General features: G+C 36.6%; 1 protein-coding gene and 1 long non-coding RNA gene across 3 annotated transcripts; one reads left to right on the top strand and one right to left on the bottom strand.

Annotated features, from left to right (window-relative positions):
* Positions 1-3,227: 3,227 nt before the first annotated feature.
* Positions 3,228-17,397, bottom strand: LOC114319008 (uncharacterized). Its single transcript, XR_014338931.1, has 4 exons — positions 13,526-17,397; positions 12,677-12,718; positions 6,918-10,304; positions 3,228-3,444 (listed from the first exon to the last, which is right to left on the bottom strand). It is a non-coding gene; the product is annotated as an uncharacterized LOC114319008 (long non-coding RNA).
* LOC114311031 (cytochrome P450 71D10-like) lies at positions 17,397-49,697 on the top strand. Of its 2 annotated transcripts, none has more exons than XM_082884491.1 (2): positions 17,397-18,948; positions 48,961-49,697. In XM_082884491.1, the coding sequence occupies exons 1-2, from the start codon at positions 18,043-18,045 to the stop codon at positions 49,582-49,584; spliced, it is 1,530 nt and encodes a 509-aa protein (XP_082740617.1). In that variant the 5' UTR covers positions 17,397-18,042; the 3' UTR covers positions 49,585-49,697. The 2 variants fall into 2 exon arrangements, with proteins under 2 accessions (XP_082740617.1, XP_028121781.2); XM_028265980.2 differs by lacking the exon at positions 48,961-49,697 and adding an exon at positions 21,359-22,094.
* The last annotated feature ends 11,251 nt before the right edge of the window (positions 49,698-60,948 follow it).

The following is a 60,948-nucleotide window of genomic DNA, read 5'->3' as shown; positions in this document are numbered from 1 at the left end:
TTTCTCCCTTTTATTTATCAGCTTTAGATGGTTAGTTTTAGGGATATTTCAATTAGCATCCTTATGCTTGCATATGTGCATTATTCATTTGTCTTACATGCACCGGGTTCGGCTCATCATACAAACTGCATTGTTTTTCAATACTTACATGAATACGTGTTTTAAAGCATGTTATCGAGTGTTGCATTCATATGCCATTTTAGATAGCCGAGCCAATTTTAGTTGCATTTTTGCATGTGTTGTATTAGGCATCTTAACATAACTAGGATCATGCATTGATTACTAACTAGCTTCTGTTTTGGCTCGGAGTACACTGTGAGTGTTTACGCTTTAGCATCCTTGTATGTGTGTAAGTGACTGCCATGATAGCATGCTCGCCATGAGACTATGTGCTTATGTGTTTAACTGCATGAATGCCTGTAGATGAATGTTTGATTGCTTAAATTGGAACAACTCGATGATTGTGAATTTTAAGCCTACTTGAAGTAACAAAATCATGTTTTAAAGCCCACTTAAGAGTGGCAAATTCGCGCTTTAACCTACTTGCGAGTAACACTTTCAAACCATTTTAAAAAACAAACATGAGTTATTTTGTTCCAATCTGCATGATTGAGTCTATACTTGTTTGCTGTGCGCATCACATAGTAAAGGTTAGCTAATAAACCAGAATAAGAACACATGTGTTTTCAAAAATAACATATTATGTTAATAGAGGCCGATCCTTTGATCGAGCGAGCGGGTTGCTCATTTCAGGACCTTCCCCTCTCGTACCTAAGTTCCCGAGCCGAGGCAACTTTGGTGATGACGGGCACGTGGCCTTAGGCACGAGTCATGGTTTCCTAAATTTCCCAAAACAAAATATTTAGGTGGCGACTCTGAAATCTGGCAAAACAGTCCATGTTTGGCACTTCTTGATTAAAATTGATTTTTCAAAACGATTTGTCGGATTTGGACTCTTTGGTGATTTATCAGTCTTATATTGCACTTTGTGAGATTAGATTCAGAACTGTGACAGGAGTCCGAACTGTAGTAGCTAGAACAACATTCGCGCCCTCGCGCGCCGAGTTCGGGCGGTCTACAGGGTGTTAGTGTAATTTACTCAAAATTTTTTTTAAAATCACAATTTATATATATATATATATATATATAAATAATTATAAACACAACCGTAGTGGAACTTCATATTTAAACAAACAAGACTGATGGTTTTTACGTGAATGGTAGTTGAGAAGACAATATGCTGGAAAACCAGAAATGTGTGAAAAAAATGTGATTTTTTTTTTTTTTTTTTTTTTTTTTTTTTTTTAAACGTAAGAAAAAATATGTAGAATTTTAATTTTAGCTCAGACCAAATAACCAAATAAAAAACAAAAATATTAAAGATCTCCAAAATTCTACCAAAATTTTTACTAAATGTCTCATATGGGTGTGGGTCCCACACCAATACTCATGTGAGACATTTGATAGAAATTTTGGTAAAATTTTTAAGATCTCTAACATTACTCAATAAAAAAAGATTGACGGGTTTTAACATGAATGGCCATTAAACATATCATTCAATGCCATTAGTACATTGTTCACCTAAACTATGACACATCGGTGATACCATATGCACTAATTAGTATACTAATTAGTACACCAACTAGTGTTATACCATTATTACTGACCCTACCTTTTATACAAAGTGGTCATTTGAGAGGAGAGCAAGAAGCTGCGTTTTGCAACATTCCAAAAAAGCCACTAGTAGCATTAAAAAGCAAGCAGGCTGATTTGGGAAGGGACAAAAACGCAAGTGGTGAAATTACGTAATTGCCCTCCTTAAATTACGTAATTGTTCAAACAACCACATGGGTCAAAAAGTATATTTCCTATGTTTGGTGAGGGTATTTTGGTCATTTTAATATGAGGTGACACCATAAATAAATATTATACAAAAAAGCAAAAAAATAATTTTTTATCAACTTCACAAATCACTTTCCAAAAAGGCCAAAAAGCTTGATAAAAAGTCAAAAGCCAGTTTTTTATCATCTTCCCAAAACACCCCAAATTATAAATATCAAAAACTTCTAAAATTATGCCACATCATCTGTTAGTACACTAATTGGTACATGTAACATTATTCATGACCCATAGGTAATCGTTCACTAGGAGTTTATTTATTTAAATGGGTAAATTACACTGACACCCCCTGAGATTTATGTTTATTACAGTTCCCCCCTCACATTTGAGAAATTACACTGACTCCCCTGTTAATTTAATTTTATATATGATGATCATTACGGTGAGGGGGAGAACTGTTATGAAACTTTAAACCTTAGGAGTAATCTGTAATGAAACTTTAAATTTCAAGAAGGGGGATGTAATTTTCAAAAGCTGAGGGGAAACTGTAATAAACATAAACCTCAAGGGGTATCAATGTAATTTACCCTATTTAAATTTATTTATGGGTAAATTACACTGGTCTCCCCTAAGGTTTACCTTAATTATAGGAACCTTCCGTGTAATTTCAAAAATTATACACACCTCCCTTACTTTTGAAACTAATATACAGATATCCCATTCTCGTCAAAAGAGCATTAAAGACGTTAACTTGATAGTGAAATTGACCATAATACCATTCAATCCATTGTTTTCCCCAAAGACCTAACCCACTCTGTATCATCAGCATCTTCCTCCCTCTACTAACCATTTCTGCTATTGTCTTCCTCACACTCTCTTCCCAAACCTCTCTAATCAAAAACCCAAAACCCAAACCAACAATAACCTGATCAAACACACACTCATGTTTCGACAATTGATCAAACACACTATTATTTCGACAATCCAAGGGTTTAAGCAAGGAATTAGGGGTTCAAGACACACACTGTTATTTCGACAATTGATCAAACAATAATTCGGCACACATACTCTCAGTCAAACACAGATAACCCAATCAAACACACACTCTCTTCCTAAATTGGCAGTGAATACATAGATAATTCGAGCTCTTCTCAGAGTGTGGTTTTGATTGAGAGAATACATCCCACTATTATTTCGTCGCCTCCGCTGATGATTGAATCTGTCACGACCCAAACCCACCCCTAAAAGTTTGGCGTCGTAACTGGGCAATAATCCTTGGATTACCAAAGGCCTTCCTGTACAAATAAAAAAATTGAGGCTTACAGAAGCAATAGACAAAACCACCAATAGTCCAATAAGCTATGCATCTATATGAATAAATATATACATGCACAAACGTTAATTTACCCACTTACAATATATAACGATAACATAATATCTTATACAAAATATAGGCACGTGTCACAAGTGTACATCATAATCAAAAGCTTGACAACAGCCTTCCAGGCCTAGCCCCAACTCAGAGGCACTAAAAACAACTCAGAAGACTTCAAAACAATGGCTCGGCTAAAGACCCCTTCTAAACTTGTCCTCCAGAATGCTCACCTATACATATATATAAAACAGTGAGCTAAAACTCAGTGAATAACATTAAAGTAAAAGGATTAGTGAACGAATTCCAAAGATATCATATCTGTAAACCAAATCATGACACAATAATTCATATCAGTCTCATATCAGAACATAACACAATGGTACATCCCACAGAACATAACACATATCGTCTTCCGATTAGAGTAATCGATTCCGAATACCGATTAAACACATATCACCACAATGAAGTGGCTAACGAGATCTCGTATTACATATATGTCATGGACCCGCATTTACATACCGTCTCCCATAACTTGGGATGTAGCACTTGTACCCTTTTAAAACTTTTGGAAAGTGTGTTTGAACCCTTTATTTTATTTTGAAAATTTTTGGTGTTGTTGTATCTTGGTTTTGGAGAAGTACAAATCGATTTAAACTTGTTGGGATTGTTCGTTCACGCTTGTTTACATTGAAAAGTTGTTTGGGAACTTAGAAATCTTGTTCGGGGGTCGACGCCAATCTTGGTGGTGTCGACACTTGCCTTTTGTTGTTGGCTTTAAGGGTCAACACCAGTCTGGAAGGATCGACCCTTGTATGTTGCTGAATCTAGAAGTTTCTTGCTAAAATTTGGTGTCGACACCAGTCTAGGAAGAGTCGACACCTTGCCTGTTGCACTCTTTGCTTTTCTGTCTGAAGGGTCGACACCTCTGCCCAAAGGGTCAACACTTGCGTGTAACTTTTAGCTTTTTGGGTTGGTTTGGGCCCTACTTTTTGGGGGTTTTTGACTTGTCCTTTTATTTGACTTTAGGAAAATTTTCTACTACTATAAATAGACCCAAACCACTTTACTCTCATTACTTTTTCTCCTCTTTTCATCTTAAACCGTTATTTCTCTCTTCTCTTTCTAAAACTTGACTTTTCGCACCTAGATCTCTAGATCTACTCACCTAGAGTGATGTTTTCATCATGGTCCTTTTAGAAAGATTGAAGATCTCGTCAAGGGCTTCCTTTTGGTCCGAATAGTTCGTGGTTTCATCGCCGGTGAATTTTGGGTTGTCATCTCTTTGCTTCAAGAGGTAGGGATTTCTTTGCTCATTTTCAATACCTCATCTATAGATAGATATGTGGTAGATTTTATTGCATAAAAACCATATTCATTATGGATTTTCTTGAAAGCCATGAAAAGAGATCTAAGATTTAATAGTTGTGATTGGAGTTGTTAAGTTATTTATTGTTTGGGTTAATTGGGAAATGATTTAATATGTTTGTGAAGAGAGAGAGGAAGGCCCTAATTTAAAATTATTGATATAATGGATTTAAAAGGGAGGGAGTTGAATAATCTTTATATTTTGCTAATATGGTTTGGATATTTGTTTTTATATCAAAAGAAAATAAAAAGAGGAATAACCACGGTATTGGTATTGTTTTAGACTAATCATGCGAAGTTAAGTTGAGTTATGTTTTGATACCAATGGAATTGGTTTTGTAAAATAAAGAGGATGTATTTGGTTTTGGTTTTGTAAAATGACGAGAATGAATTTTTAGAAAATAGTTGGAGTCGTGTGGATTGTAAAATAAAGAGAAGTTGTCTTTTTAAAAGAAAATGAAATCATCACCCTTCGTAAATTGATAATGAACATGAGGTTGGATTTTGGAACTTTTAACATATTATCATTGTTATTAGGCTGAAAGTCTTGCGAGAATTGGATTTTTGTTTTCCTTTCATATTAGATGTAGAAATGGATAGATATGAATGTAAATGGTGGAGTTGGATATTTGTCATCTCTCACCTATGAAAATATGGATAGTTTATCTATTTTGAAAATTGTATATATGTTTAGAAATATATGTTTTGGGCTATCGGTGTAAGATAACTATAATTATTGTAAAAATTGCACATGAACTAGGTGAATTGAAATTAATCTTTTGTTGGTTGTCATTGAATATGACTATATTTATATACATTACATATATATGATTATTTGGGAGAAGAAAGGGGATGTACTCCATGTGTGATTATGTATTATATACATTGTATATGTATGAATGATTATTTGGGAGGAGAAAGGGGATGGACTCCATTATAATTAAGTTGGCCGGAGTGTCTTGGGTGAAAGTCTCGAAATTATACATGGGTGCCTAGACCACGAACGAAGTATCTGTAAAATGGCAATGGTAGTGCTTGTATAGCCTACGTTTACATGGGTCCTATTTGACGGCCGCCCGCGGATGAAATATCCGTGAAATGGAAGTTTGAAGTGTTTATGTGTATGTGTTGTATGATTTGAAAACCATTGAGTTGTAACCTCAGTTGGGTGTCTAAAATGTAATGAATTGGTTTATGAATTGAGATGAAATAAATTGTCATGAAATGAAGTAAGATTAAAATGGCTTGAGGTGTATCTTTGGCCTGACATTTCGTTATGAAAAGGTGTTTCCTTGGTTTACCGTGCTTAAAACAAGTAGAGCAGAACTTATTTATCATAATTGTCGCAGTGTATCTGTGTATATTATGGGTTATGATGGTTATGGTTCTAGAAGGTTGAGTTGCCGCATTCGTTAAGTAGATAGTCGTTGGTTGCTTGTTGTTTTCCCTTTGTACTGAATGTATGTATGTACAAATATGAGTATGTTGGAAACAGACGTAAATACTGTATTGAGATTGTGAATAATGCGAAGGACATCGGATACTTGTGAACATGTTTCAAAAAGGCAAATCAGGTGTAAGTCTAGAAGGTGAGAGAAAGCATAATGGACTCTGTGAAATTGTTTTTAGGAATTTGTTACTGTCATATGAGTTGTGATAAAAGGTAACAAAAAGAAAGAAAAGTAAATTGCTTATGTTGTTGAATGAAATAAATGACTTTGAGAAAAATTCTTATATAAGTATATTTCTATATAAATCGTCACATTATGTATATGATATGATTTAAAACATTCATGATCATAGTTATCTGTATATTGTTATTGTTTAGGATCATATTGGGATCCCTACTGGACTTTACGTTCATCCCACATTGCTAATCCTTTTTCAGGTGAACGTCGAGAAATGTTTCAAGATCGAGGATCTTCTTTATGTATTGGCCACGGGGCCTTTTATTTGTAGGCGGAATGCCATTGATGTAAAAGGGTTAAACCCTTTCTTTTAATTTAAAAGATATAAGCCTACGAGCAATTTATTTATTTTTATCTCATGTTGCATCCATTTTCATATTCGAATGAGAGAACCTTTAATAATAGTACTCGTTATTGTATTGAATTTCCGTGCATGATCTCTGAAATTGTGTTACAATAAAGGATTTGAAAATGATATCTGTTGGCAAAAAAAATGGGGCGTGACATGGGACTATCTGTGGATGCCATAATAGATTCGCAAATAGGACATTCGTTCACATAATTAAGATAGCATTTCAAGAAACCATAGCTTATCGATAACAGTTAAAACATAATTTATATCAACATATCTTTACAGAAATGTTACTCACAGTGGGCTTCCAAATCCGGTTGTTCGGTCTTCGAGTCTTGACCTACAAATACAAGCATTCATAGTACAATTTCTCAATACACATCCGAGTAATACAGTTGAACCTTATTCAGTTATCTGTTACTTGACCGTTCAATTATTTCTATTCGTCTTTTACCTTCTTTCATGCCCATGAGATGCTAATAGATGTAAATGACATGTGAAAATCATGTAAATGAAGGCCCGGAAGTTAGAAAACGGAAAAAAAACAAAATTGGAAAAATTTGTCCTGTTTGGTCGCACATACGGTGGCCTTGGTCGCACGTACGGTGGCCTTGGCCGCACGAGCGGTGGAACTTCAAAATCAAATTTTGGTTGAGCCAAGGTTGGCCGCTCGAGCGGTCTCGGTGAAAAACCAGCCCGAAAATCTGCTCAAGTGTTGGAACTCAATCTTTACAAAACTAACCTCAAATTCATGAAAATCAAGGCCTAAAACTCATGAAAACAACTTGAATTAACCATCTTTCACTTGGAACATAAATCATAACTTTAAATCAAACTCAATGTTTCATGTGAAGATCAAAACTTTGAATTAAAGGGGCAAATCATCAACTACGCACATGTTAACAAATCCATGGAGTTTCACCCTTTATCTTCAAGAATCATGCAAGAAAACAAGTTTATGAACATGAATTAAATGATTTGATGCCATGTATGTAAAGTTATGAGCCAATTTCCTTAAATTCTTGCCATATGTGCTCATATATGCTTTCTAGGTCAAAATACAACACAACACCCTTAATTAAACATGAATTCCTTCTAACTCCACTTCATATTCATGAGTTTATGTATGACTTAGCTCCATAACAAGAAATTAATAGGAAATTCTTACCTTTGAATGTTGATCTTTGAAGCTTGTTTAATTTCCTCTTTCTTCTTCTTCTTTTTCTTCTTCTTCTTCTCTTCCAAGTCTCTAGAACTCTCTCTCTCTCTCTCTCTCTCTCTCTCTCTCTCTCTCTCTCACAGATTTTTTTTCTTCTTTTTGTGTTAAGTCAACAACTAAGGCACATATCTATATCTCTATATATTTGTGTAAATAATGAGCCAAGCATAACTTAGCAAATCAGACGAAATCAAGTTTCAATTAAACTTCCTAAATGGCTCTAAAAATTCCCATTAACATATCCATGTACCCAATTTTTGTTTCTGAACCCATTATGGTCATTAATTTCAGTTCCGAAGTTGTAGCCTCAATAGGTATTTTCCTAATTCAAATAAATATTCTCAAATTAATTCATATTATCACATAATTAAATAAAGATAACTTTGACACGCATTTTGAGGCCATTACATTCTCTCCACCTCAGGAAGTTTGGTCCTCCAAACTTATCTTACCCTGTAACAAGATCAGAAGCCTCGTTCTCATATAATTATTCAGTTATGTTACACATGGCCATAACAGTGAATGCAGTAGTAGTCAAGCACATAATGAACATATCTTTCACATTTCCACAAAATCAATTGTAAGATAAAGTAAGACTGAAGTAGTCAATCAAAGAATATATAAGAGTAACATATCGCCCAGTAGTTGAGGTTTCAATCTGAAGTCCGCTATTTACAAGTCTCATAACATTGAATTCAAATTTAGTAACATAAATGTAACCATTCCCTAAACAATCAATAGTAAAGGTAATACCCACGTATTCAATCAGTAATATGATTCATGTGTTTCCAAGTGTTCAAATACAGTTTTCGTCTGTCAATTCTCTTAGTAACATAACCCGGTAATTCATAAGTCATTCACATGCTTCCCTGTAACCCAAAATCATTTTAGATAGAGGGCCTCCAATACATTTTGTTCTGAAGTTCATAACCAATTCGTTTCGTTTCAGTCATAATTTGTTCGAAGTTTATCGGTTTTCAAAATCATATCAATTGTTTGTCACTAGGCCTTATGGTCTCAGCCCTTCATTCGTCCAATAACAATTTATAGTCCCCAGAAACAAAATCAAATCAAATCAAGGTTTCATTTCAAACAGTGTCGTTCCAAAGATCACAATCAATTCATTAAATAGACATTTAACAGTTCTGAAATACGTCCATATGCAAATATGCGAATTCACAGTTATGCATAATATCAAGTTTATTGTCATCATTCTATCACAATAGTCCAACAAACGTTATGATCTATAATAATTTTCACACACACACACACACACACATATATATATATATATATATATAAGTAAAATAATACCTGCATGTGTTGTCTCAATATTTTGTGTATTTTCTGAAACTAGGGTGTAAACTCTTCCCATCCTAAGGTTACTCCCCTCCACAGTTGTAGTTGCAGTTGCTTTTGTTCTTGGTGTCGTTGTTGATCCAGACCTGCTGGTAGCCGGTCTTTCATTGCTTGGATGGACTTGTGGACAAGATTTGGCTAAGTGTCCTTTTTGTCCATATCTAAAGCAACCTCCAGAAAGGCGGCGACAGATGCCCCAATGTTGCTTTCCACATTCTCTACAAGTGGGCATGCCATTGTTTCCACTGCTTTCCCATTTTTGTGTTGTCGCCGGTTCTTGAATTCGATTTCTCATTCACGGAGGCCATTGATTCACTAACCGTTTCCACTTTCTGTTTCTTTAATTTCTTACTTTCTCCTTCAGTTGTTATTGTTGACTTGGACATTTTCAAGGCAGCAATATTTGCTTTGGACATCAAGGCTCTATCAAGTACATCTACATTCTTTACCAATTTCAAAACATTTACCCGATCAAGCACTTCGACATCTAAGCCACCCTCAAATTTTCTTATTTTTTTGTAGTCAGTGTTAACCATATGAGGTGCATATCGGGCTAATTCAGTAAATTTTGCTTCATATTCTGCCACAGTCATGTCACCTTGTTTTAGTTGTTCGAATTCGGATACCTTTCTATCTCGAATACATTACGGGAAGTACTTTTCATAGAAAATTTCTTTAAATTGCTCCCATGTCAAGTCTCTATTCTCATCTAGAACAAGCATCCACCATCTCCTAGCTTCTTCTTTCAAAGTAAATGTTGCTAACAGAACTTTATGCACATCAGTACACGGAAATACTTCAAAAATCTTTTCAGTTTCAAGCACCCACGCTTCATCTTTTAACGGTTCAATACCCCCAAAAAATTCGGGTGGCTTCATTTTCTTGTATTTCTGTGTAAGAGCAATGATGTCGTCATTATTGATCAGTTCCATTTGAACAGGTGGCAGAGGAGGAGGTGGGAATGGTTGTCTCTATTGTTGTTGCCATTGCTCTTGTTGTTGTCTCACCAATTCAGTTAAAACTTTCACCATTCTTTTTAACCGATCTATTCTGGCATTCGAAGATTCTGACTCATCTACATTTCTTGTATTTGCGTTCTCCATTGGTCTATATAACCCATAGTAGATAGAATCATAGGCAACCAAGTTTCACATTCTATATACAATGATATGGAATATTACAACATTTTGGCATCAAAGAACTCAGATTCATTTCAGTTTCCCTTCAGTTCTTGTTCTTTCTATTTTCTAGGTAAAGCACTACAAGCATAGGCAAATAATCTCGTATAGTTTTCACAATGTTCCGTTCATGACAGGTTAGTTCAAATATATTCCTTTCAGTTCACATGTGTTCACTTCATGTCATTTCCAATATGTGCATAGTATTCAAGTTCATTTCATTTCATTTCATTTCAGTTTGACATGTCCGTACTTTTATTTCATATGAAGCGTACACACACACACACACACACACACACACACACACGTCTATGCCATGCCCTATTTCTTTTCTATGACACCCTACAGCTCATATGGACACATGTGTGGGTGAAGTAACTCGTGCTCTGATACCATTCTGTCACGACCCAAACTCGCCCTTAAAAGTTTGGCATCTTAACCGACTAGTAATCCTTGGATTACCAAAGGCCTTCCTGTACAAACAAAATAATCGGAGCTTGCGAAAGCAATAGACAAAAACACCAATAGTCCAATGAGCTGTGCATCTATATTAATAAATATGTACATGCAAAAACGTTAATTTACCCACTTACAATACATAACGATAACATAATATCTTATACAAAACATAAGCACGTGTCACAAGTGTACATCATAATCAAAAGCTTGACAACGGCCTTCCAGGCCTAGCCCTAACTCAGAGGCACTCAAAACAACTCAAAAGACTTCAAAACAGTTGCTCAGCTAAAGACCCTTCTAAACTTGTCCTCCAGAACGCTCACCTATACATATACATAAAAATAGTGAGTTAAAGCCCAGTGAATAACATTAAAGTATATGGGTTTGTGAACAAATTCCAAAGATATCAGATCCGTAAACCAAATCATGACACAATAATTCATATCAGTCTCATATCAAAACATAACATAATGGTATATCCCACAGAACATAACACATATCGTCTTCTGACTAGGAATGGCAACGAGTCAAGGCGGGGCCGGGCCAGGGCCAGGGATTGCACTCCTCGTCCCTGATTCCCAAAGGTCAAAATATTCCCGTCCCCACCCCCGATCCCCGGCGAGGAACCCATCGCCTCCCCCACCCCTACCCACAATGGGGATCGGGCTTCCCGACCCCAAAAAATCCCCGACAATCATCAACTGCAACAAACTCAACCCTAAAAATTCAGATCTGAAAAATCCTCAAAAAAATGCTCATTTATCAACAATTTAACAAAAAAAATAAAATTAGATAACTCAACAATCATCAACTCCTCAACAATTTAGTATGTTTGTTCATTACACACACAGATCTAAGAAAACCCTAACCAAAAAAAAAAAAATTAGAGCTGAAAATATAACACAGATCAGATCCAATCCAATCACATACACAGATTAGACGCTGTCACCACCGTTATCTCAGATTTGTGCCCCAAATCGGAGATCGTTATCATCTTCTAGATCTAGAGACGAAGTCATCATAGACATCACGAGGAAGCGGAGACAAGGTGTAAGAAAGAGAGAGGGAGAGAGAAGTGGTGGTGTCGGTGTCGGTGGGAGGACGAGAAAGAGAGAGAGAGACACAGTTTCACAGAGTTAGAGGGAGGGGAGAAGAACGATAGATAAATAGATATAGAGAGAGAGAGAGAGAGAGAGAGAGAGGAAGAGTTGAGAATCTGAAATTCTGAATGGATAAACTCACCAAACACACACACACACATATATATATTCTAAATACACTCACCAAACACACCAAACACACACATATTATATTATATTATATATATATATATATATATTCTAAACACACTAAACACATATATATATGTATACGGGGGCAACAGGGATGGTTCGAGGAAATTGCGGGGCGGGGCGGGGCCGGGAATCTATCATCGTCCCCGCCCGAAAATCATCGGGGATATGTTTTTTAATACCAACCCCAGCCCTATGGGGAATAATTTTCGGGAAAAATCCTATTTATCGGGACGGGGCGGTCCGGGTCCCCGTCGGGTCAGGTTCAAATTGCCATCTCTACTTCCGACTAGAGTAATCAGTTCCGGATACCGATTAAACACATATCACCACAATGAAGTGGCTAACGAGATCTCGTATTATATATATGTCATGGACCCGCATTTACATACCGTCCCCCATAACTTGGGGCCATCTGTGGATGCCATAATAGATTCGCAAATAGGACATTTGTTCACATAATTAAGATAGCATTTCAAGAAACCATAACTTATCGATAATAGTTAAAATATAATTTATATCAACATATCTTTACAAAAATGTTACTTACAATGGGCTTCCAAATCCGATTGTTCAATCTTCGAGTCTTGACCTACAAATACAAACATTCATGGTACAATTTCTCAATACACATCTGAGTTATGTAGTTAAACCCTTATTCAGTTATTTGTTACTTGACCGTTCAATTATTTCTATTCTACTTTTACTTTCTTTCATGCCCATGAGATGATAATGGATATAAATGACATGTGAAAATCGTGTAAATGAAGGCCCAGAAGTCAGAAAACGAAAAGATAACAAAATTGAAAAATTTGCCCTGTTCGGTCGCACGTGCGATGGCCTTGGCCGCACGAGCGGTGGAACTTCAAAATCAAATTTTGGCTGAACCAAGGTGGGCTGCTCGAGCGGTCTCGGTGAAAAACCAACTCGAAAATCTGCTCAAGTGTTGGAACTCAATCTTTACAAAACCAACCTTAAATTTATGAAAATCAAGGCCCAAAACTTATGAAAACAACTCGAATTAACAACCTTTCACTTGGAACATAAATCATAACTTTAAATCAAACTCAATGTTTCATGTGAAGATCAAAACTTTGAATTAAAGGACAAAATCATCAACTACGCACATGTTAACAAATCCATGGAGTTTCACCCTCTATCTTCAAGAATCATGCAAGAAAACAAGTTTATGAACATGAATTAAATGATTTGATGCCAGGTATGCAAAGTTATGAGCCAATTTCCTTAAATTCTTGCCATATGTGCTCATATATGCTTTCTAGGTCAAAATACAACACAACACCCTTAATTAAACATGAATTCCTTCTAACTCCACTTCATATTCATGAGTTTATGTATGACTTAGCTCCATATCAAGAAATTAATAGGAAATTCTTACCTTTGAATGTTGATCTTTGAAGCTTGTTTAATTTCCCCTTTCTTCTTCTTCTTCTTCTTCTTCTCTTCTAAGTCTCTAGAACTCTCTCTCTCTCTCTCTCTCTCTCTGATTTTTTTCTTCTTTTTGTGTTGAGTTAACAACTAAGGCACATATCTATATCTCTATATATTTGTGTAAATAATGAGCCAAACATAACTTAGCGAATCAGACGAAATCAATTTTCAATTAAACTTCCCAAATGGCTCTAAAAATTCCCATTAGCATATCCATGTACCCAATTTTTGTTTCTGAACCCATTATGGTTGTCAATTTCAGTCCCGAAGTTGTAGCCTCAACATGTATTTTCCAAATTCAAACAGATATTCTCAAATTAATTCATACTATCGCATAATTAAATAAAGATAACTCTGACACGCATTTTGGGGCCATTACAGAATCCATGTCTCTCTCTCTCTCTCTCTCTCTCTCTCTCTCGCGCGCGCGCGCGCGCGCGCTCTGTGTTTACTCAATCACAATTGTTTTGTGCTTGGCAAAAACATGTCCAACCCAAGTCAAATCAGGTGCAAATGTTGAAGACTACAACAAATCGAGATTGAAGTTCCAGTTGACATGAGATTTGTTCGTAATCCAGTCGAGAACTCCACCGCCCTCTCGTCTCCTTGAGCCTCACATTTTCTTCTTATCGCATCGCCACCATTGACCACCACTACGATCTCTCTATTTCTCTCTCACTCTTTCTGCAACCATCGCAATCGCTATGATCGTCATCGCGATCCGCAATCACTGCAACCCTTGCGATCAGATCGCAACCACTGCGATACCAAGCTCCTCAGATCTAGGGTTTTTTATGATGGTGATGGTGGTGGCGGAAATGGATGAGCTGAGAGAGATAGAAGAGTTCGGTATGGTAGTAGCGGCACTGGGCGGAGGTTTTGGAAGGAAAGGCATCGAGGTAACGGAGGACGATGAGGGGAGAGAAGCAGAGCACAAAGAGAGAGTGAGAGTGAAGAGAGAGAGAGAGAGAGAGAGTGTGTGTGTGTGTGTGTGTGTGTGTATGTGTGTGTGTGTACAGTGATATATATATATATATATATAAGATATGTATGTCTTTATATTTATGGGTATACATACATATATGTATGGGGGAGGTAAGGGCAGTATTGGAATTTGAACAATAATTTTGGATGAAATCAACCAAATCTGTTTGAATTTGGACAGGTGGGTAACAGAAGGAGGGTATTTGTATATTAGTTTCAAAAGTAAGGGAGGTTTGTGTAATTTTTGAAACTGCAAGGGAGGTCCCTGTAATTAAGGTAATCCTTAGAGGAGGTCAGTATAATTTGCCTTTTATTTATTTATTATTTATTATTTTTAAGTACTTTGAAATGAGTGATTCTTGGATATTTCAAAAGTACGGTCACGTGATACTCTATGATATTATGATTGTGCAAAAAGTGAAAATATTAGAATTTTGTATTGGGTGATTAAGAAATATAAAAGTTATAGTAAATGATGATTGGTGAAATGATAGTGACACGTGATACTTCGAAAGTATCTAATAATTTTTCCTTTAAAATGATAGCAATTGTTAGACTCAAAATTTTGGCTATAAATTTTGGGTGATGTACTACTAACCCTTTTAGTTACAAATGTTTTACGGCTATAACTGTGTCACTCTTTAATTAAAATGAGTGTTTTATAAACATTGGTTTATATAATTTACAAATGATAATACATTATTTACTGCCCATATTTTTATATATAAAATGTTCAAATATTTGGAACTTATTAACAAATGTACTTAAAGATTGTTTGTCACTATGAACAATCTCTGTTATTAAAATGACACAACATCATATGGTTAATTAACTAATTTTTGTGGGAACAACCAAGAATCTCTCTCGATTTAATATACATATATATATATATATATATATATCTTTTTACCTTCTCATTTAAAGTGAATTCATGAACAGGATTTCTCAAAAAATTATTAGATACTTTTAAAATAATATTCTATACCAATTATTTATTAAAATAAGAACACAAAATTAGTAAACTTACTATTTACACAAACAACTATTAAGGTTTCGTTTGGAATGTGGATTGACTTTTTAACTTTTTGACTATTTTATCATGGGGATAAAAAGCCTTGTTTGGGATTGACTTTTTGGCTTTTTTGACTTTTGTGAGAGAAAAAATAAAATAATTATGGTTTGGATGTGACATTTTGTCTTATTAGGCTAAAAAGCCTATTTGTCTTTTTGTGGCTATTTTAGCTAAAAAGCCCCCGTTTAGCTTATGCCAAATGAGGGCTAAGTTAGAGCACCTTATTAGGGGTGTAAATCTAGCCCGGCCTACCTAGGCTTGGGTCCGAGCCGGCTCACAGGTCAAAAAATTAGGTTCGGACCCAGGCTCAGGAGATATTCAGGCCTTAGGCAGGTTGGAGGGTCGAACCTCGGCTTGGGCTCGGGCTTAGGCCAAGCCTGGATGGGCTTGAAATTTTTTTAAATTTCTTCTATTAAAATTTTATTCTTTTCCACCAAAAATGACACTAGCCCTCTGGCGGGCAGGTCCTCAAGCGGGGTTTTGAGTGGGCTTTGAACGGGCCGATGGGTTGGGTCATGGCACGGGCTTAGAGGTCGGGTCGGGTTTCAAATGACAGCTTAAGGCCTCGGGTTGGGCTCGGAACCAAGCCTAACCAGGCCCCGCCCACCCACCCTAGGCCGCGGGTCATTTTTACACCCCTACACCTCGTGTACTTGCTTCACGTGAAAAATTATACTGTAGTCTCGGAGTATCACGTGACCATACTTTCTCACCTATCATCATTCATTATATCTCTTTATGTGCCTCAATTATCCAACACAAATAATTAATACTCCACCTTCTCCATTAATCATACTATCATAGAGCATCACATAGCCATAACTCCCAAACTATTAAATAATCACCTGCTTCATGTGGATTGAATATTTGCTCTCTCTTGTTGCCCAAATTTTTTAAGAATAATGCTATATGTACCAATTAATGTACTAACTAGTATACTAACAGTTGATATGACATAATTTTAGAGATTTTAAGTATTTGTAATTTGTATAATAGGTATGGTCAGTAATAATGACATAACACTAGTTGGTACACTAATGTGTACATTAAGCCTGGTTTGGCAAGTAGTTTTTTTAGCCAAAAAGTCATTAAAAAAACCAAAAAGCCAACAACGCATACCAAAAAGTCAAAAATTTCATTTTCTCTCTACTTTTTGCACATCTTTTCGTAAAAAGTCAAAAAGTCATTCTAAACATACTAGTTTTTTTTATATTACATTTTAGCTAAAAAGCTAAAAAGTTACTAAAAAAGCATGTTTCCAAACGAGGTACTACCGATTTTTTAAATTCCTTAATGCAAAAGACTTTGATATTTATTTATTTACCCATTAATTATCAACCATTTATGGTCACTAATTTCAACTTGCAATTTTGCCTTAGTTATCATAGATTGTATAATAATATATATATACATACTTACGTTTGGATGGCAAAATAAAAACAGAGATTAAGAATTTAAATATCTAATTAGAGAAGTAACAAATGCACCTATGCTTATCATTAATGTAAGAATTCGAGGTTTTTGGTGTTGTTTCAAAATGCATAAAAGTTTATGACCAATATGATCAACTTTAAGCTATTTTTCTGATAAAATGTTTTTCGGAAAATAAAAGGAAAAATCATAAGAAACTCCTTTGCGGGGTAAAAGTCTTAAATATTTTTTAATATACTCTTCTTCTTTTTTTACATCGAACCAAACAGTCAATGAATGCAATAACATGCCCAACCGTTTTGATAAGAATAAAGTTATATCTATATATTAGTATACTAATTAGTAACATAATTTTAAAAATTTTGACTTTTTATAATTTGTATAATAAGTGCAATTCATAATTTTAAAAGTGATAATATCATAATATTAATTAATGTGTATAACATTACTGTTTTGATAACGATATTGACGGCACATTCTGTGATGATAACAACAAAGACACAGTTCAAGATTAAATAAATAAATAAATAAAAATAAAAAATCTCACAAATATAAATAATAATAAAAAAATCAAAACAGGAAATGTATCAATCTAGGTGGGGGCATGTGTATTTACAAGGGTGGGGCTACATGGATGTGAATGTGAGTGGTGTACATGGGCGTGGGCACTACTGGCCATGGGACATGCGGTAGAGCGCTAATAGACAACATTGTGCATTGTCATGGGATAAACTCGGCTTTCATTCGGTTGACGTGTGCACTTGAACTTTTGTGCTTATAATACAATATTTTCATGCTTTGTTCTTACTAGTAATTTGACCAATTTAAATCACTTATGCCCAAGTTATTAGGAATATTTAATAATATTACGCTCTAACAGATTTTGTAAAACAAATGTGTAATTCTGATAATAAAATGCAAGTTTCCTAGTTAGATGCTAACCTCTCTTCCATATCACCTTGCTATGATACTGATCAATGGAGCTTCAGTTTCCATCACCACCTCTCCTCTTGGCCTTCCTGCTCTTCATTTTCATCGTACTCAAAATCTTGATTAACACAACCAAACCCAATAGCTCAACTTCAAAGCTCCCTCCAGGGCCATGGCGACTACCTCTCATAGGAAACATACACCAGCTTGCTGTCTCATCACTACCCCACCACACCTTGACAAACTTAGCCACAAAACATGGACCTTTGATGCATCTCCTCCTCGGCGAAGTCTCCACCATCGTTGTCTCCTCCCCTGAAATTGCCGAACAGGTCATGAAAACCCATGACCTCGTCTTCGCTCAAAGGCCATACCTTCTCGCTTCTCGGATTATCTCTTACGGTTCCACAAACATTGGGTTTTCCCCATACGGTGAATACTGGCGACAACTCCGAAAGATTTGCACAACGGAGCTTCTGAGCTCGAAGCGCGTCGAAACGTTCCGGGGAATTAGGGAAGAGGAGGTGATGAATTTTGTAAGAGACATTTCGTCGAACACAGGGTCGGCAATCAATCTGAGCAAGAGAATTTTCTCGCTTACCTATGGGGTTACTGGTAGAGCTGCTTTTGGGAAGAAAAACAGAGATCAAGAAGAGTTCATGGAAGCTATGGACGAACTTGTAGCGTTGTTTGGAGGGTTCAGTGTTGCTGATATGTACCCATCGGTGAAATTGCTTCAGGTGATGAGTGGAATCAGAAGAAAGCTTGAGAAATTGCATAAGAGAGTCGATCAGATACTTGAAAACATTGTTAACGAGCACAGAGAGAAAAAGGCAGAGAGAGAGAGTGGGAGAGGAGAAGCAGAGGACCTGGTTGATGTTCTTTTGAGAGTTCAGAAAGATGGAGAGCTTGAATTTCCATTGACAGACGACAATATCAAAGCTGTCATCTTGGTTAGTATACAGCCTGACTCTAGCCTCATTAGAGACTGGTTGAAATTTTAGGATCCATTATTATTTATTTATTTATTTTTCAGTGGTGGTGCCACATTTCAGGGTGTTAAAAAAAAAAAAAAAAGGTAAATCAATCTAATCTAATTAAATCGCAGGTTTTATTTTTTAGTTACGGTTTTGGTTTTGATTTTAATTTTGAAAATGGTAGAATTTGATTCCTGATCCTAAAATTTTGGTTACGATTCTAAATCTAGCCGAATCATCATATATTTATTTATTATTTTTATATAAAAAATTAAAATATAAAATGCTGATAAACTCTAACCAACTTAAATTTAACCAAACTAATTGTTATTAGTTTGTTTATTAACATAAAATACATATCATATTTATCGTTACATAAATTTCTAAAGTCTTAATTCAAATCGAATTAAACCGATTTATATGGTTTAGTTCACAAGTTGACGGCTCGATTACAATTTTAATTTTTTGGAACCATAACAAATGGTTCGATCTTTAATTTACTCTTAAACTTAATCAATTCGATCCGTGTACACCCTACCAATATAACACCACATTTTTATCAGAGAAAGAGAGAGAGAGAGAAAGAGCATATATATATATATATAGAGAGAGAGAGAGAGAGAGAGAGAGAGAGAGAGAGAGAGAGAGAGAGAGAGAGGGATAAGGAGTGTGAGTTCACCTCTTCACATGGACCATTCCATGTCATTGAAGGTGAATTGAAAATTCTCAATTAGAGCTCTCAAGTATTATTATTTATTTATTTAAATATATTAAGACTTCATTTGAAAAGTGACTTGTAAGCTAGCTTATCAGCTTATTGGCTTATTTGGATTACATTACATCTTTATTTTTTTACATATTTTTTTATAATGAGCCAAAATATTAACTTATAAGCCACTTTTCAAAACAATCTTAAGAATGTCATTATCAACTTAGGGAGCGGTATGGTGATGCTAGGGCTCAAGTTCTAGTGCAGGATATATGGTCTCTAAGGCCTTGTTTGTCATAAATTTTTTTAGTTAAAATAATTAATAAAGATAAAAGTTATTTTAGTGAATAAGAAAAAATATTGCATTCAAATCATAATTATTTTATTTTTCTCTCACAATCATAAAATCAACTAAAAAAGAAACTATTATTCTAAACATAATTTTTTTACCTATGCCAAAATAATTAAATAGTCAAATTGTCAAATTAAAAAGGCCTATCACAAACAAACGAGCGCTGACTACGGGACCTTGCACTATTTTTAAAATTTATATTTATTATTTATTTTTTAAATATAAATATTATAAAATTATCTTATTGTAATTATAAGGTAAATGTAAAACTTTTCATAGATAATTTTAAAATCAACCATTTTAATCATTTTAGGGGTCTCCTTATTGAATGGTATATTCCATCAATCTAATTTTCAGATTGAAAAATTTCTAAAATAACATATTTATTGTCATTTTATTTTATTTTAATCACATCATTTCTTTTTTAAAGTACATTATTTCTTATATATGTATATATATATTTTCATAAAAAAATAAAAAATTATTAAAATAATCTATTATCAAACAACCCCTAAATAGAATGTTAATTTTGTGACTTTTTGGTTAGCCCACATCGTAGTTTAATTCAAAAAAAACTTTCTTCAAAGTTTTGTATAATTATTCGGTCAAGTTTGTTTTTTGTTTTACTTGCGCAGCTACACCATAGCTACATTAATAGTTTTGAGACGTGAAGTTAGCTATTTTTTATTTTAAATTTTTAAATTTTTTTTTATTGTATATATTTATTTTAGATTAAATTTATACTTTTAGAATATACTTTCTCAAATTTTATTTTTTACAAAATTTCTCAAATTTTCAACCGAGAAACCTTTTGAAATTTGAAATTTTTATTGATTTCTTAAAAAAAGATCAATTTGTTACTATTTCTACTGAGAAATTTCTTGATTTTGTAAAATTTCTTGATTTTGTAAATTTTACAAAATCACAAAATCAAGAAATTTCTTAGTTTTCAAAAAATTTCTTAGTGCTAAAATTGAAAATTTTTGTTTAAAAAAAGGAGAGAAATTTCTCAATGCAAAAACTCATGAATTTCTCAACAAGCATAATATAGATTTTGTTTGATAGATTCCCTACAAAAAAATTCTAAAAATATTAATTTTCAAGTGTGCACATCATTTCAATACAGCTCTATATTGCATGCATCTTATTTTAGGGCATTTGTTAGAGGTTTGAGATCAACATTGATGTGTTGTTTCATTTTTCATGCTTTCACATTGCTGTGCATAGCTTCAAAAGATATATAGGCATGAAGATGGGTAACTATTTTTTGAAGAATTCCTAGCAATATCAATAACCTAAATTGAATGCCATCAACCTCATTCCAGGACATTTTCAGTGCTGGAAGTGAGACATCATCAGGAGTTATAGAGTGGGCGATGTCAGAAATGCTAAAGAACCCAGAAATGATGAAAAGGGCACAAGCTGAGGTAAGACATGTGTTTGATGGAAAAAGAAATGTCGATGAAACTTGCCCTCATGAATTGAAATACTTAAACTCAATAATCAAGGAAACATTGAGGCTACACCCCATTGTTCCTCTGTTACTTCCAAGAGAAAGCAACGAGCGATGCACAATTAATGGATACGAAATACCTGTCAAGACCAAAGTCATTGTCAATGCGTGGGCTATTGGTAGAGATCCCAAACACTGGAACGAAGCAAAGAAATTTGATCCAGAGAGATTTCTCAACAGCGCAATTGATTTCAAGGGGGCATGTTTCAAATATATACCATTTGGTGCAGGAAGAAGGATATGTCCGGGCATTGCATTTGCTATTCCTAATATTGAGCTTCCACTCGCGCAATTGTTGTATCATTTCGATTGGAAACTCCTCGGTAGAATGACTCAAGAAGAACTGGACATGACAGAGACCTTTGGTTTGGCTGCACGAAGAAAAAATGATCTTCAAGTGATTCCCATTCCTTATCATCCTCATGTTAAATAGTGAGACCTTAATGAAGATATATATGTTAGATGCTAGTTTTATATGTTCCTATGGTATTGTAAACTTGTAATGACTATAATAAATGTGCAATCGATAGTCATGGAGTTTCTTTTCATGTTCATGGTACAAAAAGTATGGAAGAGATTCAAAACCAATAATTTATGTTGGTGAGTCAGTGATGACTTATCATTTAGATTTGGGAATATATTGTCAAAAATAATTATTTTTATAAGAATCCTCAGATGTCGTACTCAATTTATTTTAATTAATAAAATTTAAAAAATTCACTATTTTTTGTTCTTATTTTGCAGGCAACTGTTTTGTGTGTACAATTACCTCTTTGCATTAGGTTTCATTTCCCTAGAAAAAATGTTTAAGACCCACAAATGTATCTGTTGGCTACACATTTTGTGCTAGCCAATGACAATTCAACACGTGGCAAAGTAAGGGTAATATGGGGAGACCAGGTAGGTCTTTGATCCTGACCATACACGTGGCAGTCACTATTAGTTGTTATAAGATCTAAGTAGTAGCGGATCAATAAAGAGACACATGGTGACGTGGCTTCAACGGTTGCTCATATTCAAATTTGAATATAAGGGGGAAGCCTAACTGCAAGTGAAGACGTAGTGGAACTACTTATAAGGTCGCATGATCAGCGATTATGGAGGAGCAGTTCGACGGTTTGAAATGCAATTCGACGGTTAACTTCGGAAAGTATAAATAGCAGGAAGGACTTCAGAGAAAGTACGGAGAAAAATCTAAAGAATCACTTTACATATTCTAGTGTTATTTCCTGTCCTTTATATTCCTGTATTTTTAGTTTCTGCGCTGCACTTCATTTGTAGGAGTAGTTGTCAAGTACATTGCCGCTGTAATTCTCTACGGAACTGAGATCATTGTAAGTTCTTTTTATACTAATGAAATACTCCAGTTTAGTTAACTGTTCTTATGTTCAGATTTTCTGAAGTTTAATTACCAGTAAGCCACCAGTAAAAGTCCTCTTTATTGAGGCCGAAAGAACCATAACACAATCGTCTGAATAATTGTTTGGCAATTCTGTAAGGACTGATTGATCCTTGCTGGCACGCTCATAATTACGAAAGTAACCTTCGAAAGCCAAAAAAGCCAACATATATTTTTGGCACGCCCGGTGGGACTTCTTAAAAACAAAATGGCTAGACGTAGGAGACAAGGAGAAAATGAACGTTTGGAAGAAGGCGTGGAAGGAGAGGTGGAGACATCCAATCCAGAGGATAATGTGATAACACATCCTGTGGAAACTCCTATCCTATCAGAACCCATGGTCGAACAGACCAATACCTCAGAGCGAATACCATTTGTTCGTAATAGTGGATGAGACCAAGGAATTGGACCATCCAGTGTCCCATCTACTCAGCCAGTCAATCCGTGGGGCGGCTTGGTAGATGCCATGGGACAGCAATTAGTAAACACAATGGAAAGGTGGGCAGTATCCTTTTTGGATCGAATGAACAACCACCAACCAACGAATGTAAGACACATAGAGGAGGTAAATGTCCCTCAGCAAAGATTGGCTAGAGACAAACAGCCTATGCAAGCTAATGGACATTCTAATGGTCAAACTAGTAATCAGAACCATGAAAGACTACCACCTCAGTCTTGGTACGAACCCATTTTGAGGCTTGTAGCAGGCCAGAATGCCTCAATGTTCAACAGTGAAGCCATGCAGATTGGTGGATCTAGCCCGGTACAAGAAAATGGCATAAGAATGAGTCCAAATCCCACATTCGAAGCCATACCTGGTACCAGGGGGTTCAATAATCCTATATTCGAATTTATACCCGGGGGGTTGGAAGGTTTTCCTACAAGTGGAAGGGATACAATACCTGTTCCAATACCTTTCGTGGGTCCTTTCGCAGGACAGGCTCAAAGAGGTTACCTACACCCCCAACAGCACCCTCTACCACAGGGACAGCCAGTCCCAAATGTACCACCTTATGGACCAAGAGGACCACAAGCACAAGTGTGTCCACCAAATCCTGTGTTTGTGCCCCTAGTGGTGGTTCAGCAGGCACAAAATATGGTCCCTAGGGACCAGATCACTGAGATAGTTAGGGAGTTGTGTGGACCAATGGCTCGGGGGGTCCAAACCCCTGTGTATAGAAAACCATACCCAGAATGGGTCGATAGGGTACATGAATATCTAAGAGGTTTCAGGGTACCAGATTTTGTCCTCTTTCATGGGAATGGAAACCAATCAACAGTAGAGCATATTGCTAGGTTTGCCGCTCAATGTGGTGAATTCACCAATCATGACTATATGAAATTAAGACTATTCCCGAATTCTTTAACTGGGGGGGCGTTTGTGTGGTACGTTAATCTTCCACCTGGTTTCATCCAGACTTGGCAACAAATGGAAGAGGCATTTCATGCCCAATTCTTCCAATCTGAACCAGAAGTTTCCATGGCAGACTTGGCAAGATTGAGTCAAAGGCCTGAAGAAAAGGCTACTCAATTTATTTCTAGATTTAAGAGAGCTCGAAATAAATGTAGAGTAATCTTACCAGAAACGGAATTCGTAAGATTGGCTGAAAATGGCCTAGAATTCAGGCTTCGAAAGAAGTTTGATTCAACAGAATTTAGAGATTTAGTGGAACTGACTTATAAAGTATCTAGATATGAAGCTTTACTAGAAGAAGAACATGATCGAAATAATGCATCATATAGGACATACTACAAAGATCCTAATTATGAGATTGATGCAGCAGAGATTGTGGGAAAGGAGCCTATGATCTGTGAAGCATTAGTTCATAAAGATACGACAATAGACCAGCAGTTTAAAAAGAAAGATCTCCACAGGAAATATTCTTTCGATTTAACTAAGGCAGATGACATTTTTGATCATTTGCTTGCTGCCAACTTCCTTAAGTTACCAAAAGGTGTTAAAATCCCATCTCTTGATGAACTTAAAGGAAAAATATATTGTAAATGGCATAATTCTTGGTCGCACTCGACTAAAAACTGTGTTGTTTTTCGAGACAGGATCCAAGAACAAATTCGGAAAGGGAGTTTGAAGTTCCCAGCCAAAGCTGAAAAAGCCATGGGGATTGATAGCAATCCATTTCCAGAAATTGGAGAGGTGGAAGCCAATGTCATCATGTCAGACTTTCAGAACCTGTCTTTGAAAGAATTGGAGGAAGTCAATGTACAGATGCATGTGGCCAATCAGACAGCAACCAAAAAAGACCTTAGAGGTCCACCAACTATGGGATGGGATTTCTCACATCAGAAGGAGGATTCTGATGAAGAAGCACTGGATGATGATTCCCTAGAGGCAGCCGTAATGCAACGAATGTGTCCCAGGTGCAGACTGAGTTATAAGTGGTTGAAAGGCCTTCCAGTCGATGGGAAGCAGTACTACAGGGATGTGCAGAGGCGTCCCAAACCAACCAATGCTTATAATAAAAGGCCGTATCCGGCTAATGTTAGGCGGCAGTCACTAGTGGTTGAGCCTGCAGGTGAGAGAATGCATGCTAAAGGCAAGAAGCCCTTATATGACTCCAGATCACCTAACTATTACAGGTTGGAGAGTAGTCATTCTGAAAGAAGGTTGGAGAAGAGTTCAGGTTTTGGGATCAAAACCAGGAATTGGCCCCTTGGGCCAGCTTCACGAAGGACAGAAAATGATCACCATCATCGAGAACCTGAATCAGGCTCAAAGCTTGGAGACAGGGCCAAACAATTTTCTTCACAGCCAGCCTCGAAGGTGTCGTCGAAGGAAGAAAGAGGTAGTTCAACGTCTGGGTCAGTAGGTTCGTGGGTACCTGGAGTCCCAGATTGGTTTGTGATGCAAAACAAATCCAGAGAAATGCTTTCCCAAAGGAATTTTGGAAATCAAAGTAGGATGGTTAAGTCTCCTTTGGTGGCTCCCAACAACTGGGTATTGCTGAAACACCCAAGAACGAGGGAACCAGATATGGTCCCCGTTATTTCCAGATCACAAAGGAGAAAAATTCAGCGCAGGTACACCCAATACCAGAGAAACCTGAAAGAAAGTGGAGAGAGCTCTTCGATGATCCAGACTGGAGAAAAGAATAATCGAAAGTCAGACCATAGTTCAAAGCCAGTTACACAAAACAAGGTGGATCGTAGCAGAGAACAGTTGGTCAAGGTTCATTTTGAACTAAAGGCCAGAGAGAAGGAAAGTCTAGCAGGGTTGGAGAAAGCTCTGATGGAGAGTGGTAGCGAAACGGAAGAAGATATTGGCGTAAGCCAGAAGAAAGAAATGATGGAAGAAGAAATGTTCGAAGCCTTCATGGCTGAGCAAACATTTCAGGTTGAAAAGCCAGCTGAGGAAAACCATTCGAAGGGACCCGTTAGCAATGAGATACCAGAATGCATCATGCAGGATGTTTCTGAGGAAGTCGATCAAAGTGACCTAGAGGGGAAACAAGTACAGCCAGCCATCCAGTTCGGCTCGTTTCCCCCAGTATCAGTGAACATGGTACACATACTACCACAGGAATTCCAAGCTGGAGATGAGAATCAAGAGGGGCAGGAAGCTGATCCAATTCAGATCTCTAGTGAAGATTCACAAGCAAGTATGGTGCAAGATAATTTCGAAATGGTTACCCCGATGGAAACTGAATATGAGAGCGAGGAAGTGGTAAGCATTAACCTCTCGTATCCATTTGAATATCCCTCGAATTCCATGACGCAGCATGTTAAGCCTTTGTACATTAAGGCCTTCTTCGATGGAGTTCAGTTAAACCGAGTCTTAGTGGATAATGGAGCGGCGGTGAACTTATTACCAAAATCTTCTTTGAAGAAATTAGGGAAGAGGAATCCCAGGTTGATCCCAACCAGTACAACCATCGCTGGTTTTGCTGGAGACAAGCAAATGGCCCAGGGGATTCTACCCATCAATCTCAGTGTGGGAACCAAGGATTGTATGACGGCGTTTTTCGTCATCGATAGCAATGCAAAGTACAATGCCTTACTTGGTAGAGATTGGATCCACACTAATAAATGTGTGCCTTCCTCTCTGCATCAAAAAATGATAATAGCTCTAGGCAATGGGAGGACGGAGGAAATTAATGTAGATCCTCAGCCTTTCGTAGCCTGTGCTGATTTCGCAGAAGCCAAGTTGTATATTGACGGTGTGGCACCGCTCTGTATACTGATGGAATTCGATGGTTCAGCCGAAGAAACGGCTGATGAGGAAGTAGCACGTCTGAAGCATTTAGTCCAGGAGAGTGCTGGTGAAGAATTAGAGGTTAAAGATGACAATGATGCCTGGTTATAGGCAGCAAGATGAAGCACCAGAAGCCAGGCCTTTGGCTTTAATCAAATTTTCAATATTGGATGTAAAGTCAATAGTCCAGAAAGTTCGAGAGCAGGAGAAAGAGGTCATGATGATTGGCTGCAAGCTGGAGAAGCAACAAGCCAGAGTTTTAACTCTTGATAAATACTGTGCATTGGACATAGAAACAAAGGTCCAAGAGATACAGGAAGAAGAATCCTTTTGGACAGATTTTGTCCATGAGAAGGAAAATAAAGAGGAGGAATCAAAGAGCCTGGAAGCAAAACACAGCAAGGAGATTCCTGCGGAGTCAGAGAAGATCAAAGAAGGAGTTCCAGTAAGTACTCAGATGCAAGACCCTTTAGAAGAAATAAATTTGGGGGAAGATTCTGTACAACAACCCATTTATATAAGTGCTTGGTTGAGTTCTCCCGATAAGGACCAGTTGTTGGTTATTCTAAGAAGATATAAAGATTGTTTTGCATGGTCATACAATGAACTACCTGGATTGGATAGGTCATTGGTGGAACATAGGCTTCCCATGAAGCCTAACTTCAAGCCATACAAACAAAAACCAAGAAGAATGAGTTCAGAGGTGATCCAGAAAGTCAAGGAAGAAATTCTTAGACTACTCAAGGCAGGCTTTATCAGAACAGCCAGGTATGTTGAGTGGCTATCTAATATTGTACCTGTAGTCAAGAAAAATGGCAAAATGAGAGTATGCATTGATTTTAGAAACTTAAATCTGGCAACTCCAAAAGATGAATATCCTATGCCTATAGTAGATTTGTTGGTAGATAGCTCAGCAGGACATCATATTTTATCAATGATGGATGGACACTCAGGCTATAACCAAATCTGCATTGCGGAGGAAGATGTTCACAAGACAGCATTAGGTGCCCTGGGAATATTGGGACCTTCGAATGGGTTAAAATGCCGTTTGGCCTGAAGAATGTTGGGGCCACATATCAGAGGGCTATGAACACTATCTTTCATGACCTTATTGGTGGGTATTTGGAATGTTATATTGATGACATTGTGGTTAAATCCCAATCCATGGAGGAACATTTGTTTCACTTAGAGGCAGCCTTTGAAAGAATGAGAAGGTTCAAATTGAAGCTTAATCCTCTTAAGTGTGCTTTTGGCGTATCATCTGGAAACTTCTTGGGCTATGTAGTACACAAGAAAGGAATACAGATCGACCAGAATAAAGCCAAAGCCATCATTGAAGCCAGACCTCCATCAAGTAAGAAAGAATTACAAAAATTCCTTGGTCAGGTTAATTTTCTTCGAAGATTCATTTCTAACACTGCAGGGAAAACTAAAATTTTTTCTTCCTTATTAAGGCTGAAAGATGAAGAGGAATTTGTGTAGACAACGGAGCATCAAAGTGCTTTCGATGGAATCAAAGCCTACTTGGCCAACCCTCCGGTACTGATGCCACCAAATGGCGTTAAGCCTTTGAAGTTGTACATAGCCACAGCAGAAGATTCATTGGGAGCTTTTTTGGCCCAAGACAATGAGGAAGGCAAGGAGCAAGCTGTATATTACCTTAGTAGGTTTTTAAATTCTTGCGAATGTAAATATTCAGCTGTAGAAAAGCTTTGCCTTGCATTGTATTTTGCTGTAATGAAATTAAGGTATTACCTTTTGCCTACAACTGTCTTGGTAATTGCAACCACAGATTTGGTTAAATACATGTTATCTAGACCTATGTTGAAGGGAAGAATTGGTAAATGGGTATTAGCCTTATCAGAATTTCACTTAGAATATGTGCCCCAAAGGGCAGTGAAAGGACAAGTTTTAGCCAATTTTTTGGCAGACCATCCATCTCAAACAGAGGGTCAAGAAATAATGGAACTCAGTATGGCTAGTGTTGAACCATGGCAAATGTGGTTCGATGGATCGAAAGCCAATGGCCTAATTGGAATTGGTATAGTAATCAAGTCACCGCAAGGAATTGAAACCACACATGGTTTAAGAATAGATGGAACTGCTTGTTCTAATAATCAAGCTGAATATGAAGCTTCGATAGTAGGATTGGAAATTCTTATTGGACTACAAGTACATGCAGTTGACGTATTTGGAGATTCCCAATTGGTCGTTAACCAAGTAAAAGGGATTTTCAAGTGTCAAAGTATAAGTATGTTGCCTTATTATGTCGTCGCATTACATTTGCTCTCTTAATTTGAAATAGTAAATGTAACTTATGTCCCGAGATTCTTGAATAATAGAGCTAACGATGTGGCGCAGAAAGCTTCGAATTTCAAGAGTAAAGATGGTACCCATTGGGATGTAAGCTAAACGACATACCAAAAACCTATACCTCCCTTGAGTGAGAGGAACATGGTCCTGGAAATCAACTATAATGATCTGCAGGAACAGGATTGGAGACATCCAATAATACAATACTTGGCTGGCCCATCTTCGAAAGCCAGTAGAATAATTAAATTGCAATCTATGCAATATATCATATACAACAATGACCTCTACAAAAGATGGGGAGATGGTCTATTGTTAGAATGTTTAGGGCCAAAAGAAGCATTAATAGCTATGGCTGAAGTTCACGAAGGTATCTGTGGTGCACATCAGCCTGGTGTCAAAATGAGATGGCTGCTTCGAAGACATTCCTATTATTGGCCGACTATTCTTAAAGATTGCATAGAATATGCAAAGGGTTGCCAGGCATGTCAAAAGCATGGTACAATAAGGCATGTGCCCATAACTGATCTACATGCAGTAGTAAAGCTTTGGCCATTTAGAGGATGGGCCATGGATATGATGGGGAAAATACACCCCCTTCTTCGAAGCATCATTGTTTTATTTTGGTGGCAACTGATTATTTCACCAAATGGGTCGAGGCCAAACCATATAAAACTGTAGATCAGACGGAGGTTGTTGGGTTCATTAAAGATTTGATCCATAGGTTTGGCATCCCACAAATGACAACGGTCGATAATGAGACTGTTTTTGATGGGAAAATGGTGAAGTCTTTTGTGGCTGAGTTCGGGATCAGCCTTGTGAACTCCACTCCATATTACACACAAGCCAATGGTCAAGCTGAGTCATCTAACAAGTCCTTAAAAAAGGGAATACAAAAGGTTGTGGAAGATAATCCGAGAGATTGGCACAACTTATTGTTAGATGTATTGTGGGCTTATAGAACTTCCCCAAGGTCAAGCACAGGAGTCACTCCTTATGCCTTAGTTTATGGGCATGATGCAGTGTTACCAGTGGAGATCAATGTTAAATCCTTAAGGGTAAGATGCCAAAACCAGTTGGATCCTGAGCAGTACTATCAAAGTATGTGCTTAGAATTAGAAGATATAGATGAAGCTAGAATCTTGGCATTAAACAGCATTCTCTTTCAGAAGAAGAAAGCAACCAAAAATTATAACAAGAAAGTCAAGCACATTAGCTTCGATGAAGGTGATTTGGTGTGGAAGACAATACTCCCAATAGGGATTAGAAGCCATAGATTTGGTAAATGGTCACCTAACTGGGAAGGGCCATATCAAATTCATAGAGTTTTGCCTTTTGGAGCATACCATTTGAAAGATTTAAGTGGTTATGTGCATCCCAAAAAGATTAATGGCAGATATTTAAAACCTTATTTTCCAACTATTTGGGAAACTCAGGAAAAGTGTAGAAAATAAACACTGAGTACAAGAACATAAAATAGTAAACAAGGAAATATTTTATAAAGTGTCAAGCACATTGTGCCACAAGTTGGCCCAAAAATCATTACAATGATTCAGCTGTTTTTGTACAACGGATCTCCTATTGGTAAACGATGAAAACAGTTGAATAGCTGCAGCCATATCTTTCTTTTGATCAGCCAATCCTTGATTGGTGATTTGCAGTTTGAGGTCAGTTCTGAGTAAGGCTTGATTCACTGCAGAAAGCTCCTCTTCGAGTTGAGCCTTCCTCTCCAGCAATTGAGTTCGGAAATGAGAGGCAGAGGAGTGTTGTTCCTTAAGCGTTGATACTTCAGTATGCACTTGAGAAACAAAACTTTGATCTCTGACCAATTTCTCATCTGCGGCCTTGGCAGCATGACAGATGCTGATGTAAAACTCAATGGTAGCTGCTGCCTGAGATAGATGGTTAGAGACATCCATACCAGACTGCTCAGCAAGTTTGCAGCATTGAAGAAACCCGTTTTTTATTATAGGCCTTTGTAGAGCCTCGAAGGGAATCCTCGAAAAAGAAATTAGCAGGTCTAGACAGGTGTCCAAGTCTATCGAAGGCACAGAAGGTGGACTGCTGGAGGAAGAAGAGCTCTTAAGGATTTCCAGCAAAGAATCAGCTAAAATTAATGGCTCAGTCTCCTCATCGAATGACGGAGAAGTATAAGTGATGTCAAAAAGGCTAGCTAATCTTGCTTCAAAAATATCAATTTCATCAGTAGACATGAGGGGAGCAGAAAGAGTTGCCTTGGGAGACACAGAAGATTGCATAGCAACAGGAGAAATGGATGGAGCATCTTTGATGGTCTCCATGGTCCTGGTCACCAATGAATCAAGAGAAGGAGGGTTGGAGCTAGGTAAAGATGGTGAGTCTCGAATTGGAGAGCTGTCAACACTCATCAAAGACAAGGTAGCACTTGGAGCCTCCTTGGAAGGGGAGAGAGGAGCAAGACTCAGTAAAGAAGTAGATTGGGGAAAGTCAAGAGTCAAGTGAGAAAGATAGGGAGCTAAACCAAGAGGAAAAGGTATAGGAATGCTTGGCCTCAGGAAAAGTGAAGAAAATCTAAACCCCGAAAATGGAAGTATGGTCTGAGTAGTCCCTACATCCTGCGTCTGATCTGCTTCGAATGAAACTGAGAGAGGTATCGAAAAGATGAGCTCAGAAGTTGCTGCTGCATGAGGAAGAAATATAAAGCAATGTCAAACCTTGATACCAAAGGCTAACATAGGAAAAATCGCAAAAAAGCATAAAATTACCTGCTCTAGAAGTATCGACGATAATTGGGGAACTGTGAAGGGTGTAAGCTCTGGCAGTCTGTTGTCGTCTTACAGTTTCCCTTTGTAGTGTGTCAGCAGCAGCAGGTTCATCTCTCATAAACTATTGCTGCCGCCTCTTCTCAGCTCTTTCAAAGACAATCATGGCTTTAGGATGTTCTTGCTCTATTGTCTTGATGACTGCTTTTCCGATGGTATCTTCGACTGAGATAGGAACAGGAGCAGACACCTTTTTTCTCTTCTCTATGGCTTCGGCAATCGTCTCAGAATCAGAATCTTCGATCATATCGGAAGGAGAGACAGTTACCTTTCTTTTCCTTTTCCTCTGTATTGGCAGGGTTTGCTCTTTCTCAATTTCTTTCTCAACTTTGCCCTCAAGTTCTTCAAGCTGCGACCTAGATTCCAGAAAGATGAGTTCATCTTCTGACTCTCTGGCAGTTATTAAGTCGGATGAAGAAACGATCGCCCTCTTCTTTCTTTTCAAAAATAACTCTTCCTCTTTATCTGATTCTTCCTTTTGTTTTCCTTGAATATTGGGTGTTCCCTTCTCGAGTTCAAAGAGGCTCCTCTTCTTTTATGATTGACCACCTCCACAAAAGAAGAATGAAAGATAAGGCAAAATACATTATAAAAGACAAAAGGAGAAGAGATAAGGGTATACCTTTCTTCGAGGCAGCTCGAGTGACCCTGGGTGGAATTGAAGCAGCAGGGGCAGCATGTGCTAATTCTGAAACAGTGGAAGAAGTGACCTCTCCAGTTTCTTTGGGCTTGGTCACATCCAACACTGCTAATAGGATTAAAGGTGGAATGGCCAGATAAATCTCCATGTTAGTTACCCACCAGTTTTGGTACCTCTTCAACACGGTACCTTGGGGAATGAAAGGAGTGTATTCAAAGTTGGCTAAGTCATCTACAAATTTCAAAGTTGCTTCTTCTAGCCTGGTTTTCCGGACCTTCAAGTGCCTTCTGGTGAGGCTGAGATTTGTGTTGCTACAAAGGGGTATTGGGACTCCTTGTGAAAGGCCAAATTGTCTAGCAAATTGGGCTGGACAGTAAGGTTCAGCAATACATTTATATGCCTTCGGGTTTAAAGTCCCGATAAATAGCTCTCTGGGAATTAGAATGGAAGCCCATATATCCTTGTGAGCAAGCAAAGTACAAGACTGGTCACTCAGAAAATTCCTCAACCAAGATGGACCAATGGAAGGTTCGAAGGGACAAAAGCGGTAAGCAGGAAGGGAGGCTGGAAGCTGATGAAAGAAAGAGAAGTAAAAAGCAAAGGTAGAAGGGTAAAGTGAAGCATTGGCTATCTTTATGCCATGAGTAGGAGGGTTTGGCTCGAAAAATTTAAGGCATTTGGATTGTAATTCAGTAAAATAAGCAAAAAGCCAAAACTGAAGGATCCAGAATGGCCCCCCTTGATTAGCATCTAAGGGTTTCTCACAAAAAAGGGAGCAGACTCTATATACATGCCCGAGAACATGTGGGGCTAAGGCCACCTTCTTCTGTAAAACAAAGGCTTTGGCAAGAGGGGCAAATTCAGGCATAATTCTCTGAGAGGAAGTGCAAAAAAGGAATTTACAAAGCCAATACAATAAGAAAGAAAAAAATTCCCTATCAGTCACAGGGCCCTGTCTTTTATTCTCAGCCCTAGCAAAATCACTATAAGATGAGTTAAGGGAGGGGAGAGAGAAAGGGACTGCTAAATCAGGATAATCTGGTCCAAAAGGAGTGCCAATAGGAGATAGTCCCAATAAATGGCAAATATCAAGGACAGTAGGGGCCATCATCCCACATCTAAATTGGAAAAAGTTAAAGACAGGGTTCCAAAAACATAGAACAGCGGGAACAAGGAAAGGGTCTTCTGAAATAGTTACCCTAGACAGTCTGAGAGCATCGAGAAGGCAGAGTTCTTGAAGGTCCAGGGTCCTAGCAGGAATAACCCGATCATACCACTCTTGCCACTCTGGTCTCACCGTTGGCCAGCATCGGTGGGGGCGATTCATCCTCCAGTTCCTCCAGTCAAGACCACCTTCATAAAGAAGACATTGGTTTTCCAGTCGGGGATACAGGGCTGGAAGTTCAGCGAGGACTTCTTTGAATATGGGCCCGAGCACATAGTCTGACTGCACATGACGACGAGGGACAAAGATGCGTCCATCAATAGCGCTCTTCTCCCTAGCTTTGTACTTTTCGCATTCTGCATCAATAATCCTCTTCAGGGCCACAGATGGGCTCATACGCTCTACGACTGATACTGAAGGAGAAGCCATTGACGGTATGCTTTTCTTCGGGAAAGAAGTAGAGAGAAGCCGACGATCGGTAATAAGAGGGGTTTGTGCAATTAGAAGAGCAAGTGATTTCAGAACGCGAAACAAAAGGGTTTTAAAAGCTCTCGCATTAAAAATACACTACATGAGCTGTTAAGTATTAAAAGTACGAGTACAAAGGCTTCCTTCAACATTGATGCTTTTGGAGGGAAAACAAAGCCCGGTTGATTAAGACTAGCTTCGAAATAAGATATTTTGCTTCGAAGCCGAGTCAAACGGCTTCGAAAACAGAGAAGTCAGCTTCGAAGTGGGTTGCCCTACCCAGGAAATGAAAATACTTGAGTATTTTAAAAAGGGCTTAAAGACCTGTTTTTGGAGTTTTTTAACAAAGATAATGCCCTTCGAAGCAAAACTTGAGTTTCTTTAACACAGGTAATGTCATTCGAAGCAAAACCTGAGTTTTTTACAAAGGTAATGTCCTTCGAAGTAAAACTTGAGTTTCTTTAAGGATGGGATTTGGCGTTCAAAACATCAAAAGCAATGATGACAATGACTAAATATTGGCTATGGTCAAAACAGGCTTTAAGCGTAAGATTGCTAGGTTCGAAGTACTGTTTTCAATTGAAAGTCAGCCAAAACTGTATTCCACAAATTGGAAAGGTTTATAATTGGTTCATTTAGTGTTTCATTTAAAAACAATTAAGTCCAGATTCAAGGGATGAAATTGTTCGAAATTTGAAGCTCTGAGTTGACTTTTAAACATAAATGAAAGCACAAGTGAAGACAAGGCCAAACAAAGTCAAATGAAAAGAATTTTTTATATTAAGAGCAGGGCAAATACATCAGCCGATCCTATCTCGGTATGAACTCGAGCTCATAAAAATAAGGGATGGAATAAATAACAAGATCATGAAATTTAGTCCAACAATGATCAATGAACTTTTGTTCTGTCCTTATTCTATCTTCTAAATCCTCTAGCGTTGGCTGCATAAGTTGATGTGCTCTCACTTCATAGTAGAGTTCTTCAGCCTTTGTTTCGAAAGCCACCTCTCTTAATCTTTGTTCCAATTCATCAATGTCTAAATCATCCCAATACGCAGAATCCTTATTCTTGAAATCATTGAATTCTTCAATAAAGTTTTCTGCTTCGTATTGAGATTGAATTCGAAGGGATGAGAGTTGGTCTAGAGATTGTGTAGTAGCCACAGAGTTTCGATGCCAATAAAGGAGTAATGGAAGTTGGTCTAGAAACATGTGAAGTTCTGCCTGAGCAAGGGGATTAAGGACATGACCCCTAGTCAGAATATCACAAGCCCATCGAAGGTTTGTGAGAGAGACTTCATCCTCGAGTACATTAAAAGGAAAATGAGAAAAGGCAGCAAGCAGAAGTTGAGCCTGTTTCCGCTCAGCTGGGGTAGGAGGAGGTGGAGGTTTATAAGGGGGAAAGGCTTTCTCCATGGATAGGGAAATCTTTAGTTTCTCTGTCCAGGAAAGAACTGGTGGGGGAGAAGGTATGCATACTTCAACTTCGGGAGATGAAGAAGAAGATGTGGTCGCTTCTGTTTCCGAGGATGATACGGGAGCAGAAGGAACAAAGGCAATAATATAATCAAGCCAGTCAGAAGAACAGATCTTTGCCTTCTGAGCTAAGAATGATGGGTTATATCCTTGTGCTTCTTCTGGGCGTGGGGCAGGACGCACTATCTTTGTAGGCATGGAAGATGTATACCATGCTACAAGGAGATTCTCCTCCAGACTACGCCGAAGGTCAATGGGCACATAAGGATAAACAACTGAACTTCGAGCATAAGAAGGAAACTCTAAAGGGTCAGTGAACTCAACAAAATGGTGGTTGATTCGCTCCTTCAAATCATAAGTCTCAGGTACTGACCAATTTGTCCAGCCAGAACCCCCAGAGGAGGAAAAGGTTGCAGCCTTATCCCATACAGAAATTTGCGAAGAAGAGTTGCTCAAATCCATATTTGCAAATTTCCGAATCAAAGGTTTGAGAGCGGATTGTTCGAACGATAAAGGCAGGTTAGAAGGGAGAATTCTTGTGTCTATAGCCTTCTGAATCGAAGGATTAAGAGCAATATGTTCGTAATCCAAAGGTCGGTAATTTGCAAAGGCGTCCAGAACTTGGATATAGAAGGGTGGGTAAAGGTGGCTAATAAATGCATGCGTTCGATGAGAAATAGCATCGACATATGACTCTTCGTATGTTTCATCACTGGAGGAAAGAATTAATTTGGCCATGAAATGTATCCGTCTGTTCGAATAATGAGACAGTCCTTAAAGGATCAAGACGAGAGTATTAATACAGATGGTGTGTGACAGTTGCATTTCTGGGAAGATGCAAAACCCATGCACGTTCTAAGACGTGGGAAAAGAGACTCTGATCCACTAATATCACCAAGTCTTGGGTATATTAGTGCGGGGGGTAATGTTGGCTACACATTTTGTGCTAGCCAATGACAATTCAACACGTGGCAAAGTAAGGGTAATATGGGGAGACCAGGTAGGTCTTTGATCCTGACCATACACGTGGCAGTCACTATTGGTTGCTATAAGATCTAAGTAGTAGCGGATCAATAAAGAGACACATGGTGACGTGGCTTCAACGGTTGCTCATATTCAAATTTGAATATAAGGGGGAAGCCTAACTGCAAGTGAAGGCGTAGTGGAACTACTTATAAGGTCGCATGATCAGCGATTATGGAGGAGCAGTTCGACGGTTTGAAATGCAATTCGACGGTTAACTTCGGAAAGTATAAATAGCAGGAAGGACTTCAGAGAAAGTACGGAGAAAAATCTAAAGAATCACTTTACATATTCTAGTGTTATTTCCTGTCCTTTATATTCCTGTATTTTTAGTTTCTGCGCTGCACTTCATTTGTAGGAGTAGTTGTCAAGTACATTGCCGCTGTAATTCTCTACGGAACTGAGATCATTGTAAGTTCTTTTTATACTAATGAAATACTCCAGTTTAGTTAACTATTCTTATGTTCAGATTTTCTAAAGTTTAATTACCAGTAAGCCACCAGTAAAAGTCCTCTTTATTGAGGCCGAAAGAACCATAACACAATCGTCTGAATAATTGTTTGGCAATTCTGTAAGGACTGATTGATCCTTGCTGGCACGCTCATAATTACAAAAGTAACCTTCGAAAGCCAAAAAAGCCAACAGTATCCATAATAATTTGATATTTTACGTGTTAATTTTTAATTTATTATACATCTAATAATATAGGGTTCCACCCTCTTACCATATCATATATGAATTTGTAGCATTACTCTTTTCCTTAAGATGGTGGAATGTACTGAAATTTAGAATTTTAATTTTTTTTTAATGGATATGCAGTTGATTTGATGTAGAACACGTTAACCATGCTGCGTGGGGGAAAGTAGGAAAGAGAGCTTGAGTTCATGTTCATGGTACAGAAAGTAGGAAAGACATTCAAAACCAATTACTCATTATGATGACTTCTTGTTTTGATGATAACAAGGTACTGGTCCCAATTGTTTGGCAATTGGTTAAAAAAGCCACCAAGTTGTTTGTCATAAGTTAAAAAAACCATCACACCATCTTTTTTTACTCACAAAAAATTATTTTTTTAACGACTTTTCAAACACATTAATTGAAAAAGTTAAAAAAGCCAACCCCAAATGCCCACTCATGTCTAGAGTTCTTTGGTGAAATTTTGCAGATAATATGCAACACATGACAGATGCGCAATGGAGACAAATTTTTCTACACGTCAACTAAGCTATGAGAAATTTTTGTAGCTGTTAATATCATACAAGTCATAAATGGCAGCTACACTAACTTGTCACAAATTAAGAAAATGTTTAAGATGATCTAAATAAATATATTTTTTGACTTTTTATAAAAAGATATAAAAAAAATAGAATAATAATGTGATCCAAAACAGATAAAAAGATTATCAAAAAAATGTACTACTATAAGAGTTGTTAAATAGTGCCTGGATAAAACAACAATATTAGTCATATAGGAAGAAAAAAAAATTTAATCCAAAAAAAAAACTGGAAATGTATCATTCTAGGTGGGTGCATGTGTATTTTCAAGGGCGGGACTACATGTACGTGAATGTGAGTGGTGTACCTGGGCGCGGGCACTACTGGCCAAATGGTTAGACAACATTAGGCATTGTCATGGGTTAAACTTGGCTTTCATTGGACTGATTCTGCCTGTAGTACTATGAGTTCGTTTAGGATGCGAGTTGATTTTTTTAATTTTTTGATTTTTTGGTTATTTTAGTTTGAGGTTAAAAAGTCTTGTTTGGGATAGATTTTTTGATTTTTTTGACTTTTGTAAGAGAAAAATAAAATGATTATAAGTTAGATGTGACGTTTTGTCATATTTGACAGATGCGCAATGGATTCTCTCTTACGGTTCCACAAACATTGGGTTTTCCCACACAATGAATACTTTTGACAACTCCGAAAGATTTGCATAACTGAGCTTCTGAGCTCGAAGTGGGTCGAAACGTTTCGGGGAATTAGGGAAAAAGAGGTGATGAATTTTGTAAGACATTTCGTCGAACACAGGGTCGACAATCAATCTGAGCAAGAGAGTTTCCTCGCATAACTATGGGGTTACTGGTAGAGTTGCTTTTGGAAAGAAAAGTAGAGATCAAGAAGCATTCATCGAAAGCTATATATGGAGGGAATTGTAGCGTTGTATGGTGGGTTCAGTGTTACTGATATGTACCCATCGGTGAAATTACTTCAAGTGATGAGTGGAATGAGAGATAAGCGTAAGAAGTGGCATAAAAGAGTTGATCAAATACTTGGAAACATTGTGAAGGAGCACAGAGCGGGAGAGAGTGGAAGAGGAGAAGCAGAAGACTTGGTTGATGTTCTTCTGAGAGTTTAGAAAGACTGTGAGCTTGAATTTCCATTGACAGACAACAACGTCAAAGCTATTATCTTGGTTAGTATAGCTAAGTGCTTGTCTCCAGTTTCATAATAGGCTGGTTGGAATTTTAGGGTCTATTTATTTATTTATTTATTCAATTTTCAGTATATTAAGTGAAATGGGATAAAATTAACTAAGTCTTGGTGTTCGGCCCAACGCTAGACCCGCACTAGTAGGGGAGCTAAGGGCTTGGCCCAATGACCAAACACTTGCTCCAAAGAAAGGCAATCAAGGTAGCGGCCTAGTGCCAGGCCCACTCCAAAACAGATCGAGCAACATGTTGGCCAACCACTCCAAAGTGGGTCGAGCAATATATTGGACCTCTTGGTTGGGCAGGCAACTACTCCGAGGTGGGCCAACTTAGAGAAGGCCAATTCACCGAATATCTTTCTTAGAGCACACAAGAGACAAACAATTCTGCTCCTCTCCCTCTTTCTGAATAGAACGTGGAGACATGGAGGTGCAGAAGAATAAGACGCACACATGACAAACCTGCACCTGAGTGTTAGGCGGAGTGGTCATCCTCCTCCAATGAGAGACAATCACTAATGAGACAAACAAGACAAATCTACACATGAGTGCCAAGCACAGTGGCTGTCCTCCTCCAATGGGAGATGACCACGAACAAGACAAATGGGACAAATCGCGGAAAGAAAAGGTCTTTGAGGACAAGCAACCTTCTCCTATAAAAGGTGAACACTATTCACACAAGGGATCCGAAATCCACACACTCAACACATACACACTCTTTGTATTCTCTTTTCTTCCTCTTCCTTAGTCCCTGACTTTACCATCGGAGGGGTTTTCGACCAAACCCCGGTCAGGCAGTGTAATAACCCTGACCTGTGATTAGCCTATAATTCTTGATTAAGAATGCTTGATAAGAAATGAAGAAGAAATAGGAGAATTGGAGAGAATTTGGAGGAATTAAAGAAGACTTGAGAGAATTAAGCTTCTACACTTGTAAACTCAAGCTTAAGGTAAGAATTTAACCAAATTCTTGATCATAAATTATGTAGGACTTAAGATTATCTAAGTTAAAGTCTAAATTGCATGAAATTGAGGATAAGAAGCTATAATTGCATATTAGAAAGTGGAATTGAGCATGATCTATGCATGCATAAATTATTACAATTTGAAGTTATTTTTCAAAGAATTCTCTCATGCATGCACTTATCTTAGCTTGATTTTGAGAATTTATCATGTTTCATAGAAATTTATCCGAATTATGCATGTTTTGAAAGTTTTGAATTCATAGCTTTACATGCATGTTATATACATATACATTTCAAATTTGGTTTTGGGTAATTGACATGCTTTTGGGCCTTGTTTTGCAAAATGATTTTCAATTCAAGACGTATTACGAGTTTCTACATGTTTTCTCAAGTGTTGGGCCCAAAAGAATGCGTTTTGCTGCTTTCAAATCGAGTTTTGAACTTGAAGAACAAATCTGGAAATTTCAGATTCTACATCCTCGCTCGAGTGACCAAAGCATCGCTCGAGTGACCACCCTTTGTTTTGAACCTTGGCTGGAGCATAAAATGAGAGCTCCCTATAGTTTTGCTGACAATTGCACAGTGGCTCGAGCGACCGATTTTGGGCTCGAGCAAACATCATTTTTTTCAGTACTTGGCTCATGCGATTGTCGAGCCACCGTCGAGCGTGAAAATCAGGCATCTAGTACTTTTACAGATTTTGCAAACTACTCGAGCGAACTGCCTTATTTTTCAAAATTTTGCAAGTGTTTTCAAAGTACATGTTTGCGTCCTAAGCATTTTTAGGCCATGATTAAGCTATAATAATGAGGATAAGAGTTAGAAACACACGTTAAGAAAGAAGAATGATAAGTTAAACATCTTTGGGATGTGTGTTAAATGTATATTTGTTACGTGTTTGTGTAGGTTACGTGTTATCGCCGCCTGATCAGTTTGTTCTGTCCAAGTGATTTGTTCTACTATTAGTGTCACGACCCCAAACCGCCCCTAGTAGTTTGGTGCCATGTGGCCAGTAATCCGAGATTACCGAAGGCCAACTTACAAAATTCACACACAATCAGAGTATAGATATAGGGGGCTCACAAGCGCGGAAGCAATAATCTAAAATACAAGTGGTCCATAAGAGCAGTGCATAAGTTAAATGAAATGGCATACATCTTTACATAGCTTTACAACTTGAATACAAATAGAAATGAAGTACAAAAACACATATTACCTCTTGGAAAAAGGCTTCTCAAGCCGACATGTTCAAAATACATAGGCTTCAAAATTGCCGACATAAACAAAATACATGGAATACAAGTCAAGATACATAATATTCAGGATTGCCGGCGTCCTTACGGCCGACATAACATGCACACAAAACACACGTCTCGGCGTAGCCGACTTCTTGCTTGTTACCTACATATATACATAGGGAGGGTGAGCTTGGATACTCAGTGAATGGTACAAGTAATAAAGGGGTTAAATGAATGATTCCCGAGGTCTTTCAAAACAGTACATAGTATATCTTTGTCAAAACCATACATATCATAGCTTATTCAAAACATGAGATAAATCTTGTTCATCAAACTTGATTTTACAAAACTTACTTACATACGTCAAATCTTATAACATAACCTCGGCATAACCTTGGTCCTTCAAAACTTACTTACTTACATACAAGACCCACGCGGTAAACCGCCAGTGGCAAAACAAGACCAAGTAAGAAGGCCCGTAGCCCTTTAACACTTGGGTGCTGCGCAAGTTTAGAGTCCTCCAGCACAAGGGACCTATGTTACAAGAGCCCGTAGCCCTTTAACACTTGGGTGTTGCGCAAGTTTAGAGTCTTCCAGCACAAGGGACCTATGTTACAAGAGCCCGTAGCCCTTTAACACTTGGGTGCTGCGCAAATATAGAGTCCTCCAGCACAAGGGACCTATGTTACAAGAGCCCGTAGCCCTTTAACACTAGAGTACAAAACAAGGGTGCTGCGAAAGTTTATAGTCCTCCAGCACGAGGGACTTTCCGAGAATGTCGTCAAAACAAAACTTACTTGATACATTGCCATTCAAAACAAAGCTTATACTTGATTCATAAAATAGGGATATCATTCATGCTTAACAAATACTTTTATCAAAACAAGGCAAAGCTTTATCAAAACCTTAAGAACATAACTTTATTAAAAATACCACTCACATTAATTCTTGGGATGTCGGGGTCAAGGCAAAGGTCCAGGTCCTACAAACACATGACAAAGCATACTGAATGCACTTCTCAAAACAGGTCTCAGATGCATGCAAATGATCTCGGGAAAACATGCTGGAAGTCAAAACACTGTTTTACATGTCAGGAAGACATGCTGGGTACCAACCAGGTCTTTGCCGAGGTCCCACACCTTCTGGCCGAGGTGTGGCTACCTAGGCTTCAGCATGCGGCTGCATGCCGAGGTGCGCACAAGACAACTAAAGGCGTAAGTGATCATGCAAGGTAGGCCAAGGTGAGATGCGAAGCTTGGCCTAAGTGTGAGGTCTAGGTAAGAGTGATCTCGACGACTACACCTCAGGAAGTGAGGTCTGGAGATCTGGGTTTCCACCCGTGAAGAACATGAAGAACATGAACATGAAGATTATAAAGAACATGAATGGTAAAATCATAACTCCTTTATTTACAAAATCTGGGATTTCATGCTATGAGTTCGAAAACATGGACCTGGGTACCCATACTTGAAAATCATATGAAAACAAACACAAAAACATGAATCTAGGCAAGAGCTTTCGGATCAAAACATGACTTTTCTTGAAGAACACATGAATGCTATTTTCTCTTTCTAAAACCAAACTTCAAAGCAATGCATGGCTTACAAATCATGTTCAATCATGGAATGCAATAACATAAACATAAAGAACGATGAGAGCAGATTAAGAATCTAACCTTAGAACGCGGATCTAACGGTTCGATCTCTAGAAATCAAGCTTAGAAATCCACTCTCTCTCAAGAACTCTTCTTCCTCTCCTAGAGCTCCTTTCTCCTCTTCAAAACAAGTATACAACAAAAGATGGGTTTCTCTCTCTGCCGGCTGACTTAACCCTCAGCTCGGACACGTGGCAACGGCTGGTTGGTTCTCTTCAAAAAGGTGATAGATTGACAAGACAAGACTATGACAAAGCGTATCTAACAAGCTACTCGGCAAAGCACTCCGGCAAGGGGTGACATCGGCTAAGGACAAGGCTTCGGCAACTAAGGTGACAATGACCTCGGCTAGGAAGGACAACACTTGACTAAGCTGTGCCATACCTTGGCCTAGATGTGCCACACCTCGGTCTAGGTCATACCACTCCAGGACCAGATCACTCAGGTGCAAAGGTAACATCTCGGCCTAGATAATACACATCTCGGCTTTGGTGATTCACACCTCGACCTAGATAATGACATCTCGGCCAATATGCCAAGGCGAATGTGGAGGTCAAACAAAGGGGTTCCAAGATACTTCTAGATTGAAGATGACCTCGGCTTGGAATGATCTAGGCGTAACGTAACCTAGGCTTGGAATGACTTCGGCTAAACATAACTTAGGCTTGGGGTACCAAGGAAGGAACAAAGCAAGCACACAACACTTAAACAAATCACATAGGCATCAAAACAAGGCATGGATCTTACTTAGGCAAAACAAGTCAAGATTCATGAATGCAAACTTAACAAGACAAAGCTATATAAACGAACATGAACATGGCTACAACATGAATATGGGTTGCTACAGCAATCTAACATGGAAAAATATATAAATGCATGCAAACATGACTTGGCCAAAAATGTGGGTTGTTACAATTAGAGCTATCTGTGAGTAACAACTCTGTAAAGCTATGTTTCATTATAAGTATTTTCATAATTATAAGATATGATCTGTTTTATGAATTGTTTTTTTGTGAATCCTGAATTATTGTCCAATTTTCTGAAATGTATTTATGGCATCCTTAGCATCAAGTGTTCATGTGATATTTGCGACCTAGTACCAGGGTTTCAAGTCATGGAACTGGTTATGCATAACCGCTTATATGATCTGTATGTGGGTCTTTATGACCATCCCAAGTGAAAGTGGGTCTTAATGACCAAGTGATTTGTTAGCTAATGGAAATACCACGTTGTAGACACCCTATTTTTTACTGCCCTTATGGCTTGGGCACCATTACTTGCTCACCTAATGATGAATGTATATGCTTGTTAAGTGCTTAAAAGTCCTTAGCGGAATGTCACAGCTCTAAACCTTAAAACCTCGCAAACCTTGTGCCTTGTTTTTACACCAAAACCCCAGCCTTTCAAACCTGAGCAACTTGGGACCTGTAGGTCCATTTTTGTGGGCTGCCGGCCATCCCCTAGGCCAAGAGTGTGGCCTGTCGGCCACAAGTGAGTTTTGCAGATATTTTTTGCCAACTGTGCCAGTTATTTGCATAGATGCTTGCATCTGCTCTCACGTGTATGGATAGATGTTTCTGAGGGAGTGGACTGTTTTTTTTTTGTTTTTTTTTATTTTTTTATTATAGATATAGGACCTCCTCTCCCATTTTGAGGGTTAGAAAAAATAGAGCAAAATTAATTTTCTCTCTCTACAATTCTCTGAGCAAGAGAATTTTCTCGCTTACCTATGGAGTTACTGGTAGAGCTGCTTTTGGGAAGAAAAACAGAGATCAAGAAGAGTTCATGGAAACTGTATGGGAAAGAAATAAATCTTCTCGTATAATCCTGTTGATCAAGTCTGCACTCCTCCAAACGTTGTCGCTTTACTCCTTGAAAACACAAACGTGAGCTAGCCGGCGGGTGTGTGCCGGATACCTCTCCGATGCCTAAGTCAGCAAAATAGACAAAGACAAAAAGCTCGGTGTATTTGAGAATCAAAGTTGTGTGTTACCTCTCCATAGGTGATGTTGTAAGCTTTTATAGGTTCCGCGTGGCACAATCCTAGTACTACTTTTACTCCTCCATGTAGAGTCCTCCTAGGATTCATACTCCTGAAAGACAATGCATATCCTTCAACACCCCTCTCACTGCATAAACCAAGTGAGATGGTTCTATCATGGTCAGACTTCAACATGACCGAGGTAAGCATGGCTATGCTAAGCTGCAGACTAGATCGAGATAACATTAGCTCGGCTCTTCCATTCACTGCTCTTACCTTGGCTCTTCTTAATGCTAACCTCCGTATGTCTAGACCGGAATAACCAATACTCTGGTCCAAACCGGGATAACTTTTGTGAGTGACGACCAAACTTACCATAAGCTCTTTTGGGACCGGAGTAACTTCAGGTCTCTCGCGGACCGGAGTAACTTTACACCTCTCTTGGGCCGGAGTAACTTCATGGCCTATTTGCTCAGCCCTTCGCAATGTGGCCCATAACAGCCCATTACCCAGCTCGGCCCAATTTATAAGTACAAATTACCCTCTCAGAAACTATGGACGAACTTGTAGTGTTGTTTGGAGGGTTCAGTGTTGCTGATATGTACCCATCGGTGAAATTGCTTCAGGTGATGAGTGGAATGAGAAGAAAGCTTGAGAAATTGCATAAGAGAGTCGATCAGATACTTGAAAACATTGTTAACGAGCACAGAGAGAAGAAGGCAAAGAGAGAGAGTGGAAGAGGAGAAGCAGAGGACCTGGTTGATGTTCTTCTGAGAGTTCAGAAAGATGGAGAGCTTGAATTTCCATTGACAAACAACAACATCAAAGTTGTCATCTTGGTTAGTATACAGCTTGACTCTAGCTTCACTAGAGACTGGTTGAAATTTTAGGATCCATTATTATTTATTTATTTATTTTTCAGTGGTGGTGCCACATTTCAGGGTGTTCAAAAAAAAAAAAGGGATAAATCAATCTAATCTAACTAAATCGTAGGTCTTATTTTTTAGTTACGGTTTTGATTTTGATTCTGAAAATGATAGAATCATTCAAATTGATTTGATTCTCGATTTTAAAATTTTGATTACACTTCTAAGGGGTGATTTAGGATGTTCTAAATAAGTGTATTTTTTGACTTTTTATAAAATATGAGTTAGGTTTGAAGTGATGTGGTAGACAGATGATGTGACTTAAATAGAATAGTAACTTTTTGACTTTTTGAGTATACGCCAAACAAATCTTAAATCGAACCGAATCATCATATATTTATTTATTATTTTTATATAAAAAATTTAAAATATAAAATGTTGATGAGCTCTAACCAACTTAAATTTACCAAACTAATTGTTATTAGTTTGTTTATTAACATAAAATACATATCATATTTATTGTTACATAAAATTTATAGAAGCTTAAATCGAATCGAATTAAACCGATTTATATGGTTCAGTTTCACAAGTTGTCGGCTCAATTACAATTTTAATTTTTCTGCAACTGTGAAAAATAGTTTGATCTTTAGTTTACTCTTAAACTTAAACAATTCGATCCGTGTACACCCTACCAATAAAACACCCCATTTTTATCAAAGAGAGAAAAAGAGGAAGAGCATATATATATATATAGAGAGAGAGAGAGTAAGGGATAAGAAGTGTGTGTTCACCTCTTTACATGGACCATTCCATGTCATTAAAGGTGAATTGAAAATTCTTAATTAGAGCTCTCAAGTATTATTATTTATTTATTTAAATATATTAAGGCCTCATTTAGAAAATGATTTATAAACTATCTTATTAGCTTATTGAATTATTTGGATTACATTAAATCTTTACTTTTTTTTACATATTTTTTTATAATGAACCAAAATATTAACTTATAAGCCACTTTTCAAACCAATCTTAAGAATGTCATTATCAACTTAGGGAGCGGTATGGTGATGCTTGGGCCAAAATTCTAATACAGGATATATGGGATACGTTTGGTTTGAGTTTTAGAGATGAATTTTAGAAAAAAAAATTTAAAAAATTGTTGGTTTGAGATTTTTCTCAAAAAAATTTCAAAATCATTTTCTCTTTTACACATCAATCAATCACTTTTTCTCTCTCATCTCTCATTCTCAATCACTTTTTCTCTGACACACATCTACTTAATTACAACAAAATATCAAATCATCCCAAACTCCCAAATTCCAAAACTACTTTCAAAATATACAACCAAACAAACTAAAAAAATTTCTAAAACAACTCTTCCAAATTTTTTTCAAAAATAACTCCCCAAAACAAACCAAACAAGCCCATGGTCTCCAAGGGCTTGTTTGGCATAAATTTTTTTAGTTAAAATAATTAATAAAGATAAAAGCTATTTTAGCGAATAAGAAAAAAATATCAAATTCAAATCATAATCATTTTATTTTTCTCTCATAACCATAAAATCAACTATAAAAAATAAAAATAAAAAATAACTATTATTCTAAACATGATTTTCTTACCTATGCTAAAATAATTAAATAGTCAAAAAATCACAACCAAACGAGCACTAACTCGGGACCTAGCACTATTTTTAAAATTTATATTTATTATTTATTTTTAAAATATAAATATTATAAAATTATCTGATTGCAATTATAAGGTAAATGTAAAACTTTTCATAGATAATTTTAAAATCAACCATTTTAATCATTATAGGGGTCTCCTTATTGAATGGTATATTCCATCAATCCAACTTTCAGACTGAAAAATTTCTAAAATAACATATTTATAGCCATTTTATTTTATTTTAATCACATCATTTCTTTTTTAAAGTACATTATTTCTTATATCTGTATACATATATTTTCATAAAAAAATAAAAAATTATTAAAATAATCTATTATCAAACAACCCCTAAACAGAATGTTAATTTTGTGACTTTTTGGTTAGCCCACATCGTAGTTTAATTCAAAAAAAAAACTTTCTTCAAAGTTTTGTATAATTATTCGGTCAAGTTTGTTTTTTGTTTTACTTGCGCAGCTACACCATAGCTACATTAATAGTTTTGAGAGGTGAAGTTAGCTATTTTTTATTTGAAATTTGAAAATTTTTTTATTGTATACATTTATTTTAGATTAAATTTATACTTTTAGAATATACTTTCTCAAATTTTATTTTTTACAAAATTTCTCAATTTTCCAACCGAGAAACCTTTTGAAATTTGAAAATATTATTGATTTCTTAAAAAAAAGATCAATTTATTACTATTTCTACTGAGAAATTTCTTGATTTTGTAAAAATCAAGAAATTTCTCAGTATTCAAAAAATTTCTTAGCGCAAAAATTGAAAAATTTTGGTTAAAAAAGGAGAGAAATTTCTCAATGCAAAAACTCATAAATTTCTCAACAAGCATAATATAGATTTTGTTTAATAGATTCCCTATAAAAAAAATTCTGAAAATATTAAATTTTCAAGTGTGCACATCATTTCAATACAGCTATATGTTGCATGCATCTTATTTTAGCACATTTGTTAAAGGTTTGAGATCAACATTGATGTGTTGTTTCATTTTCTTGCTTTCACATTGCTGTGCATAGCTTCAAAAGATATATAGGCATGAAGATGGGTAACTATTTTTTGAAGAATTCCTAGCAATATCAATAACCTAAATTGAATACCATCAACCTCAATCCAGGACATTTTCAGTGCTGGAAGCGAGACATCATCAGGAGTTATAGAGTGGGCAATGTCCGAAATGCTAAAAAACCCAGAAATGATGAAAATGGCACAAGTTGAGGTAAGACATGTGTTTGATAGAAAAAGAAATGTCGATGAAACTTGCCTTCATGAATTGAAATACTTAAACTCAATAATCAAGGAAACATTGAGGCTACACCCCATTGTTCCTCTGTTACTTCCAAGAGAAAGCAACGAGCAATGCACAATTAATGGATATGAAATACCTGTCAAGACCAAAGTCATTGTCAATGCGTGGGCGATTGGTAGAGATCCCAAACACTGGAACGAAGTAGAGAAATTTGATCCGGAGAGATTTCTCAACAGCGCAATTGATTTCAAGGGGGCATGTTTCGAATATATACCATTTGGAGCAGGAAGAAGGATATGTCCGGGCATTGCATTTGCTATTCCTAATATTGAGCTTCCACTCGCGCAGTTGTTGTACCATTTCGATTGGAAACTCCCTGGTGGAATGAAGCAAGAAGAACTGGACATGACAGAGACCTTTGGTTTGACTGCACAAAGAAAAAATGATCTTCAAGTGATTCCCATTCCTTATCATCCTCCTCATGTTAAATAGTGAGACCTTGATGAAGATATATATGTTAGATGGTAGTTTTATATGTTCCTATGGTATTGTAAACTTGTAATGACTAATAAATGTGCAATCGATAGTCATGGAGTTTCTTTTCATGTTCATGGTACAAAAAGAATGGAAGGGATTCAAAACCAATAATTTATGTAACTATGTTGGTGAATCAGTGATGACTTATCATTTAGATTTGGGAATATAATGTCAAAAATAATTGTGAATCAGTGATGACTTATCATTTAGATTTGGGAATATAATGTCAAAAATAATTGTTTTTATAAGAATATTCAGAAGTCATACTTACTTTATTTTAATTAATAAAATTTAAAAAATTCACTATTTTTTGTTCTTATTTTGCAGGCAACTGTTTTGTGTGTACAATTACCTCTTTGCATTAGGTTTCATTTCCCTTGAAAAAATGTTTAAGACCCACAAATGTATCCATAATAATATGATATTTTACGTGTTAATTTTTAATTTATTATACATCTAATAATATAGGGTTCCACCCTCTTGCCATATCATTATGAATGAATTTGTGAGTTAAAAATATGAATTTGTAGCATTACTCTTTTCCTTAAGATGGTGGAATGTACTAAAATTTAGAATTTTAATTTTTTTTTAATGGATATGCAGTTGATCTGATGTAGAACACGTTAACCGTGCTGCGTGGGGGAAAGTAGGAAAGACAGCTTGAGTTCATGTTCATGGTACAGAAAGTAGGAAAGACATTCAAAACCAATAACTCATTGTGATGACTTCTTGTTTTCATTATAACAAAGTACTGTTCCCAATTGTTTGGCAATTGGTTAAAAAAGCCACCAAGTCGTTTGTCATAAGCTAAAAAAACCATCACGTCATCTTTAATTCGTAATAATTAGCTTAGCTAGTTAGTTTATTCGGACTTGCCTGTGTGAGGTCGCAACGTTGTAATGATGTGTATGTCTTCCAACCGCACGTCTTTCTCCCTTTTATTTATCAGCTTATGATGGTTAGTTTGAGGCATCATGTTTCGTTTAGCATTACTCATGTTTGCATCCATTTGTCTTGCATGCACCGAGACTTCTAACTTGCATTGTCATTTAAAATACTTCTTTGAAAAAGGTGCTTAAACTGCATGCTATCAAATTGTTTCATATGTCATATTAGTAGCCGGACCTAGTAATTGCATGTGACGATCTGGAATTATTCCCTCCGCTCGAACGGGGGAGTTGACGCTCGAGCGGACTTGTGAGGCTTCCAGTATTTTTGCAGTCTGTCCGAGATTCTGAGAGTTGTGAATTCCCGCTCGAGCGTAGGAGTGGTCGCTCAAGCGGATGACTTTGTTGGTCTGTGCGCTTGAGCCTAAGATTGGGCGCTCGAGCGGTCTACCTGGTTGAGTTTGAATTTCTGAGACTAGTGGGTTTGTTTTTGGCCTTTTATTGTTGTGTTTGGAGCCTCCCTATTTTATTTTGGGACATTGATTGAGGTGGTAACATGATGGTAAGATTGAACCAAAAATTTTAATTCGAATAATTTGCCTATAATCAGCCGTCACTCTTTTCCCCTTTTCTTTTTCATAATTTGAATTTGGGTGTGAGGCTAGAACCATTGGAAAGCTTGTTTTCGGGGCTTCAATTTGGACACAAGAACGACCTAAAACGGATTCCGGATGAGAGAGTTATACCTGTTTGAAGTTTTGGAATCTGTGCTGGAACTATGTACGCTCGAGCGGAAAAATAGACGTTCGAGCGGGCTGCACGAATTCAGCAACTTAAAAAGTGAATTTCTAGATCATTCTTTACATTTTCTTTTTCCCTCTTCCTTCCTCTCACCCTAGGTCCGAAAATCCTTGATCTCTTGACCCAAATATCTTCCATTCCTCAAAGTTTCAGCCAAGATCTCCTACCAAAAAGTGAAGAACACATGAAGATCTCATTTTCCTACCGATTGAAGTTTGGATTTGTGAAGGAACCTCATCAAAGCTTTGCAATTTTGCTTGATTCTTGAGGTAGGGGTCCTAGTTCTTCTTCAATACTTATATTAATAGATAGATTTGTGGTATTTTGATTATATAAATACAAAATCTCCACTTTTGAGCATATAGTGTACATCATGAGATTTGGGAGTTAGGTTTTGAAGTATTGGGGGTTCAATTGTTGGGTTAATGTGGTGGATTATGAACCTTAGGTGCATAATCAAGGGGAAATTCGAATTAAAAGTAGTGGTGTGAGAAGTTTCAATTTTTTTGAAATTCTTGATTTTTTTTGAAAATCCTAGGTTGATTCATGATGATAATTAATGATTTTGCCCAAATTGGAAGTAGAATCATGAAATTGAGGTATTGAATTATATATATGGAATTTGGAAGTGTTTGAAAATCATGTTAAAAATTAGCGATTGAACCTTTATTATGAATATTGTTAATCATGCTATAATATGAAATGAAAATTAGGGGAAAAAATTTGTTGATGATGTGGATGATATGGAATGTTGAAATGAGATTTAAGAATTTATCTTGAATTATGTTGAATTATATTTAGTGGTGTTGAGTTGAATCATGTTGAATAGTATTGATTATGTTGAATTGTGGTGATTATGTTGAGTTGTGTTGGTTATGTTGAAGTATGTTGGCTATGTTAAATTGTGTTGAATCATGGTGAGTTGTATTGTGTTGGGTTGTGTTGAGCTTGAGTTGTGTTGTGTTGGGTTGTGTGGAGTTTGAGTTGTGCTGTGTTGGGTTGTGTGGAATTTGGGTTGAGTTATGTTGGGTGTATGGAGTTTGGATTGAGTTGTATTGGGTGGTGTTGTGTTGGTACCCGAGCTGGGAGTTAAAAGGGCAAATTACACTAATAGTCCTTATAGTTTGAGGCTCGTGTCACTTTAGTCCCTGACTTTTCAATTGTGACGCATTTAACCCTGAATTTTGAATCTTGTCTCAAATAAGGACAATTGAACATCACATTGCTTAATTTCAAGGGCAAAATTGTCAATTTGATAAAATATAAACTAATTTGACAAAAATAAATGTCAAAAAAATATTTTAAAATTTTTAAAAATTATTTCTACCCACCAAAAATAAAATTATGTAAAATTGATAAATATTAATAAAAATTACATGATTAATTTTTAAAAATTAATTTTACATGATCATCATCCAAATACATAATAAAAATTAATTTGCTAAAAAAAATAAATGTCTAAAAGATTTATCAATTTTATATAATTTTATCTTTAGTAGATAGAAATAATTTTTAAAAATTCAAAAATATTTTTTTGACATTTATTTTTGTCAAATTAATTTATATTTTATCAAATTGATGAATTTGCCCTTGAAAAATCCAATAGTATCTTCAATTGTCCTTATTTGGAACAAGATTCAAAATTCAAGGTCAAATGTGTCACAATTGAAAAGTTAGAGACCAGAGTGACACAAACCCCAAACTATAGGGACCATTGGCGTAATTCACCCGAGTTAAAAAATAACTTTTCGGTGCCTATGATCGTCCGTATAATAGCCGATAAATGTGGGGGATGATTTTAAAAATTGAAGAAAAAAGTTTTGGGGGGCCCACGTCCCGCCGTATAGTAGCTAGCAAATGTAGGGGTGGTTTGAATTAAAGGTGCCCAATTGCCCTGTCTAGGCTTATCGCTGGACGAATGTGGAAAAATGTTTTCGGATGTCCACACAGTCCCGCCGTATAGTAGCCGGCGAAAGTGGAAAAATGATTTTTGGGTGTCCACACAGTCCTACCGTATTGTAACCGGCAAAAGTGGAAAAACAGATGGTTTTTGAAAATGTTTTGGGTGCCAACGTCCTGCCGTATAGTAGCCGGCAAACGTGGGAAATTGTTTTAAAAAGTTGAAAAATGATTTTTGGAAAAATATGATTTTCGGAAGAAAATAGCTTTTGAGAAAGTGGTTTTTGGGAGTTCACTTCCCGTCGTATAGTAGTCGGCGAAAGGTGGAAAGTGTTATGAATTGGATGCCCGCTATACCGCCGTAGTAAGTCGGCAAAAGGTGGATTGTGTTGAGATATGTGTTGACAAGTGTGTTGAGTGGATGGTGTTATTTGTAACTTGTGATGAATCGGTGAAATTGCAAATTGATGTGTAATTTGGTTTAAAGAGGAAATGTAAATGGACAATATTTGTAAAGAATGGAACACAAAAATGGCTAAGAGGATTATGGATTGGTGATGGTAAACTTAATGAATTAGTTATGTCAATAAAAGTAAATCATGAGTGTTGTTTTGTAAATAAAATGAGAGGCTGAATTGGAAATGGTGTATTAATCATGCGTTATCTTGAAATAAAACTTGGGAGTGTAAATAACGAAGTAAATTGGATATAGGAGGATTGTTAGTGACTTAAAAAGGGAACTTGAACTTGAGGTTATGGGGTTATAAATAAAAATAACGAATAGGAAAAAAAAAAATGAAAGAAAAAGGGGAATGTTAAAAATGGAAATTAAATAAGAAGTATTTTGGGAATTGGTTAATAATTTGTAAACGATGTTGTTTCTTAAATATGTTTGTTTCATAAGGATCTATGGTTTTCTAAAGTTAAGGGATGATTTTAATGGCTGAGGGTTTTGCTTAAAAGTGTTTAAATAGTTTTTGAGAAAAATGTACTTTACTTATGGTATTTTGAAATTATAAAATGCCATCCTACTATATGGTATCACCCTGCATGCATAATCATTTCTATCTGTGTGTTAGTTATTGATTTAGAACTATGAGGTTCCTACTGCGCATTAGTGCTCTCCCTTTATTGTTTTACTTTTTTTTTTTTTTTACAGGGAGAAAGTGTGGATTCTTGATTGAAGAGTTAAGAAGTACATGTGTCTCTTATATGTAATTTCATTGTAGATGTGATGGATCTTGTATTTGTATTTTATTTATTTGTAGCTTCTCAGTAGGAGATTGGTATGTATTGTTATCATTGTAATATTCATAAAGAGAGAGAGTATAGCGATCCCGGGTTCACCCTTGTTGTACAGTGATCCGGACATGTGTCCGTGGATGTTGGTAGTTGATTATTATCTTGTTTACATCCTTTTTACTTTGTATTTGAGTTATAGGATGTGTTGGGCAGGATTGTTACAGGTTGGTTAGGCCTTGGTTTCAATTCCTTGTTGCTCAGTTTTTAGGCGTTCCGCTCGAGCGGGTATTGCACACCTCCAGTATTTCGGGTTCCTGCAAAACTTCTGCAGATGTGATTTCTGCGCTCGAGCGGGTTTGTTCACGCTCGAGCGGTGACGCTCGAGCTGGTCGTTTGGCGCTCGAGCGGGTAGTACTTTCTGGGTGTAAGTTCTGGGAGGTGGAAATCTGCGCTCGAGCGGACTGGCTTTCGTGCTCGAGCGGATGTGCTTTATTCTTGTGTCTTGGCGCTCGAGCGGGCCTTATTGCGCTCGAGCGTGTCCAGAGTTTTGTTCTTGGTGCTCGAGCGTCGTGTTCTCCGCTCGAGCGGGTCATACGTATATGAGTTATCCGCTGGGTGATTTTAAATCACTTTTTACATTTCTTTCTCTCTCCTACTTTTTCTAAAAAGCTATTTTGAGAGCTCCTCTCTCTAAAATCTTGCCTTCTCTCTAGATTTTGATCTAGCTAGGGTGAGTTCCTCACCTTCGGTCTTTGTAAAAGTCGTGTTGATCGTCGAGGGCGTCGTTTTGATCTGAAAATTTTGGGATTTGGAGCACGTTGGGTTTTGTCATCTTCTCCCTTGGGGCTCCGGATTTGAGGTAGGGATATCCTACTCCTCTCTATGGATTTTGTCTTTAAATTTTGGTATTTTGAGATGTTGGGGTTGGTTTGGTAAGTTTGTGAAAGTTTGGGGCTTTTGTGTGATTTTACAAAAGTTGGAGTTTTATTCGTAATAAACCTAGATGCATGTTTGGCATGGAAAAGTGGAATTAATGTTAAAACATTAATGAAAATGGGACCTAAGGGTTGTAATGTTAATTATGGAAAATGCCCTAATTATATTGGTTAATTAATTTGTAAGATTAATTGTAAGAAATGAGGAATTGAATTGGAAATGTTGAGATTGGAAATATATGGGACTAAAGGGTGTAGTTGGATTTTATATCGCTCACCTAGTCGGAAATGTTGATTTTATATCCATTTGTTGTATTTATTTTCTGTATAAAAATAACTACTTTGGGCTATCGGTGGAGGATAGTCGTGATTGTTATAGACAATACATGATGATTAGGCAAACGGAAACTAATCATTGGAATGAGTCATTGAGTATGATGATTGAAAGAACACGTTAAATTTATGTGTTGCTTGATGATGTGTATAATTATTGTTTATATGCATTGTGTTGTGTTGGAGGAGATAGGGGATGTACTCCACGGTTTAGGGGAAGATAGGGGATGGACCTCTAAACCGGATGTGTCGGGAGGAGATAGGGGATGGACTCCATAGATAGAGCTCATATGCTTATCTATTAATGTGTTGACAGAGCTCATATGCTTGTCTAGAGAAGTGAAGATAGAGCTCATATGCTTATCTTTGTGAAGTGTAGATATAGCTTATATACTTATCTGTGAATGTGGGATATTGTTGTTATACATATCTGTCGAGAATGTGGATATAGCTTATATGCTTATCTGTGAATGTGGGATATAGTTTTTATACATATCTGTTGAGATGATGATAGAGCTAATATGTTTATCTGTTAAAAAGGGGAAAATGAAAGGTAACTTGGACTCATAAGTCGTATGACATAAAATGTGGTTTTATGTGGATGTATCTGTGTTGGCCATCTATCAATTGCTAATCTTTTAGTCAATGTTCATGGTTGGTTTAGCGTATTTCTACTGGGCTGTGGCTCACCCTATATGGGAATATCATTTTCAGGTACAGGTAGCATGCCACCTCCAAGGACATAGCTTGGGAGGCTAGAGGCGGACACACTTGTCGTTTTGTATTTTGATGTATTACATGTAAATTCAAGCCAAGGGCTTAATGTGTAAATGAGTTAGCACTCTTTTGTTGTAACCAAGTGTTAACTTGGAAAGCTGTAAGCCCGTAGGGCATTTTCTTTTGTTGTTAACATGTAATACATTTGTAAGAAACCACTCTGATAAATAGAAGAATGTTTATCTTTATTACCAATTCATGTCTTTATTGATGGGTTTAATGTTATTATTTTGAGGGCGTTACAGAGAGGGCATGTATTATTGTATTTCTATTACTCAAGGGTAATGGGTAATTTGAAAAAAAAAAAAAGGGACCTAAATTAAAGGCCTTGGTAATGATTTTGAGTAATTAAAATTTGGGGTGTGACATTGCATATCGCATGTGTTGCATTAGTCATATTGCATTAGTTAGGATCATGCATTTTTCTAACTCTTTTATCTTTTTGGCTTGGAGTACTAGGTGAGCCTTTATTCGTTTTAGCATTTTGCATTGTATGTTAGTGTTGCCATATCAAAACATGTTCACCATGAGGCTAATTGTTTAAGTGCTATATCTGCTTAAATGCATGTGGATGAAGGCTAATTGCTTGAATTTGAATAATTTGAGTAATGTTCATATGATATCACCTTTTTCAAGTGGTACATATTAGAAACAATTTTTCAAAACAAACATGAAATCAAATGTTTCAATTTTTGCAAATTAGTTTATACTTGTGTGCGTGCGTATCACATAGTAACATTAGCCTAATAATTGGAACAAGAGTATATAATGTAAATAAGATTCACATCATGATTAGTAGAGGCTGATCTTTGATTGAGTGAGCGGGGGTGCTCAATTCATGACCTTCCCCTCTCATACCTAAGTTCTTGAGCCGAGACAATCTTGGTGATGGCGGACACGTGGCCTTTAGTACGAGTCATGGGTTTCCTAAATTTTTCAAAAATATTTAAGGGGTGACTCTATATTTGACAAAGCAGTCAATTTTTGGCATTTTGATTCAAAAGATTTTTCAAATTTGGACTCTTTGGTGTTTATCTATTTCACAGTGTACTTGTGAGATTAGATTCAGTACTGCGAGAGTCTGATACTGTAGAGCTTATTCGTCTTCCGAAAGGGAGCACGAAAAAGTCGAGCTACAAGTAGTAAGTAGAGTGTTATCGAATAATAAATGAGATTTGATTAAGTAGTGAGTGAAGTAGAATTTGATTAAGTAGTGTCTCATTGAATAGTAAATCGAATATCATTGAATAATAAGTATAGTCTGATTGTGCAGTAAGTAGAGTTTTATTAAGTAGTACGTGTGGTTTGACTGAGTAGTACATTTAATTAATCGTTTTACTTACATATCATTGGGGGTAGAAAGTGAGTTTAAAAATTAGGTTTGTATGTTATTTTCTAAATAAGGTAAATCAATACCTGTTAGAAAATTTCATAAATTCATATTTTTGGATGAATTTAATATCCATGATCTTATGGAAAATAGATTTTAAATTATTTAAAGTTATTTTTTTAAATAAATTAATAAATAGATTGAGTGAAATATTAGGTTGTAAATTTAACTTGGAAACTAAGAACTTGTCAATTTACTTACAATTGTGATACTTATCATATATATATATATATATATATAAGTAGTGTTTTTCTCTTACTTAGGTGGCACATTTTAAGGCATACTTTTTTTCTAAAAAAGCCATATCAGCATGCCTTTTCCATTTATATATAAAGTTTTGTGAAAGGTGAAATTATCTCCATATGGAAAGTGGGATGATGCGCCCAATCCTTTGCAATTTGCAAAGAGAAACCAAACGTCAGTAATCACTCTCGATCAGTGTTGGTTGAGAGAATCCTTCGACGATCAAGTCAGCACAGTGATAGACCATAGTGTACAATATAAAATGAAAATATTTCTAGTATAGAATTTGATTGAGTTTTGGTTGGGTTAGATAGAACCCACTTACTTGTCCCTAATGCCTTGTTTGTGTACCCTTTTTATAGCTATTCTGGCTCAAACCTCATCCGTTGGATCTTGCTTTGATCGAAGGGTTCTACCCAAACCAAGCTTTGGTCGAGCAACTTGCTAAGTGTGCTTTGCCTCTGATCATTGGATCATTAGTATATAGATACAAGAAATCTAGGCTATTGTGACAAAATTTGGTGACGAAATTTTTTTTTTGTCTTAAAATTTAACCCAAAGATGACGAAATATTAATTTTGTCGTCTGTTTTAATTTTTCTCAAAAGTATAGGAGATGAAAAAAAAAATTCGTCTGCAAAAATGAGGCACCAATTTTATTTGCATTAGCGCGAATTATTTTAGCTCATTGGAGACGAACATTTTTGTCACAAAATATAATTATTTTTGTGACGAACGTAATTCGTCGCCAATAAATTACGTACCTATTAAACGATGTCGTTGCATATTTCCATTTATTAGGTGACAAATATATTTTTGTCTGGGGAGGATAAGTTATGGAAGACAAAAATATTTCGTCACCAATAAACACTCCATCATCCAGACAATGTCATTTCATCTTTCTATTAAATAGGCGACAAATACATTTTTGTCTTGGAAGAATAAGTTGTGGGAGACGAAAATATTTCGTCACTAATAAATTATAATTGATTGCATGACGAATATATTTTTTGTCTCATAAGGTTAAGCTGTGGAAGACAAAAATATTTCATCACCAATAATAAATTCTTTGTTCTGGTATTTAAGGATAAAAAAATATTTTATCACTAATCATTTCTCTTTATTAGAATGTCGTGATTTTGTGTTTCGAAGCATTGAAACTGTGACCCCAAGAGATACACTCTAACGCTTATCACTCATTTTCATGTACATTGACCTTGAAGTCGTGACCCAAGAAGACACTTTCTACAAACCCTCATTTCTCTCTTGCACTTGAGTCTACTCCTCTCTCACAAGTATTGAGGTCGTGACTCAAGAAGACATTCTGTAAACCATTTCTTCTATTTCGCGCTAAATCCACTCTTCTATCTCTCACTTAAGCCATTCGTGCATGCCAGCATTGAAGCTATTATTCAAGAAGGCACCATATGCAAACCCACTATTCTTTCTCACAGTGAAGGCTAAACGCAAGCAGTTTTTCTCATTGTCTGAACCAACTCTACCCTTTTCGTCTAGAACACCCATTTTAGAAAAATCAAAGGTCAAAACCTCTTTCCACAAAAAAATAAAAAATAAATAAAAGATAATTAATATAGCTATTTTTTTGTGAAAAAAAATATAGAGAAACAAATAATAAAAAAATTGTAATTTTCAAAATTAATAGAAAACATTACCTTGTTTAGTATGGAGTTTTCAATAATTAATTTTTAAAATTTGGTGATAAAATTTATTTTCGTTTTAGAACGTAACCCAAACATGACCAAATATTACTTTTGTCGTTTTTTTTAATTCTTCTCAAAACTATAGGAGACGAAAAAATAAATTCGTCAGAAAAAAAAGGCGCCAATTTTTTTCCTTGTTGGCGCCAATTATTTTAGGTCATTGGAGTCGAACATTTTTGTCACAAAATTTAAAGTTTTTTGCGACAAAAGGAATTCGTCACCAATAAATTTCAAACTTATTAGACGATGTCATTTCATTTTCTTATTTATTTGGTGACAAATATATTTTTTGTCTAGGAAGGATAAGTTATGGGAGATGAAAATATTTCGTCACCAATAAACTCTTCATGCTCGTTTTATTTTTCTGTTAATTAGGCAACAAATATATTTTTGTCTCGGAAGGATATGTTTTGGGAGACAAAAATATTTTGTCACTAATAAATTCTCCTTGTGTCGTATTGCATTTTGATTGATTGCGCAACGAATATATTTTTGTCTCATAAGGTTAAGTTGAAGGAGACGGAAATATTTCATCACCAATAAATTCTCCATCCCCACACAATGTTGTTTTTGTATTTTTGTTGATTAGGCAACGAACATATGAGTTTGAGACGAAAATATTTTATCACTCATTATTTCTCTTTATTAAAATGTCGTCAGAAACTAAGAGAGACTCTCACCTTAATCACTTACTTTCACACACACACACACAAATACTAAAGTCATGACCTGAAAAGACACCCTCTACGAATCCTCATTTCTCCCTCGCACTTGAGTCTCCTCTTTCACAAGTATTGAAGTTGTGACTCGAGAAAACAATCTCTATAAACCATCTCTTCTATTTTGCACTGAAACTCCTCTATTCTCTCTTACATTTAAGTCATTTGTGCATGCAAACATTATTATTCAAGAAGACATTTTGTGCAAAGCTACTATTCTTTCTCACAGTAAACCCCTCTCCACAAAAAGAAAATAATAATAATAATTAAACAAGGAAACAAAATACAAGAAATCTAGGCTATTGTGACAAAATTTGGTGACGAAATTTTTTTTATCTTAAAATTTAACCCAAAGATGACAAAATATTAATTT

The sequence above is a fragment of the Camellia sinensis genome, chromosome 8, assembly GCF_055761805.1.
Source record: "Camellia sinensis isolate YWXY chromosome 8, ASM5576180v1, whole genome shotgun sequence".
Classification (NCBI taxonomy): Eukaryota; Viridiplantae; Streptophyta; class Magnoliopsida; order Ericales; family Theaceae; genus Camellia; species Camellia sinensis.
The sequence above is the reverse complement of the archived record's forward strand: the minus strand, read 5'-3'. Positions and strand labels throughout refer to the sequence as shown.

Coding starts and splice junctions, on each gene's coding strand:
- LOC114311031 (XM_082884491.1), top strand. CDS start 18,043: ATGGAGCTTCAGTTTCCATCACCACCTCTCCTCTTGGCCTTCCTGCTC. Junction 18,949..48,960: donor ATATCAAAGCTGTCATCTTG/GTTAGTATACAG, acceptor ACCTCAATCCAG/GACATTTTCAGTGCTGGAAG.